The 71,893-nt window shown below is 44.0% G+C and overlaps 2 protein-coding genes across 2 annotated transcripts in view; both read right to left on the bottom strand.

Moving 5' to 3' along the window:
• Positions 1–13,438, bottom strand: part of PLCXD2 (phosphatidylinositol specific phospholipase C X domain containing 2) — a 22,855-nt gene extending 9,417 nt beyond the window's left edge. Inside the window, exons 1-2 of the mRNA XM_086762779.1 lie at positions 13,264–13,438; positions 370–830 (exon numbers count right to left, since the gene is read on the bottom strand). Of these exons, the coding sequence (XP_086618905.1) occupies positions 370–830; positions 13,264–13,411 (609 nt within the window). The 5' untranslated portion in view covers positions 13,412–13,438. The remainder of the gene's footprint in view (positions 1–369; positions 831–13,263) is intronic.
• An 8,496-nt stretch (positions 13,439–21,934) lies between these two features.
• Positions 21,935–52,383, bottom strand: CD96 (CD96 molecule). The gene is made up of 15 exons (XM_086762765.1): positions 52,197–52,383; positions 48,784–49,209; positions 44,760–44,869; positions 43,066–43,285; positions 39,368–39,423; positions 36,993–37,083; positions 36,446–36,622; positions 35,171–35,224; positions 33,376–33,420; positions 31,885–31,959; positions 29,137–29,211; positions 27,325–27,405; positions 26,578–26,667; positions 24,142–24,265; positions 21,935–23,122 (listed from the first exon to the last, which is right to left on the bottom strand). Exons 1-15 carry the CDS (start codon positions 52,381–52,383, stop codon positions 23,014–23,016), a joined length of 1,920 nt encoding a protein of 639 aa, XP_086618891.1. The 3' UTR covers positions 21,935–23,013.
• Positions 52,384–71,893: the final 19,510 nt, after the last annotated feature.

Below are 71,893 nucleotides of genomic sequence, written 5' to 3'. Positions count from 1 at the left end.
AGCTTATATGCTTCACACTGGCCAAAAAATTAACAGTTTCAGATCCTCACCAACACAAATCTGCACAACACGTCCTTCCAGAAGACAAAACCATTTGTAAGGAGCACAAAGACCTGTTGATACTATCGTTTAATTATTTCATGAACATGCTCGGGAAGAGGACAGTCTAGCCACACCACAGATGGAGGAGCTATACAGCTGCAAATAACTGTAGGGAAACACACATGCTACATAAAGAAGGCTGTAGGGGGCTTCAAATTGACTGTCAGCAGCATCTTTGGTCCACTACCCGAGTGGTAACCACACCTAGCCTCTCTATATACATTTTAACTTTTCGGGCTTGAAAAATATTACACATCCTTTCCTTACCTGGTGTTTCTTCTCCCACATGTACTGTAACGTCACATATTCTACACATTGAACAGAACAAAGTTTGGATCCAAATGCTGAGCGGATTCTGTTGATCAAGTAGTAGTGATGACTGTTATCCATGGCGTAGAAGTGATTGAAATCCAAGAAGACTACTTCCTTGGGGTGCTGCTCCAGAAAGGTGTTAATCTCCTTCAGCCCATCCCGTACTTTGATACCAAACAAGCCGTGTATGAAGTAAATCTCTTGTCCTACTTCGCCAGGTTTGGAAGATACACGAAGATCAAAATAGCGTATCCCACCTTCCAACTGCTCTTTGAAAGTGAGATTTTGAGTCACTGACCATTTCTTCATGATCTTTTTAACCAAAGAAATTCTGGCCAAACGTTTGATGGCTGTGGCTTGGTCTGGTCCCACAGGAGATTTCTCATCAACCCAGTAGCTGAAAGAATCATGTGACCCTAGAAACAAAAGCCAAAAATACTTAATTTTAGAAAACAGTCTCCCCCAATAAGTATTAACTGTAAACTGAATGAGTCCTAAACGCACGGCAGGGTCGCAGAAGAGTTATGCTCAAGCATGAGTCTTTGAGACTATTCTTTACACCTTAATTTTCCCTAACTGTACAACAAGAGCTATGCTTAAGGTTCTCTGACTGTTTTCTTCTGTGAGCTCCCAATTTCAATGCACTCTGAAAATCAAGACAATATGACAAACATCAGTGGCAAAGGGAAACTTCCTTCTAGCCTTCCTTCATTTACAAGCTACCAGTCTACCTCCAAAGCTTTCCCAGAGCCTGGTGCATTACTGACTTGAAATGCAACTCCAGTTTCATTGTAACTATTTGGGGTTTTATTATCATTCTACCCAGTAAATCCAATCATAACTTTAATACATCAAAATTATTGGAACAGATATCTGTATTCACGTGATGGACAGAGGGATCTGTACATGCATGTGCCTCACCAGCACATCTCACTTAAACCCCAAGAGGGTAAATAAACAATAGTTTAAAAGGTGAGCAATGACTGGCTGAACTCAAAGGTGCAACAGCTGAGCACACCACTAGTTACTGTGTGGTTACGTACCAAGCTCATGTTAAGTTCAGTGTCTTCTGCATGGCAGTGTCTTTGAGTTATACAGGTATGGTGAATATAAAATTATCCAAAAAAGATGCCTTACAATCAAAATCACCAGTCCCTGCCAAAATAATGCAAGTCTGACAAAGTTCCTGTAACACAATCTGTACCTTGGCAGAAAAACTGCATCTCCAGTATAAAATTTGAGCTTGCTGGAAGAAGCCTCCAACTGAAAACTCAGCAGTAAATGGAAACAAAACTGAGAAATAAAACTCCTTCAAAATAAAAGCTTCAGAGTCAATAAAATATCCCTAGCTTAGCCAAGTCAATAACAGAAAGATTAATAGGGCGGTATATCTCAGTTTACACTGTATCAGAGCAGCATAAAGTAAAGATGTGCAGAAGCAGATATACCAGAGTGAGGTTTTCTAGGGCTTTCTAACCATTTACACCAGGCACCAGCATTGTGGCCAAGAAGCTGCAACCGCTCCAGGCATGACTTCCCTGTGAAGTCCCAGCCAGGAAAAACACTACAGGAGCTCTAACAGCCCTGTTCCCTTTTTTCTTCAGGACAGCAGATGACAGGTTCCCCACTGAGCCAAACTCCACCCAGTTCCTGTGCACACTCACTCTGCTGAAGTATGGGGAAAGCATCTTCATCCCCAGTCACCACAAGCAGCTCCTTTTCCATCTGCCTGAGGAGTACAGCAACCCTTTACCATGCTGTGGCATCTGCATTTTCCCTTCCTGGATGCCCCAGGGTTCTTGTCCTCACTTCTGGGACTACACATTTCTAGAAATTTCCTCCTCTACCTCAGCCTGCAACTCTTAAAAATCTTATTTTGTCATTTTCAATATTCAGACAACATTTGAGGCATCCAGTCTCCTTTACTCAAACATTTCACTTACGTACCAGCACTCACTTGAAGACTGATGCATTTCCTGTGATGCAAGGTCAGAGCTATAAACAAGATTATGATCTCAATTGGATTATCTTGTCATGATTTTTTAATCCCGATGGAAGAACAGACTGTGCGCAAACCAAACATCATTTAACAACAACCTTAAATGCACTCTTTCTCCATGAATTTTGACTACTTCAAAAGTACTGAAAAGGAACGGAGAAGGCAGTTTTAATATTCTTTTGTAAAGCCTGAAAACTAAACTCCAATCAACTCTTCTTGAATTCTTCAGTCTTTGTAAAAGTGTGCCTCTTATGTGGCTTTCCATTCAGTCTTTTAGAAACAACTGACAAAGTAACAAAAAAGCAGTTTTTAAGAGATGTCAGCTTAAGTAGCTGTTTAGTACCTGTCACAGTAAACTACATCAAGAAGGACCTGTCAGTTTTGCAATGACACCTAGATCCCTACCTATCTCCAAACGTGTAATTCCAAACAAAACACAGGCTCAAATATCTAGTGAAGAAATTTCAGAAGAAGCCATATAAGGCCCGGCTCATACTGCAAGCTGCAACTCAAACACTTGAGTTTCATACGCCTCCCCATACAGCAGAATGAGCCTTTCAAGCTTCTACAGTATCTGGAAAGTAGACTCCCATCGCAAGCGGCTTGTCTTCTGCCTCTGAATGAGTCACTTTGTGCAAAGTCACGGGGGTTTTTGTTTTTCTTTGTGTGGGTGTGTTTTTTCTTAAGTTCTCAACTCTATCCATTTTAATTTCTTCCTCTGTTTAGAGCACTACAGAAATTTGTTTAGTGTGCTAGAAGGCCATAAGAAACATTTTATTTTCATTTTAACTAAGACTGTGCAGCAGCCTCTAGAGAGCTGTCTACAGAAGTCACTTGCACCATTACGCTCCCTCAGACAGTGTCACTGATAAATTTGATTTACAAAGGAATGACAATTTTATCTGGCATCAAACATTGTTGTCAACTCAGAGTTGTCTAAGCAAATCTGAGCTAAGAAACAGCCTTTTTCCCCCAAGTCTGATCACATACTTTACAGCTACGAAAGCTTTTCCTTTGCAGATTGCCACATACAAGGCATATTGAAGGATACAAATCAAATTTCTCCTTGCACTGTCACAAACCAAGTTCTATTTATAGCTCTAGAAAGCAGTAAGAGAGAAAACAAGCCACAAGCACATTGCAACTTTTTCAACACATATTTCAAGAACTGCACTCCTTAACAGGGCAGCTATTTGAGAAACTGAACTGTGACATGCTTCTACGGTTAGAGAAGATCCTTGAAACTTTTGCCCTGTGGCTCTGCTTAAAAGTCTAGGAAATTGGACTTCTCATTTACAATCAAGTTAACATGTATACTTAGATATAACCAAATAGAACACGAGATGAAGCATCTGAAAAACAAGCTCCCCTTTTCACAGTTTGTAGAAGACCACCTCTTAAGAAGGACAGGGGAGCATCATCAATATTGAGGCTGGAAAGACACAGCAGAAGTTCAATTAGATTTTCAGTGGTCATTCACAGAAGGCCAATCACCAACCGTGAGAGATATCTAGGCCAAACTTAGACCCAGAACATTTTCACTCCAGTCAGAGAGAAAAGCAAACTGAAAGTCTGAAGCAACAGCACTGGATACTTGTTGGGCTAAAAGGTAAGAGCTAGGTGAGGATCCATGTCATCCACCAGGCCCTCATTAAATTTAAGATTACTGTTACCAGCTCAGCCACTGGCTTTTAATATAGCTTAGCTGTGATGTTAAGCTACATGCTAAGCTGATCGCATCATGATGTCAAAATAATCCCTGCTCTCCTTCGCTCTACCCCTAAACTCCTGTAGCCATGGCATGAGCCAGGCTAGTTGCTGATGCAGCATGATTTCTTTTGAAAAAGCGTAACTTAAACCAATCCTAACCTGCACAGTTTCAAAGACAAAAGCCTACACCAGAAGCACGGAGGGGACCAGCCCTGTCTTGTTAGCAGCTCAGTGTTGGAGCTGCTAGGCACACTGTCAATCAAGGTCTAACAGAAGAATGTGTGAAGGTACTCAGATGCTGCACAGTGATAGCAACAGGGCTGGCAGTTGAACAGCAAGAATCACAAAACTCTTAGTGACATACACAGAAAAGTTCTCTCTGTGTACAAGAAATACTTTACAATCTGTGATCCCCCTCCCCCAAAAAGTGTGCGTGTCTCCAAATTATACTGACCACTTTCTCAGGAAAGTTAAAGCTCTAGAAGTCTTAACAAAACGTTTCAATTGATCCCTATTATCTTAAAAAAAAAATCAGTAACATTCTGTATTGATTCAATAAGTCAATTCCTTAAGCTTGTTGTGAACAAAGCAACTAACCAACCCAGGTATTTATAACTTTCATCTTACAGACTGACAGAAGACACAGAAGTCAAGAAACTTAGTCTTCATCGTCCTCTAGGCAAATAGAAACCAGAATCCCAGTCTGAACTGCCTCAAGGGCATGTTCTTGCACATGCAGCACGTTCCTTGAGTCACTGCACATGAGAACAGGTTGGCATTCAGACTGCAAACCTTACTGAGCTGCTCCAGTGACATAGCATCAGTCTGGTGCTCAGGCCCTCCCAAAACAGAGTGAGGCACAGGTATAAAACAGATGATGATTTGCCAATTGCTTCCAATAGGCTGAAGATGCATAGCATGAAGCAGCAAGCATTAAATTTAAGCATGAAAGTCTGCACATGCAAAGAAAAAAAAAATTAGAGGACCAATTAGCTGGCAGCTCTTACAGAGTAAGAGACAACGGCTGCTCTATTTTCATTTCATTTCTTTCATCTGCTTAAGATTGGAAGCTTCAAGGAAAGCAGTTACATCCCAGCAGATGCCCAGATATTTAACTATCAAAGGCAATTATATGGTTAGAATAGTATTAAAGAGGTATCTTCCAGATCATTAAAATGATGGATAGTCCTCTTAATTGTATCCCAGCAAGTGCAACTGTGGATTAATTTTTATTCATATCTTTAAACTCCTTTTTATTGTCCTTCAACTAGTTTCTCAAGTTAATTGTATGTTAAATAGATCACTTCTCAATTCAATTTGTATGTTAAATAGATTGTATTTCACTGTTCAGGATGACTTTTTTGTTGAAGCTTTTGTGCTAATTGTTAGAAAGCAGTCTTTTATCATCACATCTGCAAAGTCTAACTTTTCAGTGTGTCCATTTGTCATGCTACCTAATCACATATAGTCAAATTAACCCATAGTGTAGCTCAAACAAATGACACTAATCAACAGAATGTTATTAAGCCCTGAATTTCAACAATTACTAGCTATATCACTTTGTATTATCTTTTGTTTTTACATCACTACTTTCTCCATACACAATTGCAGAGCAGGGATAGGAATATCAGCATCATCTCACCAACTCCAGTGTCCTCTCATGAGCGTGTAAATTTACCTTCGAGGGATGTTAAAAATATGAACACATGGCATGCAAAGTGCAATCTTCCAACATATAACATACTTGTGCACTGTCAACTACTTGACAACAAGACAAGAATTCCTGTTTTTTCAGATACAAGCATGCCTACAGTTACTTCACTGGTCTCCCTGCTATCGCAAGGCTGTGGACTAGTCAGTAGCAGCACTTAGACACTTCCTGCAAAAAATCTGTCTAACCAAGAACGAAAGCAGAAAGGCAAGAGAGTACACTGTCTAAGTTTAACTAGATCAGACTAATCTGGTTTGATCTTCATATTAAGGAAATATTAACAGGATGAAAAAATGCAAGAAAGTCCCTTCTGTTATGTTAAACATTTGTAAGAAGCAAGGCCAACATACTGTACTAACTCACTAAAAGCATTAAAAGGTAATTTATGGACAAAGAATCACCCTAGCTGCAGTGATGCCAAACTTCTTAGAGCAAGCTTTGCTCACTACACAACATACATTCCCCATATATCACAAAACACTGCACATGACAGCATAGCAAACATTACACAGCCAAGACATCTGCAGAATAATCAAGTTCCAAAACCACAGGATGCAAGTGCTAGAAGTTAAGGCTGTCCCACAAATGTTCTTCTAAACCACATGTCCTGTGTGTGCCAGAACTGAAGGAAAAATGGGATAAACAAAAGTGCCCCTCAAAGCCCAGAAGTCCTCAGGATTCAGGTCATTAACAGGCCAGATTTTCTAATCAAAAGATTAACAGCTTAAAAGCTCTTCACTAATGAAAAGCAAATCAAATAGTTCATATTAACTTGCCCAGCAAAAGGAGAGGAAGGAATAATTATCAATAGGATGTTTGTTAATAATCTAAAACTATTGAGATGAGTATTTATATTTTAATAGAATCCTAAAAGAATCATCTAATTATTCTTAATGCAGTCTCATTAGGGAGGGCAAAGCCTAGTACAGACCAAATCCTCTTAGGAAAACTTCCCCTCCCTATCAAAGAATTACCCCGATTTCCCTCACTGCCCCTTTTCAGGGTGGGTGGTAGAGTCAACAGGAATTACAGGGGTACAAAGAGAAAAAGACTGCTTAAAACTGTGTCAGACACAATATCACATTAGTTTGCTTTCTTTCCATCCAGGAGAAATCTGTTTGGCATTGGCTGGAGCTATTGCCATTAGAGTTTTTTTTTTTGTTATTTAGCAATGACTTCTCATTTATTAGCAGCCTCAGCTATCTGCATTGGGAAAGCAGAAAGTGTCAGTACTTTTCTACCTTTTCAAAGCCTGAACAGATCTGCCTGCTCTGAAAAGAAAACACCTTCAGTTCAGAGTCCTGAATTCCTCTTTTGTGACCACCCAGAAACATGTGGACCAAGGGCTCATCCTCTTCTGAGAAATTTTTTCTTGTTTTCATTACACAGTATTTTTCCCTCTTTTTACATCTTTTCTGGAAGAGCAGGCAAACTGGAACTTTCACACAACATGGACAGAGAGCAACAACTGATTATATCAACATTATTATTGGTTTTCTCTGTTTGAAGTAAAACATTAGCCTGTTCTGAACTCATTCATCAGGCAGTTAAGTTACTCTCTAGGGCAAAGATTTAAATTAAAAAGGCATAAAGATTTTCCTGAATAAGAAAATAAAGATCTTCATATACTGTCTGAACAAAGTTTTGTGGCATTTTGAGGACAACTTGGTTTTTGCTAAGCGGATGACAGTGGTCCTTTAAAAGCAGAAACTCTAACATGTGAGGCTGGCTTTCCAAGGGAACTTCTGCATAGACCTAGTGTCTGTCACACCAGCTCCTTATTTAGGAACGTACAAATGGAATACTTTGTTATTTGGGAACAGCGGAACAACTCTCATTAGATATTCTCACCAGTATAGTGGTTCAGATGGTTCAACAGCCTAACAAGAGTTAGATTTGCAGTTACAATCAAACAGACTACAAAGGTAATAAAGTAACTTGTCAGAAAAAGTTTATTCAGAAAATTCTGCACTTACAAATCATATCCAACATCACCATAATTATGCAGATGTTTTCTTCCAACGGTTACTATGTCATTTATTGTTAGATGCCAACTAAATTGAGAAAGAAAATAAAGCTTGGTGAATCACAACATTAACCTTATATATTTCCTCCCTTTGAGCTTTAACCCAACAGATGGCCAGTTTAGCTGATCCAATGACCCTTTTAATTAGGACTCCAAAGGAGTACTGTTTGGAAGGAGAATGCAGTCTGAAGCTCACCACTGCTTCTCCCCTCAGGAGCCACATCCATAACGCACAGCAGCCCATGTACAAAGAAACAAGAAAACGCAGCATCAGCAAGTTAGGCAGCTCGCCTCAGAGTCATACAGGCGAAAAAAAAAATCAAATCTAGTAAAATCCTAGTGGCCTGTTCTTAATTGGACAGGGCTGCTTCTTTTAAGAACCATTTCAGTTCTGCTTGGACATTAGATCATTTAGATCAAAACCATCAGGTTTCTGCCTCAACCCTTTTGAGGGTGGAAACAGTGGCATGCTGTAGTACCAAAAGTTTCAGCTACAGTCATACTGGTACTACCATGAATGAACTATGGAAACTCACTCAATTAGAAGTTAGTTAGAAAGTTAATTTTAAAAGTGTGTTTAAGGGACAATTGAGTAGCTTGACCAGTGCTGTGGTTTGGAGCAGATGATCAACATTTACACTTTTAGAAGGCTAAGGACACATCTCTCCTCATAGATCAGTGAAAAACAAATTAAAGACATTTCAACAACTATTTCAGCTCTCCAATATAGTCTTATTGTAACCATATTTGAATCAAGATTATTTTTCTCTGTTAAACAAATGCTTCTGGAACTGTAAAACTCAGCTCCTCCATCAGCTTTAGCTACCTATAACCCAACATCCCACAGGCAACCCTCCACCAATTGTCCAGCCTGATACAGGCAGGAGCAGCACCATGTCACAACTGCTCCGTCTCTCTTAAAAATGAAATCCTGGCCATCTTTCCACACACCTTCAGAGGACAGGCCAATACATAAGAAGGTGATAGAAAAGGCTCATGAAGCTGTGACTGAAGAGCTGCCCTACCTCTCTCCCGAGAATGCAGGCTGCCCTGCCCACATGCTCTACACCAGCAGGACACCTTGCCTAGGGTTACATACAGCTCTAGGCATACCAGTATCTGAAAAATTAACTTTTGGTGCCAAAAACTCCTTTAGTGTTTCAAATCAGACTCAGATGTACAAATTTTGACCTACAACATTTATATTTAGAGATTAAAAGAAGAAAACTCACAATCTAGGACATGAACATTGGTATTAACTGACTTTTTTAAAATATCACATTTCAAAGTGCTGAACTAAAGCATCTTACTTTTTCCAAGTCTTCTATTTTTCAGCTCTCTTCTCTAGAGACTCAATTCAAATTGAACTTAGTTCAAATTCAAATTAATTAGTTCCCAACTAAGCTTAATTCTTTCCTCGACAGCAGGTTCACTAAAGCCATGCGGAAAAAAAAAAATGTAAAGCCCCATGTCTTCTAAATACAGCCATCCTACCTCTTCTTCTTTCCTGCCTCCATCTGCAGCACTGTAACACACCAAGTTCACCATCATGCTCCCTCAGGACAGCTGCACGCTTTGGCACCCATCCTGGGGTTTGTCCAAGCACATGAACAGTTATGGTAAGCATTTCTGGCAGGAACCACTTCTGCAAGGAAATTCCCCCAAACCATTACCATCAACAGAGAAAAGCTTTCCATCAGGTTAGCTTGCTGAATGCACTCATTTACATTTGTAGGATCAAACAAGCACCAATGGAGGTAAATGAGAGCCCTCGTCTTTTTACTAGGGGGTGGGAGATGGGAGGAACACAGGAGAGAAGGCAGAGAAGAGAAGCGGCATTTGACTAGCTTACTCATGTTATGAAATGGCACCCTTAACTATTCCAGGTGCTCCTGCAAGAAGGAGCTTGCTTACCCTGCCATATACCAGTGGATCCTTACCTAAGTAATCAGATTTCCTCTAGAAGAGAAGCAGAGAAAACCGTGGAGAAACTCACAGCTAACTGTCCTGATTAAAACAGGCAGCCAACCCAGGAACACCGTTCGATTAAAAAATAGCAAGTATGCCTTCCTGCTATTCATGATTCTTAATTATTCAAAGACATAATAACCCAGACAGGATTAAGTAAATTCATTATTACCAAGACCCAAAGGAAAACAGAACTGTCTGCTCTTCTGCTCATCACATTCATCCAGCAACACCTTGGCAGCTGGACTAATAAAACACTCTATAAGCAAACACTGATAGCTGGCAATTAACATCTGCTAGATTGCTTTGCTGTCTCAGGACAACAGGTGCAAGCTCATGATCTCAGAAAGTGGGTCCTGGGACAGAAAAAGTGGTTCAGCTGTCCTAACACAAGCATTCACGTAAAAGCTCGATGAAACTGGAAAGTGGTGCTGTATCTTCAGAAGCGGAGAACTCAGCCTCTAGCACCTAATTAATTGTGATAACTGCAAAAATTAGAGAGGCAAGTAGTCAGAACGAAACAGTACAAATTGGACATGTGACGGTGCTATGAATTAGCAGCATGCAAGTACAAGCAAGAAACAGGTTAGGCTTCTCCAGCAAATTCATCAAAAGCAGACTAGTGAGACAGCGCTGAAGCTTTTTTTCATGTTCCATTTCTCAAAGAGGGGGAAAAAAGAAAACCAATAGATGCAGATTGAGAGATGACCTAAGAAAGTAATAACTGTCACAGCTGTACACAATTTCATAAAATTGTTTGAAAGAGAACAGCTTGAGATTAAACACATACTATAACATACAATACATTACCCTGCCAAGGGTCACGTTCAGAATTAAAATGTTTAAGAGTTCATTTTTAAACCCACATTCAAAGAGGATTAGTCTGGAGTATAATTAAGAGAGAACCCTCTAGCATTTCACGCAAGGTCACCACTTGAAGGTGGTTAATTTGTTGACTGTATTGTATGCATGTAAGCTGATAACATTTTAGTTACTTGATATTTGGCAACTTCTCTTTGCAAAAGATTCCTTCTCTCATTGCATAAGAAACCTTATCTCTCTTCCTTGGACAAGAGTATGCTCATTTAGAATTTAGTCTAGAGTTTTTTCCAATATGAACTCTGGGACTGACTGCACTCAAGGAGGATGATCCTGAATTTGTTAAAAGACTCTCCTCTGCTTTAAGCACAGAGTTAAATCAGCACGCAAACACCAAACTGGTCTGCCTCACGAAATACCCATCCTAAACATTATTTGTTACCAGACAGTTCTGAAGATTGAGCAAATAATGACTTCCCCTACTCTCAGGTTGCACATTTCACACCACACTTAATAGCTCAGGGAATCACATAATACTGTATGTTAAAAAGGACCCCCAGAGGTCTCAGTCACCTTTTTTAAAGCCAGTGAAAACAAGCAGCTCTAAAAGCAAATTGTTTGCAACAGATAAAGCAGAACTCCATACAGACCATCCTTACCTTCATACAAGGTTACTAAGACTTTCCCCCACACAATATAATATGATTAATTAAATCTGAACAGTTTCTTTTATGTGCATATTATGAATACTTTCACTTTAAACAGCCCCATCATGTCAACTTTTGCCCCCTTTTTTAAAAAGGTTCTTTTAACCTTCAAATGCTTCATTTTGCCAAACTACAACAAGGTAAAAAACCAAAACCAAACAACAGTTTCAGGGTGTCAAGTGTTGACTTTATTCAAAGTTAAAACAAGTTTTAAGGCTTCAACTGCTCCAGCACCTTCACTAGAGTTACATCTCTGCTCCTATGTACAAAGAGCGATTGGGAAGAGGGAGGGAAAAAAAAAAAAAAAATCCTCAAGAGTTGAGTCCATCAGTCTAGTGGTGAAAACAAGGCCTACAAGAAAACCAGGGAGGGACTTTTGCCAAGGGCATGTATTGATAGGACAAGGGGTAATGGGTTTAAACTGTAAGAGGGTAGGTTTAGATTAGACATTAGGAAGAAATTATTTCCCATGAGAGTGGTGAGGCACTGGAACTAGTTGCCCAGAGGAGTTGCAGATGCCCCATCCCTGGAAGTGTTCAATCCAGGCTGGATGAGGCTTTGAGCAATCCAGTCTAGTGGAAGGCGTCCCTGCCCATGGCAGGCGTGTCGGATCTAGATGATCTTTAAGGTCCTTTCCATCCTAAACCATCCTATGATTCTGTGATGGACAAACGCAGGCCACACCTGTCATATGCACACACAAGTATTAAGCACAGACAAAAACACTTCTCATTTGACCTGAAGCCTACCTTTCATCTTTCTTTTGAAAGCAGCATTGGCCTTCACTGCTGTTCTGCATTTGTAGACAGATACCTGAACTACAACCTGTTTGTAGTTTGTACAATCCTTTCCTTCCACACTCTTAGTAACATCACCTTGTCCCCTACACAACACATACCAAAAGGGTTTTGACAGGTTAATGCACTACCATGAAAATCAAGCCTGTACCACTAATGACCAATCTAACACTCAGTATCAGAACAAACTGCTACAGTAGCTATCCCTAAAGTCTTCTCTATTGACATCTACAAACAACACTAGGTAATTTTTTTGCCATTTACGGATGGAAATTCAGCCTATTCCTAAGCAACTTTAAGGTCATCTGTTATCTTCCTCATTTGTCAGTTTTTCCATCTGTAAATGAGAAGGAATTACACTCACTCTTACCAAATTCCTAACCTAGAAGCTCTGTGCAGGAGCTAGGAGTTAGCTATTTTAAGTTCTGCTGGAAAAGGGGAACATTTTTAAAGTATTTTAGTGCCTTCAGTGTAACATCATGCATTGGGATATTTCATAACTGTGCTGTACTCTTACCCTCTGACAAGTCATACATACATAGGTTCTACTAGAAAAGACATTTCCATTTGACAAGCCTCCAGCTGTCAGAGTAGGTGTAAACAAGCCTTTCTCCCTACCCGCTTGTAAACAACGTGAGACACCTTGAAGAAGACCGTCAGAGGTCACAGCTACCTTTTTTTAAGGCCAAGGAAAACACACAGGTCAACAGGTTAGAGACTCAGAGCTCTATTTACAGAAGACTAAGCCCTCCTTCCTCTCCTGCAAGGGAGGGGGTTCACGTTAGCTCTTACTCACAAACCGGCGCTCAGACCCAAGGCCTGAGGACAAACCTTCCAGACGGTTGCTGCGGTTCCAGCAAGCACCCAACCTCCGACTGCCAAGCCCGGGCAAACACCTCACACCGAGCCGCTGGTGACAGCGGCGGACACAACCGGGCCGGGCTCAAGCACCTGTAAGGAAGGCGGAGACTATCGGGGGACACGACCAGGCCCCGTCGCCACACGGCCGCCCCCCCCCCCCCCCCCGGCTACCAGGCACAGGCGTTGCCGCCGGGGACAGGCCCGGGGTGGCTCTGGCACCCAAACAACCCCTCTCCGCCCCGCCGCCCTACCCGGGATGGCCAGGTTGGAGAGCGGGTAGGAGCGCAGCGCCGCCGGCAGCGAGCCCATCCAGTCCGCGTTGCTCTCCGTGGCGGTCCCCGCGGCCCACTGCTGCCGTCGCCGCCGACGGCCGCCCTCCCTGCCGCCCGGCGGCCTCATCCTCGGCCTGGGCGGGGCGGGGGGGGCGCCGGGCCGCAGCTTCGAGGGCCGGCAGGGTCCAGTACCGGGCCCGCAGCGGCTGCCCGTCCCCCCCCTTATGTAACAGGTGCGGCCCGGCCGGGCGCGGCGGACGTCACAGCGGCCCGGCGGCCAGCCATTGGCTTCCCGCTACTCGCCCCGCCTTCGGCCCCGCCCCCGCCCCGCCGCCGCGGCTGCCTCGGTCTGTCGGTGAGGGGGAGGGGAAACCGGCTGCCTGTGGCGGGAACGGGTCCCTGCCGCGCGCCGGCCGCCGCTGACATGGCCGTCACCGTCGCCTGTCCTCGCTGCACCCCCTGGCCGATGGAACCGGCATAGTGTCGGTCCGGGTCAGAGGAGGGGGAGAATAACGGTGCAGCCTGGGGCTGGAGACTCAGAGAATCTTGGGCAAGATCTTGGACAAGACCTCCAAGATCATCAAGTCCAACCATCAACCCAACAGCACCATGCCTGCTAAACCATGTCCTGAAGTGCCGCGTCTACGTGCTTTTTTAACACGTCCAGGGATGGTGACTCCACCACTTCCTTGGGCAGCCTGTTCCAGTGCCTGACCACTCTTTCAGTAAAGAAGTGTTTCCTAATATCCAACCTAACCCTTCCCTGCCGCAACTTGAGGCCGTTTCCTCAAGTTATTTGGGAGAAGGGACCAACACCCGTCTCCCTACAACCTCCTTTCAGATAGTTGTAGAGAGCAATGAGGTCTCCCCTCAGCCTCCTCTTCTCCAGAGTAAGCAATCCCGGTTCCCTCAGCTGCTCCTCATAAGACTTGTGCTCCAGACCCCTCACCAGCTTCATTGCCCTTCTCTGGATGCGCTCCAGCAACTCAATGTCCTTCTTGTACTGAGGGGCCCAAAACTGCACACAGTATTGAAGGTGTGGTCTCACCAGGGCGTGAGATCGTACAGGGGGACGATCACTTCCCCACTCCTGCTGGCCACACTGTTCCTGATAAAAGCCAGGATTCTGTTGGCTGCCTTGGCCACCTGGGCACGCTGCTGGCTCGTGTTCAGGTCGCTGTCTGCCAGCACCCCCAGAAACATCACCCCGGGGCACAAACGTCCTGTCCTCGCAGCTGGCACCATGCAGCCCTGGTCACCTGAAATTCAAGGTCCCCTGAGCCAACTGGCTCGCCCTGCACTCTTGATGGCACCAGCTGTGAAGCTTTGCCCGTACCCATAAGTTTGTCCTACCATGCTGTGTGGTGACAGGCTGTTGGGGACTCGCTCACCTGTTCAGCGCGCACACGTATGTGCGGGCACTCATGCACGGACATGCACGGCTGCCCCACGTGCAGCAGGAAACAGCTGTGGGCTTGGATCCTGACAGTCACTCCGCTGTTGCACCGGAGAAGCTACACCCAGCGTGGAGGGCCACCGCCGTGGTTTTACCATGTCGCCTGGTTAGTAAGTGTTGTAGCTGGAGCAACTTACCCGCTGCACCTGACAAGAGTCAACATGAGAGCAGCAGATTTAAGAAGCAAGACAGGGGGGCCTCAATCCTTTCCACCTGTTCTTTCGGCAATTCCCATTCCCTGACAGGCTCATGCTCTGCCTTGCACTGCATTTAGCTGTTGGCTGAAACGTTTTGTCCAAAACAATTCCTGGATTTGCTGTGACACAAAAAATGGATCCTGTAAGATATGTTTTTTCTCCCTTGTGTTATTATATATCTTTGAAGGATAATGCTTTGTGAGCAAGTTCTCTTAACTGCTTCTTACAAATATGTGCAAACATATTATTTCCAGACTCTCCACACAGGATGTAGGGATGACCAGGTATATAATGCTGAGGTCTGCTCCATCATATCCTAGTGAAAAAAAAAGACCCCATAATTTTTCACTGTCAAATTACTAAAGGCTGAATAATAAATACCAAGACTATGCATTTCAGAAGCCCTGTTTTGTCTGTATTTTGTGGTTTATCCCTAGTCACCACACAGTTTCTCGCTCACCTTCCCTCACCCCAGCAGGATAGGGTAGAGGACTGGGAAGAAAGGAAAACTAGAACAGCATGCCAGCAAGCAAGATGCTCCCCCTGGCCAGCCCCCACTTATATACTGAGCATGACATTTTTGACATGGAATACTCTCTTTGACCAGTTTGAGTCAATTATTCTGTGCCTCTCTCCCAGCTTCCTGTGCCTGCACATTAGCAAGGCTTGGAAAGCTGGACAGTGTCCTTGGTCTCTATAGCAACAACTCATATCATCAGGGTGTTTATCAACATTCTCCACTTCCGAAATCTGAAACATACTGGCTACTGAGAGGAAAATTAACTCCATCCCTCCTGAAACCAGGATTGTATCCACCCCTTATTCCATACCATCTACGTCATGCTTATATATATATATACACACACAGATATCATTCCCTCAATCTATGGGCCATCCCTCCAAAGTCAGTTGGGTCCATTTAGTCCGTGACTTTGGGATCCATCTGTCACAGCAGTCTTTCAGGGCAGGAGAGATGGTATGCAGTGTGGGGTTGTTGCATGCTGCATCTGGAGCTCACAGCTGGTACCTCTGGCGTGGCTGGTGTATCATGTCCATGGTCTGTGAACTGAAGATGTTGGGGGCCAGTTCTGGTTCTGTCACCGCTGCATCTCACTAAGTTTCATTGAAGTTCATTCTTCACTGATCAGGGTGATGGTTTCTGCAATACCTTTGATATGACATACAATAACTACAGAAATTATGACATACAGTTCAAATTATTGGCTATTTTCACCTAAAAACAAATGTCCTTGAGGTACACATTGGACGTCCCCATCCTTCTGCATCACCCACCAAGTACACCCAGGTCGCTGAGCGAAAGCAATCCCACAGGTGGGTTTGCCTTTGCCCAGGGGAGGAATAACCCAGATTGTCTTTCCCAATACATTCCTTACATGCACCACAGGGACTTCCTCACCATCTACAGTATGTAAAAATTCTGATTAGGCAGGGCCAGCTCGATTGGTGGATCCTTGAGTGTTGACTAACCAGGTGGCTTTTGCTAAATGTGTATCTCAGGAAGTATTTTTTAAACAAACAGATATTTTTAATTTGGCATATTAAAGCTTACACATTATTCACAGAATGCTTTCATTAATGTACAGTAAAACTGCTAATTGAACTATATAGTTAAAGTATACATAAACTTTCACGCTTGCCTTTGATGTAGGAGAGGGCACGCTACACTGTTCAAAGCCATACGTATGGGATCATAAACATCTTTTCTTGTGATTAAATTTATATCTTCAACTGAAAGGTGGCTTGTTATGTGGGAGCTCCAGTCCATATCCCTGCAAGATTATCTCCTTTAATTGACTACTTTACGTTGCTTCACTCCTTTATGTTGCTTCACTCTCTTATGTTCCCACCATTGCAGCTTGGGACTGCTCAGCAAACCAGTGTGTCTGAACTCGTTGAATACGTTTGGCAACCATGGCTGTTTCACAGCAGAGCTTTCCAGGATGGGAAAGCTTTGCAGTACAGGGGTAGTCATTTCACTGGGGTTGTTGTATTCTCGAGGACACCTTTGTGTCTTTGGGGCACCACTTCACCGTGGTCAGTGAAACTGCAAACACTGAAGCTGTAATCTAGAGCCAAAGCTATTAAGGCTGACAGCTGACATGGTACTCTTGGTGTCCTTGCCAGGCTCCATCCTGCATTTCCCATCTTTCAAATGACAAAAAGAAGATGGCGTGTGGGTGATAGACAGCAGACTCTGAAGGGGAACAGGTAGGATGTGCGCTGGTGTGGGAAAAGAAGTCTAACCACCTCTACCATGAGAGCAGGTCTTAGCAGTCCTCTGCCATCAGATCAGCTAGAAAAGAGGGGGACTAAAGCTGGAGTCTCAAACCTGCTGCCTCCACAGCCTCCTAAAAGTCTCTGACTCTTCACCATCACTCCTTAATAATACTGGAGCATGTGTCAGGATGGAAGTACTTCAGTGCTACAACAGCGCAGCGACTTTCTCACTTGTGCACAGTTAGTTTCAGTATCCCCCAGCTGTGATGTGCAGTATGAGTACACCCTGGCTCTGGCGGTTAAGATGGTTTCTAGACCTCCAGGCTGCAAGGCACCTTTATACCGTGTGGGACACCAACAGCTCAAAACCAGAATGACGAGGGAGATGCATCCATTCAGCACTGCAGAGTGAGCATCAGATGCAATGCACAGATGCCTGCTGGCAGTAACCACTATCAGAACTTTCCTATGGTCCAAAAATCCTTCGTGTGCTTTTCTAGAAAAAAGAGCATTAAATTGCCTGTTCCCCAAAACCTCAACCTCTTTCCATCTCCACAAAACTCCATAATTTCATTCTGTAACCAGTACCAAACCCTGTAATAATGAACATTAATTGCGATGGCCAGAGGGAACAAATGTGCATTAATAATACAATTTTATTTTCCGCAGACTAAACCCACAATTTATCTAGGGTCTTGCCACTTGAGACCCTTCAAATGCTCCACTTCAAGCATATGTTTAAGCGGCTGCAAAAATGAATGCCTAAGCAGGCAGGAAAACCTATCATAGTATTGACATTTAAAAAAATTCTGTATCAAGGTCAGTAGGTTGTTGTATTTTTCCACGTTGCTGGAGCATTCACATATGAATCACATTCAGCTGTGAGGATGAAAAACTGACTTAAAACTTTACTATCCATTTTCCCCTATGGATTGTATAGCCATATTCATGCCGTATGTGGATTTCCTGAAAGAGCTTAGCTATTCCCTTGTGCCTCGGTGCAGAGTACAAGCCAATGTCATGGGCAGCCCAGACAATATAGCAGCTCAAATCCCATTCCCACACCCCTAACCCTCCTATTTTCAAATACATAGTAAAAAGATTAGCTGTGCGGATCAGGCTGATGCTGTTTAAGCACTAAGAGGCATATGGTTTTTGCTGTTAGCCAATTCCAAACACACAAATGTGTTTTATTTCAATTTTAACATGTGGCTCTTGGGCTGCCATATACAGAACATAAAGCCAGAACAATGAACTTTTAAAAGTGCTTTAAAGCAACTGAAAACAAGCTGATAACATCAAGTGCTACAAGGAGCTTACCCTCCTTCTCCTTACCACACTGAACACCCTGATAACACATCCCATTATTCTAGAGGGTGCGTTGCTACTGTTAAAAAGCTTTCAGTTAATATTTTCAAAATCTTCCATTTCAGTCCAAAAACTACTGTGCCAACTACATTCCAAACCCTTACATGCAATTTATCAGCAGACAATAGATCAAATAAGTTATTGAAATGGCTTCTGTGTCATCCGCATATTTTAAAGGTCACTTTGCTACTGATGAGAAGAAAACTGCAGGATTCACTCTTGCAGAGAGAAGCTAATTGCTCAACATTTAATGTAAGTATACCCAGACTCTTCCAAGCTGTTCATTACCATTTTTACTCTGACTGTAATGGAATTATTTAACATTTAAAACCATCAGACACACTCCATCACAAAGCTCTGCAGCCATCACTGCGTTTAAAATGCCGCTTCTTCAAGTGCAGTAGACCAAATAGCAGTGCTCCTTTCCCATTTTACATCGAGTCAGAAAAATACCATGACTGTCACAGCACTTCTTGCGTTTCCTAAGTCCATTGCAAATACGTGGATGTCTATCATATAATACACCCTTTGTAATATCGACTTTTCCCCTTTCTCTGTCCACTGCTCATAGCCGCGGTGTCAGTTCATATCAATATATTACCTGCTTTTCTCTTGTGCCTTTGTTTGCTCATTTCTTTAAGTCAAGCCCTGCCATCTGCGAGTCACCTGTTTGACAACAGTGAGATATTCAATACTTCATTTACACCACATGAGGGTGTTTCAAGCCGTGTAGGATGCCAGAGTTAATTTGGAAGTTCTCCTGCTTGGAAAGGAACCAAGGGGCAGACAGATACATGACTTTTCCCACTGATGAAAAATCTTACTGAGGCAACCTGGTACAAGAGACTTTGCAAGGAAAGAGATGGAACATCATATACTAGAAAACAGATGGAAGAGGAGTTTTAAAGACATAATCCGATGTTCTCTAAAATCAAATAATCTTTGCTGGGAACTACCCTCAGCTTTGTCTTGTCCTTAAGGAATCATTTAAAATATAATATGATTTTATATTATTTCCATTAAAATCTCCTTAGATAGGATTAAATAATCATTATCCCCCTGCAGAGCTTTTTAGAAGCTTTCTTTGGCTTATTGCTCAAAGTTAATTGCAGACTCAGGAATAATTACCTAGTAACATAAACAGTAAATAAAACAAAATTTCTCCTTCATATACGGCTTCTTCTGGAGTTTTAGTGTACACAGATCCTTCTAATGTTTATCTGCTCTGGTAAGTGATGACTTTAAATCCAACAAAGACTATGTAAGGTAACTAATACCCTGTCCTGATTAGCAAGTGTAATTTCTGTACACAGCTTTTTAAAACAAACACATGCATTAAAATGAAGCTGGAGCACTTCACAAGGCTTTCAACGCAGCTGCAATAAGGAAAACTTCTCCCTAAAAAACAAAACTCTGTGGGTCAGTATTAAAGTGGGCTGTTACCCCAGGAAATCCTGGGTGGCAAAGCCTATTATCAGCAACTGTTAACTAACGAGTCGGGCTCTGGTATTGCCAGGCAGCCCGAGCTCTCCTACTGCATTCTCCCCGGCACCACAACGCCACTGCCTGCGTCGCAATGACTTGTGCACACCGTGCAAACTACAAGGGTGCTTCTTAGTTAAAGAAGCCATGCTTAATTAATTTACAAGATCAAAAGGTGCCTTTTGTGTAAAAAGGTGTAAGAAAAGCCACTGCAATGCTGTTTAAGAAAAAGGTGCGTGATTCAGAGTGAGGCAAAAGGCAACTCAGGGTGCAGGTACAGGCATGCTAGGACCAGGGCATCCTCAAACCTCACAGCTGTCCCCTCTCCTGTCAGAGGGGTTGAAACCAGGCAGAGGCTGAGGGTACTTGCCTGCCTCATGTACTCCAGGGGCTCCGGGCTGGCAGCCTTGCCCCTGCCTCCTGTTATCAGGGGCCCAGCACCACTGAGACACAGCAGACGGTAATACAAACCATGGAGCAGTGGGAAAAGTCTCTCGCTCCACTGAAGCCCGCAGGCCCTGTCACTGACTTCACTGGGCATGTTAGTAGCTGAAAACAAATGTATTGCTTTTATCCCTTTTCCCTTCCCTGAACCATTTGCTCTCTCCCCAGGAGCAGATGAAAACCACTTGTACATAAAACCACGTTGCTGCTGAGCTTTCCAGTGTGTTGCTTTTACAGTTGCATAATACACAGGTTAAAGATCACATACACCAGACCCAGATAAAGTCACAATATTACATTTGGGTTACATATGACCTCAGATTCTGACTTGAGTCCGCTTTACGGGTTTAATCGTGACGCGGCTTTGCATTTAGCAATGTAACACTCAAGCCTCTCCGAAAAAAATATTTTCCACACCCACGCAGCAAGCTTCATACCCCTTACTTTTACAGAAGAGCCGTATCTGGCACTCCTGTAGCCATTTTCAGGCATCTGATAAACTTTAATCTGGGCCAAATCCTCCGAGGGCTGACAGAACCCAAGCCCAAACGCAGCGGCCGAACCCCACGCACCGGGGCGTCCGGCCGGTGCCGAACGTGGACCGGCCCCACTCGCCGCCGGCTGCGGTGCTGCGGCGCCACCTGCTGGTCGGCGGCGGGAGCGCCTCAGTGTCGGAGGGAACGTTTTTGACCTGCAGCAACCGCGGGGAGTAAAATAGCAGCGATGATTAAAAAAACCCCTCTTCGACAGGTATGCTGCAGACAGTCATCCTCGTCTAATGACAAGGGAGAAAGTCCTGGCTCTCCACATCCCTTGGAATATGGCTATCCAGTGCTTTTTTTTTTTTCCCCGCAAATTTCTTTTTTTTAAGAACAAAAATCTGCTTTCTTTTGCAGTGACTGATAGTATGACAAAAGTTAAACTACTTTGCTTCTACAAACCCATACAGAATCACAGAATAGTATGGGTTCGAAGGGACTTTTAAAGGTCATCTAGTCCAGCCCCCCTGCAAGGAGCAGGGACATCTCCAACCAGATCAGGTTGCTCAGAGCCCCCTCCGACCCGGCCTTGAATGTTTCCAGGGACGGGATACCTATACGGACAATAAATGCTTAAATTAATATTGAGCCTTCCAGGCATGCAGAGTCCATCTAGTTTTGTGGTCAGGAAAATGTTTTCTATTGAGGACTGATATTCCGTTGGTGATGGATTTAGAACTGCTTGTGCTACAAGGTAAATAACACTACCAAACACTTCAAAAAAGTCTGTCAGATCATTCTTTCCAGTAAGTCATTCATTCATCTAAAGCCCCAGGAAATACAGTGCTCTGAACTCTGATACTCATCGACCAGCATTTGGCAGTAAATAAGGTAAATCCCATTCCTAAATCAGAATACCAATCTTAAGCTTGACATGATTGAATTTGAGTCGATTTACGTTAATCACATAAATACCATTATGGTAACAACACATTTTCAAACAAGCTTGGAGGGACAGCTTCTTGGCTGGCTGAAGGTAATGCAAGACCACACTGCTGCCGAAAGCAGTGCTCCTGCCACAGCTTTTGTGCCTCGTATTAGTGATCACGCAGCTGCTGACTGGACTGAGAGCTGTGCAGAGGGCTGGGCTGATCCCACCCTCGACACGGTCGTTAATCACTAGTGTAATGGCAAGGAAGTACACAGCCTGGGCAGGATAGGGGTAAGACTGGACTGTACCTTCCCCAGGCTTAACAATTATTGTTTCATAGGCACAGCACTTCCAAAGGACTGGCATTTTCCACTGTCTTTAGGGTCCTTATTCAGTTCAGTTCCTTAAGTCTCTGGTCCACAGGTGTCTTGTACATGAGCCCAAAGTTCACTCTTTCGTGTGACTTCACCAACAGCAACCGAGTCTTCTTTGTGAACACTTCCACCGGGCCTGTGCCCTTTCATCTCACCAGCCCCTCCCCACGATCCTGGGCTGCAACCCCTGTGATGACAGATGCAGGCTATTTTCTTTCCGTGTAAGGTGCTGATTATTTTTTGTTTGGTTTCACAGTGATAGGAAATTGTATATTGGGTCATATTAGTCAATATTTGTATAGTAAAAAATAAGAATTGTAAGAATGAATCGTGTAGGTATCAAAAAGCTTGTGTTAAGCCAACCTTTCCCGTGTAATCATGGTATCTATATGGCAGAGCCATCGTCTCTATACAGTTAGTAAAACAAAAAGCCTCAACACTCTTCAGGCAGGCTGGCAGAGTGATATGTTAATCTGCTCCCATTAACAAGGCAGCAAATTCCCAGTTGATCATCCAGTTCAAATTAAGCACATATAATCTCGTGGTGACACTCACAACGTGTTAATGTAATGCATACATAGAGATAGACAGGATGAACTAAGTGTCCTCAGGAGTGCTCAGCTTCCAACATTAATGTCATTTCGGCGCTCTGAATTCTAATAGGGGTCATTAACACCAGACTCCTGTAAGCACTGTTTCAAAGGCAAAGTCTTTTAACTGTGTCAGTGTTTTGTGTGCTACACAAGTGGTGTAGGCGATGCTACAGGTTTTCCAGTTCGTGACAGGATGGCGGAGTCCCGTCGGACTCCACCATGGAGGTGTACTTTATCGGAGGAGGTGGTGGCTTGAAAGATGGAGGTCTGTTCATACTGAAATAGAAGAGAAAAGACGCACTGTCACACAAAAGCTGTATAAAAAACTGTTGTGAAAAGTTCACAGGAGGAGGTAGATGGACACTGAGTCATTGTAGGAGCACCTGATATTTGCTGTTACATACTGCAACTTCCCTGTTTCTGTTCTATAGCCCCAGCACACCTCCTGGTATTCCTTTGGCTTTCTCAGCTCCCACCTCACTAAAAAAAACCCTTATGTCTTTTGTTCACACGGCTCTCTGGAGGTACATTTAAAGACTCATAATTTGGTTTTTGTCAATTTATAAGCCAAGATAAAGAAAGGTCCCATCCCATATAAGTGAAAAAAAAAAAAATCAATCACATTTTTACCTTCAATATACAAGATTTGCAGTTGTGTTTCAAAAGGGTTTTCTAGAACCGCAGATGATTCATTGTCACCATGATTTTTCAAACATTTTAGTAATGTTAGTAAGATTTTAAAATAATTGGCTCTTAGATACTGCTTTCATCAGTAGATCTCCGAGTGCTTTAGTAGGGAATTAAACTTTGGTAATAATTACAAACTCAATACTTCTTTGACTGGGATTAAGTTTCAGGTAGCCTACTTTCACATATATTATTCACAACTCAAATAAAGTCGCCCTCGAAGTACAATTTCATTAAAACATGTCCTCAAGTAACCATGCAAAATGAGAGAGCAAAAGCAGTTGGAAGGGAGGCTAATAGAAGTGGGGGGGCTCTGGGGAAAAAAATTGGCTTGTGTTCTTCCCTCACACCCTGAAGCTGCACTGTGACTCTTTTTTTAAAGTTTATTCTATAGATAACCCAAGGAAAAGATGAAAGGACTGAGAACACTCCACATTTCACACTGCTGTGTGAAAAAAAATGGCATTAGCGATCCATGAACTTAAAGGCCTCGTTGCGCTATGAGTAGACTCAAATGAAAATGCCTAAATCCAAACACCTGGGTTAGAGTTTATGCTGTCCCCTCTGCCACCTCTCCCGCCCCTGTGGTTCCCTTGCCTAGTACTTACATCTCTTTCTGGTACTGACACCATTTCCTGATGCCTAAAATGATGAGAAAACTGCAGAAGAGGAGCAGGACAGCTACCACCGTTGGCCAGGGGAAGTGACTGGTGTTCGTGTTCCTCGTGCCGCCTGGAAGGGACACAGGAGACAAAGCTCAGCTGAGAATCCTCAGAGAGGAGGGAAATTTGGGCTTACTGCATGTGACTTGCTGCTCCCCCACCCTGGGCACAGCACTGGTGACAATGCCATCCCAGATCAACCCTGGACTGCCAAGTTCCCAGGCTGAGGATCCCAAACTCTGAGCACCGCAGCTTTAATTTATGGACTTAAACCACCTTTGTTCTGACTGGGTTTGCGGGCTGATGTCAGCCACCCAGCAGTTCACATGACGAGATTACTCAGGCACAGCCCGGCAGGTGTTTTGTCTGACAACCGTTGGTTTTCTCTGTTGCCCCGTGAGCTTCTCTGAGAAGAGGAAGCACATGGCGGTGCAGCCAGGCACAGCTGCCCGCCCCAGCCCTCCTTCCCACTGGGTTATTTTCATGCCACTGACACCAAACCCTGCCGAAACATCTGCCAAGGGTGCAGCTGCCTTTTGGGATGGGCTCTCATTGGTGGCACAGCATCCCTGCCTCACCCTGGCTGCCTCTCCCCACTGTGGTGCTGGGATCCCCACCCACTGCCCCCTTCTGCATAGCCACCCTTGGAGGTGCTGGCAGCTGAAAGAGGTGCCCTCGGGGTCCCGGCTATGGGGAGGAAGGAGAAGAGGAGCATGGTCCTCCTCCAGCCGCCACGGAGGATGCAACAGTGGGCTGGGTGCCAGAGAGGGTTGGAGCACGAGAGTCACTGGGCGATGCTGTCCCAGTGTCACCTCCCATTGTGCTGGCATCACAACCCTTTGCAAGGTTGGTCGTACTGGTACATCACCCAGCCTGGGTCTTGGCCACAGTGGCAGCCAGCCCCACAGCCGGGTGCCAAGTCCACCACGCTGCATGAGCCATGAGTGGCCCCTGGGGCACAGGAGTGTGACCGGCCAAAGTTTGCTGCTGGAAGACAACAGGCACGGGGCATTGCTCGCGGATGCAGGGAGAAGGCAGGCGTGTCAAAAGCCTGTGACAGTCCGCAGGACAGGGACACAGCAGCTGACACTCCTCTTTTCATCTCTTCCCTTTTTTGAACTCCTTTGGTCAAATGTACACCATGCTCCAGGTTTCGTGCTTCTCTGCTTTTCTTGCTGTTGTGGTTTTGTTTAGTGGGGGGGGGGCTAAGGTGGCAGCTTCTGTAGGAAACTGCTAGAAGTTGTTCCGCTTTGTTCAGTGGACTCGGCCAGGCCTAGGGCGGACCCGCTGCTGGCCAAGGCCGAGCCAATTGATAGCAGAATGTCCCGTGATAACACCTCTGCGATAACGTACTTAAGAAGGGGAAAACAGAAAAAAAAAAAAAAGAGAAGATGTGAAGAAGCTGAGCGGGGGCAGAGGCACAGAGGGGAAGGCGCAGGCCTCATGGGCCTTGCAGGCTTCACCCTCTGGCCTCCCGCCAGGCAGCCGAATGGGCCCAACTCGGCCTGGCCTGGCTGCAAGAGGTGGAGAGGAGATGAGATGGATGATGTGAAGAGATTCTGAGAGGCGTCTGCCAGCCTGTTGTGAAGAATTTCTGGGAGAGGAATGGCTGCAGATGCCAAGGTCAGTGAAGAAGGAGGGGGAGGAGTAATGCTGCTCCTGGCCAAGATTCCCCTGCAGCCTGTGGTGCAGCCCATGGTGGAGCAGGTTGTGCCCCTGCAGCCCATGGAGGCCCATGGAGGAGCAGAGATCCACCTGGAGCCCATGAAGGACCCCACACTGGGAGAGGTGGATGCCTGAAGGTGGCTGTGGCCCTTGGAGGGCCTGCTGGGTCAGCTGTTCTGGAGAGATTGCACTCCGTGGAAGAGATGACCCATGCCGGAGCAGTTTCATGAAGGACTGTGGCCTGTGGGAGGGACCCCACAATGGAGCAGGGGAGGAATGTGAGGAGTTCTTCCCCCGACGATGAAGCAGCGGCGTAAAACAATGCGTGATGAACTGACTGCAACCCCCATTCCCTCTTCCCTCCTGTGCCGCTTGGCAGGGGGATGGTGGTAGAGATAATGTTAAGCTTGGGAAGAGGGAGGGGTGGATGGAGGTTATCTTGTTCTCTGTCTCATTATCCTGCTGTTTGTAGTAATAAATGAATAGTTTTCCCCAGGTTGAGTCTGTTTTGCCCGTGACGGTAACTTTAAGGATTTCTCCCTGTCCTTATCTCAAACCTCGAGCCGTTTTTCTTATATTATCTCTCCCTGTTCTCTCGGAAGGTGGGGGGGAGTGAGAGAGAGACTGTGTAGTCTGGTCCCAATTGGGGCTGAACTACGACACTTGCTTACTGCAACAGCACGCTGAAAGAAGAGGATTTGTAGGATAATCTCTCACCAGTAGTATTGAGCAGACTGCTGGTAGTAAAGAAATTTTTCCCTCTGGTAACTGAAATTGGCTGGTCTGTGATGCTGAAGGACAGGTTACCTAAAAAGATATAGGCACAGAACATTTTTAGTAACTTAGTTGTTTTTTGTTTTCTTTTTTTTTTTTTTAAATGAAGCTTGTATTTTGAAGCCACCATTATTCACCCTGCTGAAGATTGGAAATCAAATTCCAGAATCAGTGTGTCAAAAATCACTTGGCGAGATGCCTACATTTTTGGCCTACAACTTGCTATTACACAGAAAATGTGCTTTTCTCAAACTAAAGCATATTAGAAGAAAGAAAGAAAGAAAGACTATTAGAAAACATCTATTAAGACATTCCAGCAAGCCAGCATTGATCTGCGCAGCGGTCTGGGAGAATGATAAGCTTCTCACCTCTTTGATGGTAATGAAAAAGCTAAAGATATTAAGTAGCTTAGCAGCAACACAAAGAGTCTGCCTCTGCCGTGACTGAGTGAAACCTCAGTCTCCTCTGTCAAGTACTGTGTCTGAACCACAAAAATAATCTTTCATCTGTTTGTAGACAGATATTTTCCCTTTCCTCATACAGCTGAGCTACCTATGTTTAAGATCAGTGCCGCCTAAGGATAAATTCCTGTTTTTTTCTAGCCATCTTGTGTTCATGTCTTCTGAAATAATAGCTAAAATATAAGACTAGACAAGGGCACAGCATTTCCAGAGTTGCCACGGCACTTACGATGAGCCAAGGTTGTATTCTCAGAGGAGTGCGTGGCATTCCTGAGGCTTTGCTGGGATTCAGTGGTGGAACCGTTCCAACCTGTACAAAAAGAAATAATATCCTTCAATTACCTTGCAAGCCTGTACGTGACTGCTTCATTAGGCTTAACTGTGGCTATTTTATACCCTTTACTTCCTCTAATGCAAACAACAAATGAAATAACAGAGATACCTGAAAGTCTCCAATATAATTGCTGATTTATAAATCCAAGAAAAAAATCCACTGTTTAAATGATGTAAATGAGTAACCAGACAGAGCCAGGAAGACCTCTCTTGTGAGATGCTGGTTCTGACTGAAATCAAGCACTCAAGTGTGTGTATGTATAGGTATGTATGTATGTACGAAAAAGCCCTACCAAAATCAGTCCAATTTTAGGGCACTCTAAAAATTCACTGAGTGTTTTAGGCATTGCTTCAATTTAGTCCTTCTTTTCTCTTTTTTTTTATTAAGTGTTTAATTTGATGGGGATAAGGATGGTAGACCTAGCATTTTAAAAAGTTATATATATATAAAAGACACACGCTTAGAGATCCCGTAACACCATGCTCTATACAGCATGCTGACAAGCACTGCTTATTATTATTTACATAATGGCTGTGTTAGAGCCTCTGAGGATTGAACTGATAATGGCAATCCCCGCTGTATGAGCCCAGTGGCCCTGGAAGGGCACAGGGAAACACATCGGTACGTCTCTGTGGGCACACCAGTGCCCGTGTGCTCTGAAATTGCCCTCAGTGACAGGTGCTGGACTGAGGACCCTTGAAGGCCATGGCTCAGCTGGTGGGCAGGCGGGCAGAGCTGCAGGGAAGCCGATGAGTGGTACTTCCTGCAAGCGGTAGTGTAATTCAGCATGCTTTTGGCAAAAATTGCAACCAGCAAGCTGTGCAAGAGCAGGATTGCGAAGCATTAGAAGTTGCCACGAGGTTTCAGCCTGAATGCGTGGTTGTGGGTTATAGGCAGGTAAATAAGCATCGGAATGCTGCCAAAAAATATGTTGAAAAACTGGAAAGCGGCTGCTATGTTTGTGCTTCAGCCAAAAGACGCTTGCCATACAAAAGCAAAAGTGCATTGACAGGTCCTGCCTGTTCCAAAAGCATGAAGGCAAACCAAGATGTTAAAAAAGAGAATCACTTCTGGCTTCCTGCTGCTGAGTGGAGATGTTCTAAAGGGAAAGATTTGTGAAAAAATGTCCATCCCTAGGGGTTTTTTTATTGATCTTTAATGAGGCTGCCTTTTGATGTTCTGTTAGCCAGCCTTTATTGTCCCATGTCGTTATCTCTTGATTTCATTGCTGCTTTGTGATTTTACTTGGCTTCTCCAGTAATTTATTTTATCTATAAACTACCCTCAGTACTCACTACATTTGCCTAGGAACTCTCTCAATTTTAATATTATTAAATTAAATATGCCTAATAAAACCAGGATAGTCAAATGCTTTTTGTTCCTCTTTTGCTGCTGCAAATCCTTGACGGCTTGGAAGACTCAAGTCTTTATCTTCTAACTCAGTGCAACTCAGCAGGCGAATTGCTTCTGTAAAGTATTGAAAAGCTGGTACAGAGCACACCACCTGACTTTTGGCCTCTGCTCGAACAATAATTTTTGCACAGCGATGTGATGACTATCAACTAGCAGCTGAAAATAAGCACTGTAGACTTGCAACCCAACACTTGCTAAGTTGGTGCCACATTTGCACTTTGCAGCACCTGTATTTAGCTACATAACTCCCCTGTTACAGTCCTGTCAAGGAAAGAAGATGCATGATCTACTCACGTGCTGTCATCAAACTGTCATTGAATGATGTAGTGCTGGTATAGTTTTTTGTCTCTGCAGTAGAAATTGATGCTCCTGTTGAAAAACACACTAGCTTGTAAAAATTGCAGTAGAGGACCACCACTTGTTCTTCATTTTTCCCCTCTTTCTTCCCTGTTTCCTGACTAAAGAGGTCAAAGAGTTGTAACCTACTACCTGAGATGCTGACTTCCCTCAGACAAGCATCACAAAATTCTGTGTCTGGTTTTAAAGCTAGAAACTCAAGAGGAGTTTGGTGAGATGGATGAATAAACGTTGAGAAAACATATGGAACATTTAAGCATGCATTTTTTTTTAATTTCAGCTGAGTTTCAGCTGCAACTCAGTAGTTCTCAGTTCACTGGCTTATTTTGACCTGAAGCCAATAGACAGTGGTAAACAAATGCACATAAATCAGAATTTAGACAGGGTTTCACCAGCTCCAATGAGACAAAACTGTTCTCCCAGCTAGCAAAGAGAAATTTTGAAGAAGTTACTGTTCAGGAGTCACACTCGTGACACCTGGTGCCGAACCTTTTCCTTTAATCTTTTGAAGTGCAAAGTAATCTAGAGCTGAACTAACTATTTATCTGATATTCAAACACAGATAGACGGTGGTTAGCAAGTAGACCTCTATTTTCCCAAGAGGACTATTTCACATTTACTAAAAATAGTCCATCTTTCCTAACACCTGTCTCATTTTTAGAAAAGTATCATGAAGTCATCTCAAAGCCTAAGCATCTCTGGACTCAGAGACGGAGCTACTGTGGAAGCTAAGCAAAGACCAGGCTGCAGTTTTAACAGCTTTGTTTTTTGTCTCCTCTTCTCTTTTCTCCTGTCTGTATCTGTGCACTCTTCCCTTGTATGAATTCCCAGCTGTCTCTTGGATTTTAATTAAGAACTTGCGAAATAACAAGAACTGAACCAAAACCCTCTGTACAACAGCAGGCTTGGACTTGGCTTCCTGACGCAGCTGCAGCCCAAAGGGTCTGCTGGAGAAGCTGATGGTGGCACCAGTGTGGTGACCAGCAGTAAGCCAGCGAGGAGAACCACTGACCCATGGTCGGCACACCACAGCTGCCACACATCAGGGACATTGCTTAAAAGGCAGATGTTTCCTGGGCTACTTCCAGAAGAGAAACGGTTCAGCTCTGGCTTACACTATGACTTAGACCTCGTACCTCCTCAGCCAATGAAGATATATAATGCAGTGAGGAGAATCCTGTCTGTTCACATTGTATGCTTATAGCCTTTGTTGTGAAATTGGTCGCTGAGACAGAAGGGCTTTCAGTCCACGAAGACTTTTCTGCCCTGCTGTTAGCCAAGCTGGGCAAGTGTCTTTACTTTGAAGATCGGGAAGGCAGTGTGAGAAGCAGCAAACATGAATTTCAGTGCTGCTGCTACAATCTGTGGTCCTGACCTGGCATATCTCGATCTGGCCTCTTCACACTGCAGGGCTTTACATTGGGTGATTCAGCTCCCAAACAACATTCTGCTGGGGCAGGACAAAGCCTTGTGTTCAGCATCTTCCTTCAGTATCACTCCACACACTGCCCATCGCATCTGTGTAAATACTGCTATAGCATGATGTAGGTTACTTTAAGTGAAGGTTGCAGGGTTGAATTACACAGCTTAAAGAGGATGTTCAATGCTTCAAAGGCTTGTGAAAGTCTGTTGCAATGAGTTTTTATTTGTTTGGGAGAAGAGGGCTGCCACAAATACTAAGGGCCAAATTCACTCTTGCCGGCCACTGCCTCAGTGGTGGATCATTTCCGAGCCAAAGCTTTGGTGCGGCCATGGAGGGGAAGACGGTGCTTTACAACACCTTTCCATGTTTCCTCTTCCTTGTGCTGCCTGTGCTGCTGTTCTGCATGGGCTCTTTCGTCTCCAAGATGGGAGTGTGTGTCCTGCCTGCCTTTAATCAGGCTGCGTGGCAGCGAGTGCACACCTTGCTGCTGGTGAGGACAGCCCCAACACCCTTCTAACTGCTGCTTAAAAACAACCAGACCTACAGGGATCATCAGCTGGGCTTCAAAATGGAAAGAGCCTCCAAAGAAAAAAGTGTTCGCAGACAGGCTGCGCTGTGAGAAAATACGTTCTGCTGGGACTGGTGGGCATCAACCCTTTATTCTGCCATCAGGACCCAGCCGCCATGCAGGCGGGAGCTTGACGGCTTCACCTGCTCTCCATTCAGGCTGCTGCCAGCCACAGGGTGGGCGTACCTCTCCCCAGGGAAGAGAGGTTAAACCCTTCTGAGTGAGTCACCCTCCCCTCCTCTGGCCTCTGTGTCAGCAGCCCAGAGGAGAAATCACTGAGTTGAGTCATCTGCTGTAAATATTCTGTTTACCGGTGCTTTGTATTTGTGCTCCTGTGCTCCAGTGTTTGGGTTGCACTTTTTCTAGCTCTAATGTCATTCTATTTTTGTATGATATTTAATTAAAGAGGTACAAGGAATAAGTATTGTAAATATATATACTCAATGTCTACTCATTTGCTGCAATTAATGCACATATCCTGAAGGGAGCATTAAAAAAGATGAAATCAAGACAGCATTTTCTCATGTATTTATTTTTTGAACTGTGGACTTGCTAGTGTATAATGCACTAGGAAAAGGGCTTCAGTGGATTTTAAATTGTTCACTACAAAAAATGCAAGACGGCTGTTGTGTTTATTTATCTTTCTCCTGTGTTCCTGAAGCAATAGAGAAAACATTTTTGCTGAATTGATTACCTTGTGTCGTGGAAGGAGGAGCCAAGCTTGCTTGACTTGTGAAATCCAGAGAGGCTAGAGATGTCGACTGGTGCTCTAAAGACAAACAAATTATATAGTACCACATTTAATTGATAGGATCTTTTAAAAATAATATTAACAAATCATAAAACAACCTGGATCAAAGAGCTTGCAGGAGCTGTTGGTTAAACACAGACTCTCCAGCAGGAATCCTGCTGTTGGAGCTAAGGTTAAATGCTCAAAACACATCCCACAAATTCAAGGAGCACTCAGATGGTTGATGTTATTAATGCTGACCCTTTCATGCAGGCTAGCTGTGTGCATTGTTTATTTATGTTTTTATACACAGGGTTCAGTTTAACTGCTGTTGGGTTGATTACGCACTTGACAGCAGTGCTCGCCCGCCTAGCCAGAGCCTTGCCAGAAATGGCTCTGACAACGTGCGACAGCCATATAAGCCTAGGAGGTCACTTACTTTTGTGGGTTTTGCTCTCAGTTGATGAAGGTAGTTCTATATAGTTATCCATATGCATGCTCTGGTGAAGCAGTGCTATTTATCCTATATCATTGATGAATGGGGCTCTGGAGCCCCCAACATAAGAAGGACATGGAGAGGGCCCAGAGGGGGACCACGAAGATGATCAGAGGGCTGGAGCACCTCTCCTGTGAGGACAGGCTGAGAGAGTTGGGGCTGTTCAGCCTGGAGAAAAGGAGGCTCCAGGGAGACCTTATAATGGCCTTCCAGTACCTAAAGGGGGCCTAGAGGAAAGATGGGGAGAAACTCTTCAGTACGGCCTGTTGCAATAAGACAAGGGGCAATGGTTTTAAAATAAAAGGAGGTAGATTCAGACTGGATATAAGGAAAACATTTTTTACAATGAGGGTGGTGGACCACTGGAACAGGTTGCCCAGAGAAGTGGTAGATGCCCCATCCCTGGACACATTCAAGGCCAGGTTGGATGGGGCTCTGAGCAACCTGATCTGATTGGAGATGTCATTGCTCCTTGTAGGGGGGTTGGGCTAGATGAGACCTTTGAAGGTTCCTTCCAACCCAAAATATTCTATGATTCTGTGATTCTAATGAGAATGATGCGCTACTACTGAGTGAAGGAAAAGTGGTGGTTTTAACTTTTCTGTCACATGCACCTCTCTGTCATAATAGGACAAATTTATTCATAGCTGTATAGGAGTTTTTGTTCCATTTTATAAAAAGACATAAGAATAATATGTGATCTTCAGCATGCCATTTTACATGCTGTCCTAACCTGATAGTTTTAGTAGGATTTATGTCAGATCTCTTCTTGGGTAACTTCATAGCTCACAAATTCCCATCCAGCAGCACACAGGTACTGTCAGTATCAGAGCACACAAGCCTTTCCCTGGCATGCCTCTGGCTCTGTGTACAGGTCATTTAAGCAATAGTCAAGCAGAGATCCTACATATATTTACTGAGTAATAAAGAAGGATTCCCCCCCCCGCCCCGGCCCTTACCTGAGGTAGTCATGACAGCTGATGGAAGTGTTGAATTTCCAAGATCTATAACAAATCAAAGCAAATCAAAGCAAACACTTTTACTCAGGGCGAGAAAGGTGCTTATTCTGCTTTAGAAAAGTGGTTGATTCAAAGGTTCAAGAATGAGAAAATGCATCACAGTTGATTTCTAAAAAATCTTTCAATGCATGGCTGAGCCAAGTGGTCCAGCGAGAAACATGAAGCACCTGAGGTAACAGTGCTGTGAAATCCCTAGGGAAATAAAGGTTTAGGGGGAAAAAGTTTGGAACCCCTGGCACTTCAACTCAAAAAGCAGAAGTGAGTAATGTGGTTTTACCCCATACAAACAGATGCACCTTATTAGCACATATGTTGAAATAACGTATGACCCAGTGCTGGTACCAGCATAGCTCCATCTATGAGGCACTTCAGAGACTACAACTCCGACAGGAAATTCCAGGGACAGTTTGCACTGAAAAGCACTCACGGAGTCCTCAAAGAAGAGGAGAGGGAGTTATCCCTTTTAATTAAAGGACCGTTAACCAGCCAGCCAAGCACAGCAGAGACACCATCCTGCCCAAACTGTATTTACATCCTGAGTGAGAGATGTCTCATTTTTTTCTTTTTTTTTTTGCCCAGGACATAAGGCAAAGTACCCTCTGAGTAGGTTACAAGGAAACATTAAATCTTTCCAAATGGCTCCATGAAGGAGGTTATCTATGAAAGCTCACACACCCCATTAGAAAAACATATCTGTGAAGGCGGCCAGAAGGTACCTCTGCCTGGTCAGGGATGCTGGCAGGGCATTGGGCGGGAGGTGACCCTCTGCAGATAGGATCACAGTGTAAGCAGATAACCATCAACTCTTCAGCTGCTTTCCTTGCAAGCATCTGTACCTCCTTTGACTGTTTTGGGTGTTCCTCCTCCATTTGCATTTCATCTTAGCCTCAGCTGCGCTAACAAGGATTTAATAGTAGCTTGCTGACATAAAAACACTCCTTACCAAAGACTCAGCCAGTCTAAAAACCAGGGTAGTGGGGCACCTTGAGGAGTCTCTCTCATAGGGACCCCTGGTACCTGGGATGGCTTTCTGGTGCCCAGCAGGGTATTGGCTGAACTCCCAGGGCCTGCCACAACCTGCACTCACAGAAGTAAGCCTACATAAAAAACCACACTTCTTCCCATGCTGTTTGTCTACAGTGTTCCTCTGACACACTCAGGTAACCCACTGCCGAAATGTAGCTGCCTCCCATGGGGAACAGAACAAATCACCCCAGGAGAGGTCTCTCCAAAGAACTTCAGCTGAGGTGTGGGTGTGAAGGGAATGATTTATCTGTCTGCAATAAGCTGATAATAAGACAAACTTGCAGGGTCAGAGTGTGGATTTACCAAATTTACACAAATTGAGAAACATCCCATCAGTTCTTTAGTTAGGCGAAAGTGTTGAGGATCTTGGCTCTGTGCTTAAGCAGAAGGTGGAACCATTACTAGGGCTGTTATTTTTAATTATCAGTTCAGTGCTGAAAGAGCTATATTCAAACGCCAGCTGAAGCATCAGAAATAACACTAAGTGCCCCTCAAGGCTGGAGTTTAATTATGCTTGGATTTAATTATGATACATTACCTCACCAAAATATCTGTTTACTATATTTTCTCTGAAGTCACAGCTGCAGGAAGGAGTAACTTATTACCCATCCAGAAACAAGTTTGCAAAACCATTTCTCTAACAGCTTTAGGAATTAATAGATGCACCTCTAACTTAACCCAAGTTATTTCATTCTCTGATTTGTCCTACCTTCTGAAGTCATGGTGGCAAAAGCTTTGGATGAGGCTTCATTAGACTTATTGTCTGTGAAAAAAAAAAAAAAGAAAGACGAAAGCAATTCTTAAAAGTAGTTAGGCTTTTGTTATAAAGGCTGAAAATATAGTTTGGAGTTTGTGTCATACTGTGCATGGCACCTTTACAGAACATAGCTGAGAATTAATTTAATTCTTTCCTTTCTGTTGCAACTAAATACATTACCATTTTTATACAGAGTGAGTCTATCTTAGTGTTAGCATAGCCTGCAGGCAAGAACGTAGACTACTTTAATTGATGGCTCTCCTATTTAAATATATTTTTACAAAACTGCAAATTGGGTGAAATGAGTCATTTTGGAGAAAAAATGATCATTTATCTCACTTTCCTCCGAAGCTATATCTCCAGAGGAGTAAGCTCTGGCTTTTGATGCAGTCTTTCTTGGTGGAAAAACATACCAATAAGCACATTCACAGCCACAAGTGAACACAGCTGAGCTGAAAGTAGTCACCATGGTATGTGACTGGCTAAGGGGCCAGCAGTTCAGTTGTACTATCTGTGCAACAAGAAGCATACAGAGTTAAAAAAAAAATGTTGTACCTATGCTTTTGCACCTGAAGAGGAGGCGTGCACGAGAGGGTGCTAATGGAAATCAGTCTGCCCTTCTCCCTGGCCGCCCTGTGTCTTCAGAAATGCCATAAACCTCTGCACTGCTGCGTCTCCTGCTTTCACCAACTACTGGAGATGGTATTTCTCCACACTTCCCTAATTGTGTAGCTGATTCTTATGGTACAGGTTGCAGGGGAGGTTCTCCATTGCCCAGAATGGTTCAACTGTTGTAGGGGGCTTTTGCAGGTTTTATTGACTATGTACAACATAGTTCTGACTCTGAGGGTTTGATTTTCCAGAGAGCTCTGTTCAACACATGCAGACTCTCTGCCAGGAGTGCTCAGTGAAAAACATTGTTATAACAGCTCACTGGTGCCATGTGGCTAAGCTAGTGTATTTTTGGGTGTGGGAAGTACAGCAAGATACTGCCTAAACAAACAGCAAGCATCTTATTTTTGTGCAGGAGTTTCTTAGCTCATTGAGAGTCTTGAGCAAAGACTCGAGCTGAAAAAGCTGCCAGAAGGTTCAAGCTGTGTAATGAACTTTTATAAAAAACTTTCATGCACTTGGCACCTCTTCACTATTTTAAATAACAGAGAATGCATGTGTTCAATGTTCTTAACATTTTACATTGCAGATGCATCCTATCTATGAAAAACCTACCAAGGGAAACAAATATTTCTTCTGATGAAATATTCCGTGTTTCATTTCCAAGAAAGGAAAACAGGCATGCACATGAGAACGTCTTATGTGTCTGGTGGGTCCCTTGCAACACCAGCGTCGATTTCAGCTGATAGAAACCTTCACTGTCTTGCGAGTCTTCTTGTTCAACAGAAATTTCTTGGGGAAAGAAAAAAAAAAGGAAAGCTGCAAGACCCTCTCATTACACTCCAAACTTTAAATCAGAGCTGTGCAAAATATTGGTACTGGAAAACAAGCTCATATGGCTGCAGGTTTCTTTGCTGAGACACTAGCAAAGATTTGTCAAGAACAGCACAGTTATGCCAAGCCATCGCTTCTGTCACTGGCAATTGCAGGGGCAATGGTCACAACTGTTCACTAGCTGTTCCCTTTGAGGAGGTCTGATCCTTCCCTTCACTCTGATGGACACCCACAGGCTCCCCACTGTAGAAGCAAATAAGCAACCATCGCTTTTCTTGGGGACCACTTCTACAGCTGAGAAGTTTTCTTACTGACAGGTTGCATTTACCTCTGGGCTGCTCCATCAGGCTCGCTCTGTCCACATACCACATGAGCCTTGGCTTGGGAAACGCCTTCCTCACGATGCAGCTCACGTTAGGCTAAGGGTCAGTAAAAGCCAGACATTAGCCTCCATCATTTCTCACTCATCTGCCAGCTATGGACAGAGCTTATTTTCTCACCATCCTGCACAGGGAAGAAGCACTTGCTTCCTTTTTATTGCATTTCTTTCTCCCCCGTTTTTCTGGTTGCAGACACCACTGAATGAGAGCCCAGGGACACCGCCATCGCCCTGGGGCAAGGGTGGGGGGGTAACGGGGCTGCACCAATCTGCAGTCCTGTTCTGTGACTGCAGAGATGTAGGGTGACACCCTCCCCCGCCTCGTGCCCCCAGCCCAGTGCCTCAGTGACAAATACCCACATAGAGAAACAGTGGAATCAGTGAAGGGCATGGTGTGCATGGGGAGAACGAGACACGTCCTAATTGCCATGTAAATCCTTCCTTCATTAGGTGGATAAGGAGACAAATCCCATGAAAAAGACTGCCTAGCACAATGATATATTGAATATACAAAGACAGATACCTCTGTAGAGGGCATGGTATGTATGAGGTTTCCAGAAGTCACAACTGCATGCTTTAGAGGCAGGAGTCCTGGCTGTATGCCAATTGCTCAAAAAAAAAAAAAATCTGTCTTTCTGCTCAATTTACTTTCTCATCAAGCAATAGATAGGAAAGGACTGGAGGGATCTCAAAATCATGGCTGGATGAAGGGTTGGGCACTAGCAGGGTGGGAGGTCTCATCCTCACGTTGCCCCGATGTTCCCAATTACATTTACTTAGCAGCTTATGGCACTAAGAGAAATTGTTTTGTCCATTTAAACAAAGAAAGAAAAGAAAAAAGCATGTGCTACTCACCATGTGCAGCACAAAACCCTTTAGCTCCCACTTTCGAGGAAAGTGGTTCACACATTTAAGTTGAAAGCAAGCTTGATGCATTGCAGCCAGCAGAAGTCAGTCATTCAGTGTGAAGACTGAAACTACCCAGCTGAAACTCTTTCCTTGCCATGGTAAATAACCTCTGAACCCATAGTGTAATTGCTTTCCCCTGTTTTCTTTTCATTATTCCCTTATTTTTTCAGGCACTTTCAGTTCATAACATTTTTATAAATGCTTCCTATGAAGAAATACAAATCTGACATCCGAAGCAGTTTTAAGCCCTGCGAGAAAGGGCGGAAAAGAGAAGGAAAGGAGTTGGTGTTTGTTTGAGGTGAATGGACAGAGGCTCTTGGAAGAGTTTGTATTGCCTGGTCCCCTCATAGCAACACCCCTTGCTCTGCTCAACAGGACAGTGCAGATAAAAGACTGCAACGTCCAACAGCCCACCTGGAAATAGGTCACCAGGAGAATTATACTGGTTTTGCAGAACCGACTGACTTGTGGCTTGTGTGACAACAGGTGGATATGGTTCTGCCTGCCCAAAAGAGGTGTTTCCACAGGAAAATTTTCTTGATTTGGAATGCTAACAGATTAAGAGCTTCAACCTGGATGGTTGCAACTGCAAGCAAGGCTCAGAGTTAGTAGCTAGAGTGGCTTGCTGGTCGGTCACATACGCCACAAATACGTTTTATGCCAAGTATGGCCAGTGCAGTACAACAGACTTTCCCCTTAGGTTTTGACATTGCCAAGCAGCTGATAAAACAGAGGCCCCAAAACACATGTGTGACTGCTCAGCTCTAGAAAGGTGCCCTCAGACTTGGATCCTGTCCCTCCATCAGCATCTGATTGTTTCAGCTGAGTTCTTCTTGCAGCATGACACATGACACCTGACAAGATCATCACATCACCTCTCCCTCGACACACATGAGGCCACATCGGTTCCCCGAGCACCTGCTCCTCCTTGTCCCCAGAGGGGCTGGATCTGCCTGATGCCTCAGAGCAGCATCCCGAGTAGCAGGTGGCCTTCTTTGGAGAGGGATTTTATGGAGTGTGGGGAGGGCAGCTCAAGGCTGCTGAGCAGTAGCTGGCAGACAGGGAGGGGAAGGGAGCATCGCAGCTGCCTGTAACACCACCGACTCCTCACAGCCTCTCAACTCTGTCGTGGGGTTTTCCCTAGGGCTAATGCAAAATCACTTTTTGCCCACACCACAGAGAAGCCCTTAGCTAGCTCCATTTTGTGCTCATGGAAGCAGCTTACTGCTGCGGGGATGGGAATCGCTCAGAAGAGAGGGTACGGACAGCTGATATTGACTCATTGACTTGCTTGTTGCCCTGTGAGCTTGGTCAGTTTGGAGGTCCCACCTATGTCTGGTTCAGCTTAGCCAGCCTGGCCCTGCTGGGGTGAAGTGAAGGCCACAGGCATTACTTTTTGCTCCAAAATCACTCACCTTCTGCGAGGTGCCAGACGAGCCCTCCTGCAGGCTAACAGAGATCTCAGGGTAGGCTGGATAGCAAACAGAAATATATTAGTGAAATGGATACAGAAGGTCATGGTAACAGCTTCTAATGAGACTTAACAGCCTTGTTTCATAAAAAGAGTGGAAATTAATCCTACATCCACCCACACACCTAGCAGATAAAAGCTTGCACAGCTCCAATTTGAGGTCAAGGAAGTGGTTTACAAGCATGTATCAGCAGCTGCTACCACAAGATCTGTGATGTGTTTCACTGCCTCTCTAAACTACGCTTGGGTGGCTTTGCTGGAGAAACGAGCTGAAATCAGCCTGCAGTCACAGCTCCAGCAGCAGAGCCACCCTTCCCTAGCCTGCAAAATTAAAACACTCCCTAGTTGTTGGTTCCTCTGGGTGTTTACCAATTGAAGTGATCTGCAAAGGCTTTAGCCGGATCAAAAAACTTTGATTGATCTTGGGTACCAGCTGTCCGCACGCTGTCACCTGGGCAGATGTGTGACAGTGTCACACTACAGATGCTTCCTGCCCTGCCAGGAAACCCAGGGCTCACCATCACATCAGAGCAGTGGGTCGGTGATTACCATATCCACAAGAAAGGGAAAAAGTATTTTCTTTTGTTTTCTCAGCATTTTGGTTCTAGGCGCGGCTGACTGTATAGGTAAAACTATCAGGTACAACTATCAGGTACCACAAGCCTCTCTAATTTAGCCATTGGGATCACTGGTTTGCAATAATATTAACTGACTTGTTAAGTAAGGACTGTTGAAACTGTGCTAATATATCACAAATCTCAAAAGCCTTGGATAATTTGTGCTTCTGGCCCTTTCTGAGACTTAAAACTGGACTGGAAACAAGTGCAGCCACTGGATTACTTAGAAGATCCGTAATTCTTTCCCTTCCCAACCTAGACCTCACTTGAATCTCTATCATAAAGATAGTTTTCTTTTCTTTTTTTCCTAACCCTCTTAATTGATATAGGGTCACCTTAGTTCATTACATTCCTCTCTGAGGTGAACTGCTCAAGTCTCTCTGTTGTTTTATATAGCGAATCCACCAAGGACTCTCCCATCTTCTTTAATTAATTTCTGTTTTTCTGCCTAGTGCTACTGACAGATCATGCCTGGGAATGACCTGTATTTAATTATCACAGCCTTATGATTTTCTGGACTTAGGGTATTTTTTGGGTGGAATTTACTTTTTTTTTTCTTCTGGGATTTGTTTTTTGGGTTGCTTTTTTTTTTTGGGGGGGGATTCTTGCTATCAGAAAATGAATGTCTTAAGATTTCATCCTTGTTTCTGCCTTGCCAAAACTGTACAGATGGTAGTGGGACTGGCAGAAGACAATCAGACTTTTTCACATGTAAGAAAAAGTCTGATAAACCGGCTCTTCTAAAATCAGCTAAAAGTTGGCTGGGAGATTAAACAAACATCTAGACTAGTGCCTGCTCTTCTTTTTGTTGTTGTTGTTTTTTTTTTTTTTTTATGAGAATGGCTTTTCCACATCTGTGTTGGATGCTGTCCTCTGCTTTCTCAGAAGACATATTTAACTGTTCTGGCAGGCAGCTCTCAAGCACAGCTCTGAATGATTTAATAGATCTTTTCCATTTAACATCTCAGCCTCTGTTAACAGTTTGACGTTCATTTGTCTTGCTAGGATATTTACCAATGTTTTGGGTCTAGCAGAAATTCAATATTTAGTACAGTAGTTTCTGCTGCTGAGCTTTTACTCTTACAAAAAGGAGAAATCAATATTTGGCAAAGTTAGACATGAAAAGGCCATACATTTTCTCAGAAACTTGTATCTAAAAGAATTCTGTTCTTGAAAATAAATATTTTCAAGCATTTCAATCCAAAAGTGCCCTCTCAAAAAAAGCTCTCTTGATTGAATGTCTGCTTTTACTCAACCTGTCAGGACTCTTAACTTCATTGAGAGACTTCTTCATGCCTTTCCCATCCTTTCCTGCCCACCTCTCAGTCACACTCAGGCCACCTCAAGTATCTGTCTGATGGCTTGAGCTGTCTCCGCTGCATTTTGCCCTGAAGTGTTTGTCAGAGGGATCCTGCAGAAGGAGCTTTCCCAAGGCGACAGTACCTTCCTCTCTTCCTCCTTCTCCTGCCCATTACAGCACAAGCTGCCTGCCCTCCCTACCTTTCTTTCATGCCACCCAGCCCATAGGATTCAATTGCACAAATGTTTGGGTGACAGGGGGGATGCTGGCTTACTGAGATGGGAAAATCTCCCCGGGTTTCAGTTGGCCTTGGTTCTCTAGCTACATCCTTTCTAATGGCCAAGAAGACAGATATAACCAATATAATGTGCTGTTGGTGGTGTATACGCTTACTATCATACTTTAGATCCTGCCCTGGCCATTTGAGGCTAGGTCTATCTGCTAGGATATAGATGTTAATTTGTTCATTCCCTGGTCAGCTTTGGCACAAGGAACAAGAGAGGTGCTGGTATCTGAAGCTGTTGTTTGTCCTCAGATGTCAACCGGAGATTGCTGGATTACTCTGGCCACTGTCTCTGCCTGTTCTCTACTGGATCCTGCCCTGCTCTGAGGTGGGGCTGGACCATCTTGGTCTCCCCTCCCACTGCAGCACAAGAGAAATGAAGAAAAGCTGCTATGATGCAATGGTAAGCAGCATGAATTCAGCGAACGGTAACAGAAAAGAGTGAGGCACCATGCAAAATAGTTATTTTACCTGCAAAATGTCAGATGTGAAAGGCCTAAGAGCACAAAAATGCACTTCCTCCAAGATCTGGACTCCTGGCCTGAAATCTGAGAGGCTTTCCTCTGCACCCACCACAAATCAGCTCTCAGGGAGCCCCTCCACCTAACCCTGCCCTCAGGACACCTGCCAGAGAGGCTGAAGTCTCAGCACCCCGGTCCAAAGCCAGCCAGCATTTACTGGGAGCATCACAGGCTGTTCACCACAAAGGGCTGCAGGTGCTTTCTCTTGTTTGCCTCTCCCCGCTCTAGTACCGATATGCTGCTGTGGGTGCAGCATACGTGACACAGTAACTCAGAGAATAAGCCAAATAAGAAACCTCTTAGGCTAACAGATACACAAACCAAGGTAAGAGCATCGGCAGGGATGGAGGGGAGGGAGAGTTCAAGCATGTTAGTACACTTGAACAATTACCAAGGTAACACTGTAGCGCTTTTTGACAAACATTGATTTTTAAAAGTAAGACTCATGTCTGAATCATGCAAACGCAAGAGGAAATTTCAGATCATTAACTTCTATTTTTATTTCTCTTGCGTCAGTGACAAACAGCCCGCAGACATAGGTTTTGCTTTTTTTTTTTTCCCCCCTCCCGCTCTCTTTGCATTCTTTCTTTGCATTCAGAGCATCATTCTCAAACAGCCATGCCATCCCCGGGCCGCAGGCTTCCTCTAGCAAGCAGCTACAGTCAAAGGTCTGTTTACAGACCCACTGTTTAATACCCATTCATTTTAGGAGCATTGGAAATATAAATGGCTCCAAATTCTTCATAAGAACTATAGGGTTATTTACTAACATTTTAACTCACTGCAGCTGATAAAATACAATATAAATATGTGTATATGAAAAAAACCCAGTGTATTTCAAAAGCTATTGCCTTAAGACAACCAGACGGGAGTGTTACCTTTCCAAGTGAAGTAAATGGGCAGTTGGCATAAGCCCCTTACCAAATATTTTCACCATGGTGCTGCTCTTCTGGACTCTCTCCGGGTGGTACACCACGTGGCAGAACACTCTGCCATCATCTGTGATTTCAGTGGGGAAAATGCTTAGAGCATTATTTAAACCCAGGCGGACTCTTTGCCCGTACAGTGCGCTGCTGTTCCTGTACACTGCAGGACAGGAGGGCTCCTTGGTCACAAGTTCCTCTTGCCTGCCATTTCCCCCCTGTGAAAAGAGCAACCCACACAACATGTGAAGATCAGACACCCCCCCTAAATATTTTTGTAGACCAGTTCTGTTCCCACTGTGAACATCTTCCTAGCCTTGCATGGTAGAAAGTGGACATTTGCAACATCTTTTTTTTTTTTTTTTTCCAAATACATTCTGTCACAGATTTTGAAAACCAATAGCAGTCGTCATCTTACCAAAAAATTACGAAATAAATAGCTCTGGGTTGTGAGTCCTCATCTCTGTGGCCTGCAGAGAGGGTAAGAGAACTGCTTTCTCACTGCAGCAGTCTAAGTTATGCTGAACACCCTACACATGTTAAAGATGACTGAAATTCAAAGAAAATCCTTGCTCTTTTAGATTTTATATAGCGAGAACCTGATAATAATAGCTAAAAGTCATCTTCTCTTAAGAGAAGCCACCCATAGATATAGGTGCAGCCAGTACATCCTGGATATCTATGCCTCCGTACATATTTGCACGCTATACTCTGAATGATGCATAGCAACCCACATATGTCATTGTGCTGACCTTTGGAGTTTTTTTTTTTCCCCCTTCCTCTGCTACTTTGTAGAGTGAACTAGCAACACTGAAGAGTAGTAAGGACAAGGGATGTTCCCTACAAAAATTCTAAGAATTTTGATGTTAATAAGGCACTGCAAAGGGGAGATCTAAATAGATAATAAGCTGGAACAAGAGACTAAAAAACCTAAAATATTTGAAAATCGCCTTTAAGAAAACTCACAACAGCTACAGCTTCTCAATGACAATAGATAGAAATTAACAGGCAAAGCTCAAGGTCGCTGCTGGCTGATACTTACCTCCACATCCTGAAATGAATGCTAAAAGGTTACACTAAAACATGCATGCAAATATTTATCCAGAAAGTGAGATGCAGTACAAAAATATAACGGGCTTTACATCTCAGAGCAAATTGCTTAAAAATAGTTTTTCTATGTTAACCGAGTTTGCATATGTTAACTTTGCTGTGCATCTGTGACATGGAGGTTAACAAAAACAAAAACATTATAGTCAGTCTTTTTTTTTTTCTATTTCAAAGCAGCCTGATATCTCACTATCCTACGCAGTAACTGTGGGTTTTTTCAGAGATACTAAAGCTCTGCCACAGTAAAAAACCCAGAGAAATCCAACACAATGAATATTTTAGTTCTGTTACATTTTCTAAGTTCTTTGCCACCTTCCGTGGACCTGCGCTACATGTACTCCTGAAAAATTAAAAGCAATGAAGATGGAATTTTCCCTCTTTGTTTATTTAACAGCTATTGTTTGTGATGTCTATGTTGCAAAACCATGTTTGTACATTTTCCTTTGTTATCACAGTCCGACAGGACTGATACCTTTTGTTTAACAAATTCTGCAAGACACAATAAAATTTAAAATTTCTATTTCAATGTGCAAAAATACCTGATAGTTCCTTTTGAAATTTATACCTGAGATGAAAAATACTTACCACTAGCCATTTCAAAGGATAATTGGACAAATTTTCTGAGGTCGTGTCCTCAAGGCATGGAATTTCTAAAGTGTGGTTTAACTGCACTTCCTTCACATAGTGCTTCTCCTCTTTTGTCATTGCAACAACAACAGCAACCACAAAAAAAAAAAAAAAAGCCCAAGAAGGAGAATCAGAAACAAGGTGTTCATTGTGCTTTGAAAACCAATGCTGACTAGTTTTCTGTTCAAGGAACAGGCATTTTTTTTTTTTTATTATAAAGGACCTGTAATTTTCAACCATTACCCATAGACACATTTGTTAAGTGAAAGCCCCGCATCTGATTCTAGATGCACTTTCATTACTCCAGTCCATGGCTTTACCTGAATTTTTGGGCAATTCATAAAAATCTTTGCTTAACTGCAGGATCAAGACGTCTCCTTTTGGAGCTGAAAATAAATTTAAGCTTCAGTTTTTCTCTTACGATTTTTTTCTTTTTCTGTGGCAATAAACCTTCACGTCAATTTTGTGCACCTGCATTTCTTTTTCTTTGAAGATATCTGCAGAATTTCTTCTCGATAAGCAAGGTGTTCAGCATGTCAGGCAGGTTAAGATTAACCCCATTTTTCAGTGTAAGTGCTCCTTTTGTTACTCTCCAACCTGCCTGCTACCAGAAGACGACAACTTGTCACTCTTTCCTCTGTCATCAATTTAAAGAAACATTTCAGCATCTCCTACCCTACTTGTTCCCAGCCCAGGGCTCCAGCCCATCTGTGGAAGCGCAGAGCCATGCACCAAAGAGAGCACAGCTATGGCTCGAACGTCGGGTCTGCGTGCCTGTGTGCATTAAACAGGAAGAGCAGTGGTGATGGCCACAAGATGCTACGAGTGCCTTGGTGAGTGCTGATCTCTCGAACCTTAGCCTGACGGTGGGTGGTAGCGCCCTGCATCCTGCTGTGCTGACCATCCTCCCCACCACAGCCTGCCTGTCACGCCTGTTCTGCACAGACCTGCCTTCCCTCTTCTCTGTACACAGGCAGGAGCCCACGCTGTGGGGAAACTCTTGAACTTTGCTCCTTTGGTAGCTCTGACTTGTGTGTTGAGATAGAACAGATATATATTTTATATATTTTTTATCTTGAGGGGAGGGAGAATATCTAGCAGCCCCAGATTGCTATGTTATTTGGTGGTGGGGACTTTCTGGTGACTGCAACTTCCTTTATGTTTGGCACCCAGGCAAGGGATGACAGTACCAGCATGCAGCCTGTGCCACAGGGACGTGAAGAAAAGCAGTGCCCAGAATAGTGCACAGGACACGCAGTGGCAGAAGCAGCTTGTCTCCGCTCTCTATCAGAGCAAAGCAGCTGAGGAGCCAGCTATCATAGTGGGACACAGAGTGCACAAGCCCTAAAGGGGCTGGATAGAGCAGAAAGGATAAAGAAAGGGTAAAGAAAGCAAATCTGTGCCTTCCCCAGTAAGAAAACTGCACAGGAGACTTTGCTGGGAGAAGCTACCATACAAAAATGCCATGCAGCGTGCGAGAGGTATGAAGATGCGTAGTTTCCCCAGAAGCTCAGTCTGCAAACAGCCTCTACCTGTTCTCACAGTCATGCATCCCAGCTGCTTATTTTCCCCCCATCCTTGATTCCCATCTCCATTAACAGCCTGTTGGCTATGGTCCTCGGTCTTTGTCAGTCCTGTAGGCCTGCTGCTCTGCAGGCTTTTTGCAGTATCTACAAGTTGAATCCATCTGGATTCACTTCTCTTTGATATAGTTGGGAGCTATACTTCATTAAAGAGTAGCACCCTCCTCCATCTCACTCGTAGGCTGGATTAAGGTCTTTTGCTTTTTTTTTTTTGAGTGGAAGTGGTTCATTGTGAAAGATCTGGTTACCCTAAAATACAAATCTGCAAGAGGTTATGTTGCAAATGGAATTCTTTACAGTGGCAGAGCCTGCTACATTATGCAGTTGCTGAAAAAAAGCCACAATGATGCTGATATGAACAAGAGCTGCCCATGTTTAGCATGTAGACAGCAATAACAGCATTGAATATGCCAGTATCAACTAAGGGCACTTGCAAGAGAAAAGGAGCAATGCCTGATTAGAGCTGTTACCATATTAAGGAATCATATAATCAGCCAACCAAATGCTTTGGGTTGGAAGTGACCTTTAAAGGTCATCTAGTCCAACTCCACTGCAAGAAGCAGGGACATCTCCAACCAGATCAGGTTGCTCAGGGCCCCCTCCAACTTGGCCTTGAATGTTTCCAGGGATGGGGCATCCACCACCTCTCTGGGCGACCTGTTCCAGTGTTTCAACATCCTCAGTGTAAAAATGTTTTCCTTATGCCCAGTCTGAATCTACCTCCCTCTACCTTCTCCCCATCTTTCCTGTAGCCCCCCTTTAGGTACTGAAAGGCCACTGTAAGGTCTCCCTGGAGCCTTTCTTCTCCAGGCTGAATAGCAGAGAAGAGCATGAAGAGCAGAAACATGGGAGGTTTCCTGTGGTTATGAGCACTGTTTGTACCTCACTGCTCTGCACTTGATCCAGCCCCTCTGCCCTGTGAAGTGTAGGAAAATTCCCAAAGGGGAGCCTCCCGCAGCACACCCTGTGCAGCAGGTAACGTGGCAGCTTTGTCCTTGACACAGTTATCCAGCGTGTACTGTTTAAACACACCCATCCCCTATGGGTTGCGCAGAGATGCTGGCTCTAATTTTGCCTTTTTAAGTTCATCAGGGCAGGAGGGTGCTGCTGGGTTGCCCCAGAGGTGTGTGCCTCTGGGATAACAGCACCAAAATGCCTGGAGCCACTGCCATGCTGGGGCCATCAGGGAGTGAGGCAGGAGGTTGGGTTAAATGTCCCTGTGTATAAGGCTTGCACAGGACCTCCTTCTGCTGCAGGACCAATGTGATCCAGCATGGGAATCGATGTCCCCCCCGCCACTAGTCTGGCCTCACAATGCAGGCCAAAGAGGTGGTGGGAGTGCTGCTTCCCCTGAGGTCACCTGTACCCACCCTGCTCCTAACCCCTGAACACGTGCTGCATCTACAGCCCTGGGCACAAGCAAAGTGAGCATGTTGGCCTTGCAGGTCTGAACTGAAACCCTTCCAGATTTGTTGCATTTATTTAATCCTTCTTGGCTTGTTAACAGAAACCTGGGGCAGGAAAAGGTTTCTGGGGTCGTCAAATCCAGTCCCCTGTGTGCACAACAACAAGCTTGCCCAACATCCCCGCCCAGCTCCATCTTCACAGCAGCTTGGACTTTGCCCTCACTGCTGGTGTTAAGCAGCTGTTCCTAGAGTTGCTGCACTATTAGTTGCCACTGTTGTTTAATTTGCAGTCAAATCCATTCACATCCTATTTAAACCCAGTTGTTCCTTCGCCAGGGTAATTTAAATATCCTCCCTGGAGTTCACACTCTCCTCTGAGGCTTACTTACCAAGAGCAGTCATGCTGCTTTCCTGCTTCCCTTTGTCTGACAGAAGCAGCCAAGTCTCCGTTCCTGTGATTGCCCTAAGCAATTCCCCGCTTCGCTTCAGTTTGTTTTTGACAGTGGGGGCACACATGCTCCATTGAGCTAACACCCAGCACGCCCTGCAGATGCCAGCCCTCAGCCTCAACCAGACAGGGGTGTTTTCTTTTTCTGGTGCCCAGCGCTGCACACCTGTAGCAGCAGCAGCAGCACAGTGAGGTTTGGAGATCCATATCCTCGGTCCCACCATATCCTGAGCCGCTCATCAAGTCTCCTCCATAGCATGTTTCTCCAAAACGGAAATGTGGGAACTTCCCATCTCACCACCTTTTTTACGGTCCTATCTAACTTTGTATTCCTCCAGACAAATAAGGTTTCTTAATCCCGAGCTGGATAACAGCTAAAGAGTGCCTGCTCAGTAGGAAACTGTGTAGACAGCGCCATTCAGTGGCACCGTTTGGCAAATCCCAAACAAGTCACCATCACCAACCAAGAAATGTTCATCTATCCTGATATCCACCCCTCCCTGCCCCTGTTATGAAAAAGAAACATCTCATTCGTAATCACTTACCTTCTGCCTTGACAACAAGTTGAATTTTTGCAGCCTTTGTCCCATGCGGGTAAGTAGCGAAACTGCACTCGTACTGCCCACTAAGGGAGACGGTAACATTTTTCAGATGCAGAGCCCACCGACTGCATTCAGACGTGGCTTTTAGACTGGGGGAACACAAAGCCTCTGTAACATCTGAGCCACAGCACTTCCTTGTGCTGAAGGACACCGAAAAGTTGTAAGAAGCCTCAGGAAAGGTGAAGTAATGGGTGCCAAAACTGGGGTGATAAACAGCTATTATGGTAAGTTGGGTGTTATCAGTCTTGGACCACTGTGTCTGTATTATGTAGGTGGTGTGTGGTTTTGGGAAGCTGCATACCAGGGTCACGTCGGTACCCGGCAAAGCGTGAACCACTTCTGTTTGTGTAATGACGTCTTCAGGCTGGCCTTAAAAAAAAATGAGACCATTTTCAGTGCGAGTAATGTTTAAACAAAGCTTTTTCCCAAGCCCGTTTTGACATTATTTGGTGCCTTAGCCACAGACAACCATGAAAACTCTCTAACTGTAACAACAGACTTCCCAGCGAGAAGCTTTATAGCTGATCTCCACCAGGTCAGACTGCGGAGAGAGAACTGGGAGAACAAACGCACACTTCTCTGGGAGAGGGCGGGAAGCCCCTGTCGCACTCATGGGAGAGAAATGGGAGCTCTGAGTGCCTCTGTGAAAATGGAAATCTTTCAAGTGATATAAATAAAGCAGAAGCTGGGCCCAGTTTTTCCCCAACTGTTTTTGCAAGAACAAATGAGTTATCCCTGCTGGCTAATTCTGCCCTGCACCGCTCCCCCTGTCCATTACCATTGCCCTTGCTGCTTCGACAGAGAAAGCCGTTCTTTTACCTCCACATAACAACAGCTCCTGCATGGCCTAAATGAGTGCCCATTTCAGTGTCAGAGCGAGCTGCCCCGGTATGTATGGTTTCTTCCTCAATTAATTTAATAAAGCATGCTGGCAGTCCTTAGTGTGCTGTATAAAGGAGTAATGGATCAGTGAAATGAAGGGGCTTTCAACAGGAGCCTGCACCACTTGGTTTTGCTGCTGCTGTAGAAAAATAGATTTCTCTCCCTTTCTCCCTCCTACGAACAAGAGGCTCGCAGTCCCCAAAACCCTGTATGCAGACCACTGACAAACTCAGGGAGATGAAGGATTTATGGACAGGGGAGTTGTAGTCAGACAAGCAGTCACACCCACCCACAGAGCCATACACAGAAATGCCCATCTTCGAAAGTGCATGTGGGTCGCCAGAAAAAAAGAGTTTGTGCAGATGTTCTTAGGTACCAGCATGTTACTGCCCATCTCCATTGTATTTTATTCTCCCTTTGTATCAAATCATCAGTGTAAATTTGCTTTGGGAACTTGCTCCGCAGTCCCACCAGCCATACTGCTGACTCCCCGCAGCAGCAAGTGCACACAGCTCACCTTCTTTACCTGAAAATATCGAGTACTGATTTCTTTGCTTTGACATCTGCTCTGCCATGTGATACAAGGGTCCAGGGCGCCTGAGCCAGGGGATGCCCTGCCAGGGGCCAGGCAGCCTGGAGGGTGCCCATAGGTGGGATGGCATGCCCTGCACTCCACCAGCTCAGCTGGGAGCAAAACAGGGACCTGGCACACCTGCAGCTCAAGTTTGACAGGGAAAGAAGAACAAGGACAGAGTCCCGCATCCCTGCAGAGCTGGCTGAGATGTGGTACCTAACCACTGAAGTGTGACATCAATGTGAAGAGACTAAGTGCATGGAGAACAAAGCTACTGAATGACCGTGGCCAACATTAATCTCTATTTTTAATTGCTGTGCATGCTGTGTTCATCTCTTAGTTGACTTCCAAGAGATGGGACGACATAAGAGGGTAAATAAAAATAAGCTTGAGTGACAAGTGCTGTGAGAAAAAATACTGAAAACTATTTTTGTCAGTCCAAGGAGCTTATTATAGCAAATGCTCACTGATTTCACTGCATCAGTAAAAGTTAAGTAAAAAGCAATTAGCAATCTTGTGATCAGACTAGCAGGCAAAAGACACCTAGCAAGTTCTCTCTCATATTCATGCTGATGCTGTATTAGGTCAAAGGACCATGTAAACTACGCCTACCAAGAATTACTTGAATATTTGATGAAAAAAGTTACGTATTTTGAAACAACATTTTAATTAGTGTGGTTTGTTACAGCCTACCACTTTAGGTTATTTTAACTGAAACTCTTTCATGCAAAAGTGTTAGCATCTTTTTGTTAGCATCTCAATATAATTAGTCTCATTTTATGCCAACTTTATTTTTCCAAATCAAATGCTGCCCATTAGCCCATACTTGTGCTCCATTTTAAACACAATAGAATAACTAGCAGACATTTAGATATATGATCTCCACAAAGGGCACAGTGATGTCCACTCTCACCTTTGAGTGACTTCAGTGAGGATTTCATCCTCAGGGGAAAAAAATCAGCAGTCCTATTTTTCCATAAATAGTATTGCTTTCCTGCATGTGCATGTCTTGAAGCTTCTAGTTCTTTCTTTGCATTTGAGAACTTTTATTTTCTATAAGTACACATATGAAATATTTTCCTTTATTTTAAAATCTAGTTCGCCTCAGTGATGTAGAAAATAGGAACAGCCTATGCCAGATTTTATGATACATCTTACTGTGCCAGTGAAATACATGAACTTTTTTCTTTCTTAACTGGAAAAAGGCATCTCCTACAAAATTCCTCCTTCCTAACAAGTACTCACTCCTGCATTCAGCATGGTCAGCCTGTTAGGGGGATGGGTGGAGGGGGTTGTGAGCATCAGGCTTTTTCTTGGTTTTCCTCAGGTCGTTTTTGGTTTAAACTCCCTCTGATGGGCATGCAGTTCTCCTTACTAAACTTTTCTGAAAGTTTTACTCCCAGTGACAAACTTATTTCTCAAGCCTTTAGTGCAGCATGTAGGGCTGGTGGGGAAGAGGAAGGGAAGAATCTATTTAAGAGGTTGCAGTTGTACAATTTATCCTTGCCTTTAAGTGTTTCAACTATTCCTCTCTCTACATACACAGGTATGCGTGTGTGAGAGAGAGAGAGAAGAAGTAGTTTTCCTTTTTGCCCATTGGAGACAAGCACATGTTGCCCTAAATACAAGAGAGCACATCTTAGCAATTATTCTGGTGAAAACAGGTTAGGCATTTTGAATAAACTAATCTGCTAGTCAGCACAAGCCATTTACTTCTTGCTAGTTGCACTTTAGAATTAGGGTTGTTAGAAAGTTGTCAGGAAACAGGAAATCATTACCAGTAGCTACAGCTTGCCCTAGTGAGAGACACCAACCTCCACCATGTCCCTGTACATGCCCACCCTGCCCCTCACCACCCTCCGTCGTAAGATGAGTCAAGGCGTCTTGCTGAAGTGCTTACCTGCAACGCTGGGCACTGAGAGCAGACAAAAGAGGGAGAAGAGCCACCATTTGTCCATCCCCGCTGGGTGAAGTTTTGGTGAACACGTAGCTCTCTCGGCCCGCTCCTGGCAGTGTCTCGGTAAAGGAAGTCGAAACGGTCTGCCCTGTGCAGACAGGCAGATGTGCAACACAGTCACACTCGTCATTTTAGCTTGACTTCAAAGAAATGCTTCATTAAATGCAAAAGCCTCAGTTTCCTGCCAGAGCAGTAAAATTAGCACATCTTGTGGAACCTTTAAGTTGAAAACGCTACCTATACTGCAAGCCCATGTTCAAGACTATGCTTTTTTTTTTCCCCTTTGTTTTTTCAGATAAGCTCAGAGTAAGCAGTTTACTGGGTTAAACTCTTTTGAAAACTTGTCAGATGTCTAAAGTTGAATATCTAGTACATAGCGCACAAAAAAGCTGGCTTCTTTTCCCCCTGCTTCATGTCCTTCACATGTTATTCCAAAATAGCTCAAATATACTCTTTACAGACTCTCTACACTCACTGTGGTTTAAGGAGAGAGCAAGATAACAGAATCAATCCCCCTAAACTAAAAAAGACTGAATTGAGAATTTTCTGGATTAACTTTTTTTTTTTTTCCTGAGAAGGAGACCACTGATTATTTTCTACAAGGTGAAGAATTACAGCATCACACATGACAACATCACTTGTTGTTAACCCTCATCCTTCACTCTGTTCAGTTGCTAGCTTTGGTGTTGACACATGACTCCAGCCAGTACCATGACCTGTCTTTATTGGAGGCCACCTGTAAATCCATCTGAACTTTCCTCGAAGCAGGCTGTATTTCCATGAACTAGGCATACACCTGTCAGCAAAGCATCTCATTGCAAACTGGCATCTCTTGTGCAAACTGGACCTGCTGCGGACTGCTTTGCAGAAAGACAACAGATTTGAGTTCTTGCTTATCACATCTCTTTCCCCAAAACTGAAAGTGCTGGGCAGGACACGTCACGTACACAGCATGAGCATATGTTATCTGCTGGCTCTTCCCAAGATGGGATGGGTGTTTGGAAGTGCAGCTGGGCGAGTCTGGTTACTGCTGAGCACTTCCTCCCTCGGGGCAGAGGACAACGGCCCGTTAACTCCAGGAAGAGCCGATCAAAGCCCATACACCAGAGAAAGCGAGTGGCCTGAGTGACACAGTCTCCTAAACAGGCACCTTGCTCCACCAGCAGAGCCCTCTCGCAGGTGGCCAGTCTGTCTTCGGGTGATTCAGGTCCTGACATCTCTCCTGAAAGCATTTCTGGGAGGTCTGAGTGCCTGTGTCAGCCCCTTTATTTTATGGCACCCCTCTCTGTTGCTCAGACAAGGCCTACGGAAACTGCCAGTCACTGCCTGCAATTTTCCTCCCCACTCTTTCCGTTTCCTCCCCAGCTATCAACTTTTGCTGACTATGGAGCTCCCCATAGCTCCAGCTAAGGCACAGAGTTCAAGGTAAAAAAGAAAGACCTCACTGGTCATTTCCCTATTTTATGCACTACCAGATGCAAGCAACATCTATACCACTTCCCTGATTTGTGCATGTACAGTCTTTTGATAGTGCATTTAAGCAGGCTGATATCTCCAGCTGGGACAGCTGGTAGTGCTGCCTAGGCTATGGTCAGGCCTCCAGAGACATCTTGGATGATACGTGCTGCTGCACAGCTCTTTTTTGTTTGCCTTACTCCTCTACCTGAGGATATGCACTAAAAGCAGTCGTGGAAAATGCACTGGATGTCAGGGTTACTGCTAAGGGAATACTCTCTGGGGATGAAATATCTACTTGTCACTCAGAAGCCTGACAGAGAAATATGTGTCTCTGAGGATCAAGAAGTCCTGAAGTTGAGGATGAACAGAATACTCAAGCCATTGTAACTAACAGCCACAGAAGAAAGGAAAAATATTGAAGATGTATGCTGTGGTTCCCAGTTCAGAGCAGAGACCATAAAGAACTGGAGATTATTTGCAGGTACTAAAGTCCAAGAAAATCGGACTTCAATCTAGAATTTGGGCTTTCATTCACGAGTGCAGTTACCTTAGCTTCTCCTGCTGATGAGTCACAAAAAATATCTTAGAAGAGCCTTTTTATCGATCTGAAACATAAATCACAATTCAACAAGACAGCCCAAGTGCCACGAGGCACATTGAATAGCCACAGAAATCCCCGAGTAGCTTGTTTGAGTTACTAGATCACTATGTCTCGCCCTTAGAATTTGTTTCGCCCCCAAAAAAAGCATCCTAAAAATATTCTGCTGCCATGTCGCATTGTGTTGGCTGAATGCAGTCACTCAGCGTTGTTGCTGAGGTTAGTGATGAAAGTCAGACAAGAAAGGAACCTCCCAGCTCAATGGATTTTTGTTCTCTTCAGAGCTGTGTTTTGCCCCACACAAACCTTTCCTACCTTAAGCCCAAAGTCTGAAATAGTAATTCACCCCGCTGCTGACATTGATGTGCGTGAACAGCTAAGCCCTGCCTCTGCCTGCGGCATCAAAAAACAATTTCTGAGACACGCCACTTACCTCAGCCTACTGGCAGGAAGCCGTCTCTTTCCTGGAGCCGGGCAGAAGGTCCTGCTCACAGCAGTGCAGATTATTATGAGAGGTTCCTCCTCCATCACCCCTTTCCTGGAAAGTTACTTGCAGGCAGCTTGATAGGTGCCACAGTTATGGGTGATGGGGCTGAGAAGAGGTACTAACATGTGCCCAGGGACAGTGGACCTCACTGGTAGCTGGAGGGAGGACATAACCATAATGGCTTTTCCTTGGTGGGGCAGCTGCAGGGATGTTTTTCTCATAGTCAGGAAGCGTAAGTTTTTCCACACATGCCTTTCTGGAGAGACCCAGAAACCACTCCAAGGCTGGGAGGTTTTAAAGGAAAAGAAGCTCTGCCCATGCAAGACACACACCGTGTCAGGGAATATGAGAACTGCAACATTTTCTTTTGGGCTGGACAAGCCGTTGGCCTGGCGGGTCCTTCCCTGTGTCCCAGATGGTGGCAGCGCCGACAGGAAGCGATGGGCTCTAAGTGTGGCCAAGGATGTGGCCCTGGCCATGCACTCCAGCGCGAGGCCCTGCCCGCTGCTCAAGGACACCTCTGCTGCCTCATGCGACAGTAATTTCTTTTCCCTTTGGGTGGGAGTGCGAGTGGCAGTGGGGGGGTCCTCTAATTATTTTGTGCAGATTCATTCACCACTGGAGGAGGTATTTTGAACACTACGAATGACTCTTTCCGTGGCAATCACCCCTATTATGCGTCATGCTTACAAAACCCTGGACTGCAATACAATTCCGCTGCCTCAATTACAGTAAGCTCACCTAAGGAAGAAGCAGAGCTGCAGTCAGCCCCACAGAAAAAGAAATCTTGAACTCCAGAGACAAATTCAATTATTCACAAAGAAAGCCTTTCAGAAATGCTAGTGCACAAGCCCTTCCTGCCAGAGGCGAGGATGATTACCCTTGCAGACTGGTGTCCTCTAAACATTGCTTAAAGAAAGCGCTGCTCCCCTGTGAAAAAGAGATGGAGACTTTGAAGCAGGAATTTCATTAAAGAGTAAACTAACCTTTCAGGTTCACTTGGCACAGAAACTCCCACTTTGTTGTTGTGTTTCAGTTTTGAACTTATTTGAAAACAGGCTAATGACTGTAGCTGGCAGGCAACTTTGTCCACAGCATCGCATGGAGGGGCGGAAGAGTGGGTGGCAGGGGCTGAGGGAGTGCTGTGAAAGGGAACAGGGCACTGAGGTGGCTGTGGGGTCCCTGTTGGGCTTTTTCAGTGACCTTCTGCTTCCTCCACCTCTCTCCTTCCCACTCTTAGCTCTCATGTCTCTCACCTGCTTGCAGCACTGTCTTGTCCGCGTGGGGAGAAGAGGGGAAGGGGTTTACCACTCTGCTTCCTTCTCCTCCTCTTTTTCCCTCATGGCTACACGTGCACCTCAGCATGCTGTGTTTGACGACGTAAGGCTGCCCTGGTTTCAGCTGGTGTGTTTAAGAAGTATGGCAAGGCACAAAGCTTTCCTTCTCAACAGCAATTTTTCCAGTTGAAAGGTGTTTAAACATCTGCATGGACTTTTCATCTCTGGTCCCTCTCTGATAGCTCGAAGTATGAGTGAAAACCAAGAACAGCTCAACCCCAGCCCCGCCTCTCTGCTCCGGCCGGGCCTGCCCCGGTGCTGGGGCTGCTCCTGCTGCCCTTCCCAGCTCTGCTACTGCTCCTAGTGCGAAAGCCAGCAGAATTCAAGATGACCCTTTCTACAAACCTTTCATTTGTCATTACGTCCTGCAGACATTTTGAGGCCAAATCTAACCAGGTGGCACTTCTTTAATGACACCTTTTGCTCACCCCACTGGTAAATATTGCTTTCTGCACTTTGTAAGGTGGGAACTTGCTTTTGAATGGCCCAGCCTGAGACTAGAAGTCAAAATGAATGGATGGGCAAGGACTACAGACCTTAAATCTTCTCTTCTTGTGGTTTGTGGGAAAAATCTCTTTGCCACTGCTCCATCTTTACAGAGCCTTTCAGATAAGGCAACAGGGTGCCTTTTGGGAAAGCAGAAGGATCACAGGGAAGTATCTTCTAGTGCTGAGCTCCTCTGCATGCACATCTCTGGCTTTCCAGTTCTGTGATACAAGAAAGGGACTGCAAAAGCTGGCAGCAGTTTTTCTTATTACAAGGTCTAACTTACAGTTCACGTTTCAGAGAAAGAGAGCATAAGTTTGGGGATAAATTGAAGAGAATCCACTCTCTCACCTCCTCTACCATTCCAGCCACAGGTCCCTGTGTGGTCCTCTGCTCCTGTTTAATGCCATTTCTGATCAATGATGGTCTGGCAGTGTAAACTGTTGAACATTACATTGTGCAAAGATTCTGCTTGAGAACGGGCTTTTCATAAACACAGCTTGTGGGGCTTTATCTTGAGGTCTGCTTCAAAGAGGGAGTTATCAAGACAAGCAACAGACCACTCAATCAGAAAGGAAAAGCTTAGATTCACATCCGTCCCCCCCCATCCCAGATGGGTTGAATAGCTCATTTTACTGTGCAGACCATCTCTAATGGATTTTGTTCCCCAATTAATTTAAATTCCTCCATACTATTGTATGCAAATACCATCTCGCAGACACACAGAGCCGCCTGGCCAGAGCTCAACACAGCAGACTGGTTAGAATTCACCACTGAAGAAATACATCAAATAGAAAAGATTAAAGGTGTGAAAGCTAACTTCAGATACAGTGGCAGTGACAATTTGAGGGCAGCAGCTGCCTTTTCATTATAGAAAATAAAATAATTTACAGCAATAAAAGGCCAAGTTACAGTGACATTGAGAATCATAACTTGGATTTTTTTTTTCCTGACAGAATACTTTGAAAGCATCAGACGTTAATGAGTTTGTTTGTACGCAGTATCTTTGTAGCCCTATAAATACCTTTCATGCTATCAGTATGTCAGAAGTAACCACAGGCAAGTGAGATATCTCTCCCAGCACACCCATCATCTATTAAATTGCCCACTACACCCTAATTCCGTGTCTTTTTAGAAAACATGGTGAAGTACAAATGAGAAAAGAAAATCAGAGGCTGTTTTTCATGTTGAGCTTGACTCTGTAGAGAAGAAATTGTACCTCAGTGGAGCCTGTGTTTGGACTCTTGAGGTGCTTTAGCCTGGAGCTTCACAGAGCAAGACACCTCACCCAGATCCTGAAAAGAGGTGGGGGTGGTCACCTCCAGAAGGCAATTCAGAGATGAGGGCAGTGCAGGGCAAGTGCATTCCTAAAGCTGGGTATCTCAATAGAGTTAACAGCTGGCAGTTAGATGGGATGAATACAGGCCAGGAGTACCTAGAAGGTAAAGTGGAGAACAGGAAACTTCTGGGGTGTTTCTGAATAATATTTTCCAGACCGTAAGAAGAGTAACATTTAGCTGATTCAGATGTGGATCCTTTTGGTTCACTCCACGCTCAAAGGCATAATGTGAACCTGCCCTAAGGAGCCTGCAAGGACTTGCTAGCACGGCAACATGTGCTGCACACTGATCTCCTTCCAGGATGCCAAGTAGATGAAAAAAAGGACGGGGAATTAAGATAGTTTTCAAAAGATAACACTTCTTTCATCATTCAATATGAGTTCCTAAAGTTTCAGCCACCACTAAAGTTAAGAAAGATTTCTAGCTTTTGGTTGATTTGTAAGGGTCACTGCCCATGTAAAATAGATGTTCAATTTCCAGCTGAGTCTGTCACCTCCTGAAGCAATACTAGGAAGGGCCTGCACTGCTTCTCCTTGTTTCAGTGAAACACCATATCCCAACTAGTGGGGCTTTAAGAGAGTCACTGATCACACAGTTGTTGTTTGAAGTGGAGGAGAGACAATCACATCATGAAAATCATCCCCAAGTACCACCTGGACTGGAATTTTGGTTGCAGACCAAGAGTAGGTCGACAGTCACTTCCTCCAGCCCTCCTCTCACTTTGACCCTTTGTCCTAAATGCTATTTCCATCTCAGTCATTGATGTGTGACCTACCTGCTCCCTGGAGCATCCTCCTGACCTACCGGCACCACTTGACTGAACACCACTCCTCCTTCCGCCTGAAATGCAGTTATGCTTTAACTTCTCCACAGCTGATTAAGCTTAGCAATGCTGCTAATGGCAATGAAATCATTTGAAACCTCTACTAGAGCAGTTAAATTCTATTTTGCATTATTGCCTCCATTTTCAAAATGCATATGCAGCGGCTCAGTGGGTTTAAGGGCCTCAGCAGAGCGCTGCCCAAGTTGATGAGTGGCACCCAGGCACTTCCAGTCTGTGTGTCCCAAAAAGAGCACCCCCGTGTATAGACAAGCAAAGCTGCTTGTGTTCCCCAAATCTTATTTCCCAAAAGGCTGAAGCCACCTTAATTTCAGTCTGTTACTGTAATTGGATTTAAAAAAAAAAAGCATCTTGCACGACTTTCCTTAAAGTCATTAAGCTGGAGGATTGCACTGTGACTGAGCACAAATCAAACACTTCTAACGTTATTTGACATTTTAATTGCAAATAAGGAAAAAATCTCTCATTACAGAACTGAACCAAGTTGGCTTGTTGTGAATCAGACTCTCCAGAGGACACTTCCCTCCCCTACCCCCTGCTCAGCTGCACAGCAGCCAAAACAGCAAACATCATGCAAACTAAGGCAGCCACAGCCATCACCAGTCATCCTTTCTCTCTTTAAAATTACCCTGACTCACATGGTCTGTTTCTCTAACAGATGCTACGGTACAGCAAAGAGCTTGTCAAGAAGGAAAAAAAAAAGCCCACCACAGAGCTGCATGAAAAAACAAGTTTAGAAGTGCCATAGATCTGTTTGCAGGAGGCTGAATCAAAATCATTTCAGGCTCATTTCAGTGATTTACCTGAATACGCCAGAGACGCATTTGGCTCGCAGTGCTTCCGGAAAGTCTTGACCGTGGTCTTTCAGGATGCAAGAGAAAGCACCGGGGCTGGGGATCAGTACAGCTGACCGGCTGCTCAGAGTACAGGTGCAATTTTAGCAGTCTGATTTAATATCTTGTTCTACCAGCAATGCTCGTGGCTAAATGGGAAATAAAACTAATCTATCCTTATTAGATTTGAGCTGTAATCTCATATCACCCTCAGATATTAGACTTCCCTGGCAGGCTTCCTGCTTTGCACTGGCTCTGGTTCCCAGGAAGCTGAAGAGGGCAAGGTGGATAATGAAAGAAATGTAAGTTCAAAGAAAATTCATATATAGTTCAGTGGCTTGAACAGTAGAAACACTTAACAACCCATATATGAAACAAAAAGAGAAAGAAGCAGTGTATGAATGTGGTCCTTTCACCTAGAAGAAATGTTTTATTATAGCAATGTGGATGCTGCCCATGTCCAAAAACACTGGGTGCAATAAATATGTTTCTCTGAATCCCAGGGAGGATTGTCCACTTTTCCTGATCAGAAAAACTGCTACCCAGCTTTATGGAATCAGCACCTCATCACACACTAGTTGCCAACAGGAAATAATGAGGACTTTTTCAAGGAAGTAATCTGCCATTTCAAAATGGACAAAATATTGAACAGAGCAAGTATATTAGCTATCTTATGCTTAGAATTATTATCTATTAAAAATATTAACCAAAAAGTAGCTGAGATGCAGTTAATCTGGCTTTGGCACAAAAGAATTAGATCACCTGACAGACTCTCCAGCATGTTTTCCTGAAATTTTCAATTTTTCTGTTGCAAAGGCAGTTTCCAGCAGTCTTTCTCTATGGTTGACTTTTCCTTCTTTCACCAAAACTGTGTTTTGCCACCCGCTGACTTGCTTCTCACGCAGGAGTTCAAGTAGTTGGGCGATTCCTCTGTCAAGGAGGTCCCCAGACCTAGGAGAGAGCTACCTCTGTAAGACCTTGCCTGTCACCCCTCAAAAGGCAGGGATGGCCTCCTGTTTTGTTTTGTTATTTAAAGCCCTCACATAAATTCTCAGGAAAACATTCACCATCCATTGTCTGTACAAAACGACACAGTTTCTCAGCTAACAACAATGGTGTTTTTGTAGGACCTGAAGCATACCTAAGAGCTCAACATTTGCCAGTTTGCATTTTCTAGGAAGCAGGATTTGGCAATCCGTATTTAAACATCATGAAGAAGCCTGTAATTTTTTCCTGGTTGCCCATGCCATGTGCTTTCTCTTTGGGAAACTGCCAAAGCCTGTCTCAGGAGGTTGTTATTTTGCTCCAAGAGACCAAAATCAATCAATCAATCCTTGGCTTGGCAGTGCCGGAACAGAAGATTAGGACTCTCAAGACAGATTATGAACACAATCCCCTCAATTAACTTCTTTGGGATGGGTGAGAGGCAGTTAGATCCTCGTTAAGTCAATTATTAGCACAGATGGTCAATGTGCATATTTTCTATGACAAATCTTATTAATTTCATGTGCAAAGCAGTAAACTCAGGCTAAGAAGCAGGGCTGCTGCCCGGCCTGCCAGGGCAATGGGGGCAAGCTGCTGCCACCGGGGCACAGTTAGTGCAGGTCCTGCTGCCACATGCAAACAGCCATCTCCTTTGGCCAGCAACGCCAAGGCTTTTCCTGGCCCCCTCGGCTTTCAAACATTTTAGACCCTGCACCCTGCCAGTCCTTCCTGAGATACATTATAGAGGTGTCAATAATGAAGAGGGCTCTGAATTATGCAGCTGAAGTTGTGGTTTTGTTTTTTTTTTTTTTTAAAGCTACTAGTTTGCACGCCAAGGCTAGCACCGTTTTTTTTTTTGGAGCTGGAAGTGCCCTACCCAGCCTTGGTAGGGCACTTCCAGCATCGCCTCTCACAAAGTATCTTGTAACTCTCAAGTGAGAAAGCTCAACAGGCACCCACAGTTCCTACTCTCTGCATGAAGAATCAGTTGAAGGAAACATTTTGTGCCTGTATAGTTTAATCCATAACTACGTAACTCTCAGTCAATTTTAAGTGCCCAGTTTTCTGGATCTGTAAAAGCTCACTCGCACATGTGCATTTTGTGCAGCTGGAAAGCAAGCACCAAAAACTTACAGTGAGATTGCTCTGACAACTTAGGGCTGATGCAGTTTCGCTGCCAATACAATCATCATCCTCAGAAAGCCCTTCCATAATACCCCATGGCATTTTTAACAACTGAACTTCATCTGCCTCCTTCCAGACTTTTTCAGGATGGAAGCTAAGTAGGCAAGTCACATTTTCTGGGTCTCAGACCCTGTACATAAAGGCCAGTTTCTGCTGCTGATCCAGGTCGTGCCTACAAGGCAGCTTCCTCATGTGAATTATGAGATCAGCCTCTTTATTTGAAAAATGAAGGCGTTTAAGGCTCTACCAAAGTCGGGAAAAAAATCTACTCCTTAACACTGAGCGTAGATTGAATTCCCCTTTGGGAGTTCAAAGGAAAGAAGCTGAACTGTGACCCAGAAAGACTGGAATTAGTTTAAAACTGTCCTGTTCTATGACACAGCACTATATCCACGCTCCTTGCTCTGCCATGATTTATTAAAACTTCCTGCCCAAACAACATTTAAGGGTGGCTAAATGAGCAGCAGCACTGGCAGGCAGCACCCTGTGCTGCCCTATTGAGCAATTAAAACGGTGCCAGGCAAGTGTCTGGTTTAACCTTTTGTCAGGCTCCTGTAGTGCCCATAGAGCATCATGTCATACAAGATGCTGGCAGTACTGCTGGCCTCCAAAAAAAAGGAGCCCCAGATCGTTGTTCCCCTGTGAAAGGCTAGCAGATGGACTGGCTCTGGTGGCCGATGTGCTTGGCACAGCCTGATGAGTGACTGGGCTCTCGGCAAGGAAGGCGGCATGTCAGCGAGACCCACCGGTGAAATATGTGACTGGCTAGGAGCGGTGACAGCTTAAGGCTGAAACTGATTCTTGTGTTCACCCGTCTGGACAAATATTTGTTGCTGTTATGTGTGCTCACCAGTGGGAATACATGATTAAAACATTTCTAATTTGCAGCACCTTCAAATGCATTCAAGTCAGGCTCCCTTCTCCAGGTGATAAATGGCGTTTATAAATCCTGAATCTTTTTCTAACTTCAAGTATTATTGCAGGGGAAAATCAGAATATTTGTCTTTTAGCATCCTGTTAGGCGCACGTTGCCATTTGATGAAGATTCAGATGTGTATCTGCAACCCCAAGTCAAGCTCATCTTCCCAGTCAATATGGAATTGGTACAGGTTGACAATGGAAAAGGGCAATAAGCATTTTTTTTTGTGAAGAGATAATCTATCTTATGTATTAATCTTTTCTGTCTCTGGCCCTGTGTTAGCACCTTTTTAGTCTGCTCAGCACCCCAGCTTTACAGGATTCAGGATCTGACGTGTATGACCAGCGTTCTTACCTTATACTGTTGACTGCTACCAGCAGTGATGTTTTCTTTCTTACACTCTCTTTATATATGCTAAGATAGCACCAGCCAGACCAGGAAAGCAGGAAGCCTAATTACTGGAGCTGTGCAACTGAAATGATGGAGTTTCTTAAGACTACAACTGAGATAAGAAGCTGCCTGATAAACAAACAAGCAAGATGCCTGTAGTCCGTCAGAGGAGTAATTGAAGCCTGGATAAGACACTTGGGGTACTTTAGGACAAGGCGGTGCAGACTTGGAGAAGTCCAATTACAGCATCTCAATTTATACAGAATAAATTGGAGACAGAGCTCATGGTGAACAGACCTGGAATGAAAGCTGAGCACTTGGCAGAAGGCACAGATTGACAAGGAAATGCACAGTTCCCTCTGTAAATAACTTATTTAATTTATATAAAAGGAGAGCCCGACTCCAGCCTTCAGACAGGGATTTCTACAGTGCTGGACCCCACGGGGTGCAGTGTTGCGTTTGCTGCTTTTCAGCCATTCTACTTGAATAAATACACTTGGGGATGATAAATACAATACTGAGTCAGATCTGTGTTTAAAGACAGCTGAGTAAATTAGGATTCCTGGCTGGGGAATAGGAGGAGGCAGAAGGGGCAAGGACAGCCTGCTGAGCACTCGTTATCACTAGCTGGTGATTTAAAGTGGCCAGCCATGGCAGAGCTTGTCAAACTGCCACCATCCTGGTAGTGAGTGGTGGGAGAGGTGGCTCCTGGGGAGAAAACAGCAGCCATGGCTGTGTGTCAGTGCTTGAAAAGTCCAGCAGAGCTTTCTGACAAACAACTTTTGAAGCATTTATAATTAGAGAGGTGGCATAGTCGTGAAGATTTTATCCATGTTAATTTCTGTTGTGGCTTTTCAAAAAATGTAGACAGGGCCACCCAGTTTTTTCCCAATATAAAGAGTAATCTGGGAAAACTGCATTTTTTTTTTTTTCCCAACTATATATCTTTTACCACAAGAGCTCTGGTGGTACAGAAATACAGACTACAGAGCTACTCTGACTGGAAGAAAAATGCCTCTTCCCTGCTCCCCATGCTCTCAGGAGTAGGGCTGCTCCTGCTCCCCTCTCAGCTAAGGTACAGATAGCTGCTGCCTGTAACATCACATTACCACACTGCAGACTTTTAGCTACGAAAGAAATAAACTATCTGAAGGTCCCAGAGACCTCCTGAGGCCAGGCTTAGCTGAACCCACGTGGCTCTGCTCACCCCTTAGCCAAGGCAGCCATGCTACAGATACTCCTCCAGCCCTCATGGGATGCTAACGTGTAAGACAAGCATTTATGAGGGTTAAACGTTCCTGCAGCACATTATGCCATTCCTCCACAATTAAAGGCGAATGTCTCAAAGGTACTTAAATCCTTGTTTGCTGCCAAGACAACTACACTTGTTGGAATGATAGGCTTGAATCTTTCAAAAGAACTCACGTTCCTGTGCCTCTGTCATTTATGGGCTTTCCAGAGATATAGCAATTGTTATGCTTTGGGTGAAACAGTGTAAAACAAAAAACATCCCATAAATCAGAAATATTTTACTTCAGGTAACCTAGAGTCATTAATAACAGCAACACTGTAATACATATTAATCAGATTTTTAGGAAGCGTTTTCAGGGAAAGAGACACAGGGCTGTGCCACAGCCCAAGTCATTATCATTCAAGGCTTTATCTTTAAAACAGAGGCTTGGCTTAGAGATATTTTGCCTGGCAGTAACTTGTCCCACCACCTCAGCAGGGCTGTCAGCTAGCTGCTCTCACATTTTTGTTCACACTTAGTGGCATTCTCTGAGCTCTGCTCTCCACAGGGCCAGGCTGAGATGGGCTGCTGCAATTTACTTTCATTTCTCCAGTTAATTTCTTTGGGATCTCCTTGCCCCATACTGCTTTGAAAGTCACCGAGTGTCTCACTGCTGGTTGCCTTATAGCAACCTTCTACCATTTTCAAAACTCTCCATCTTCCATCCTTGGTATTTGCTATTGAGGTCTGGGGGGTAATTCTTAGAAATTAGATTTTTAATTATTATTGTTAGTTCTTTACAAATATGGGTTTGCTCTTCTGTTGCTCCAAGCTAGGACTTTTTAGATCAGGAAGCTTGTTTGTAGGTTCAGTCTTTGCAGAGGACTTTAAGAAAAAATCAGCTTAGCTGAACTTAGCCTCAGCTCTGTCTATGCCCATCTCAGGGAGAGCAGATGCTCCTGAACGACACGTACTGACCTGGGTTATTTCATTCCCATTTGTTCTGTTTCCAAGGACTATTCTCAACCTAAAATCTACAGAAGATAAATCTAGCAAACCCTCCATCCCCTCAGTGTTTTGCGGAGAATTGTCCCCAGACTCTCAACTCAGCAAGATGTAGCAACGCAGTCAGGTAACCCCATCAACGCCCACTGCCCTATCCACAGAGACACCCAAACACATCATGCCTGCTGTCAGCTCACTGGGCAAAGACCATCCACCTGAAAGCCAAAGGCAGGAGGGGTGAGATCGGACGCAGGCTTGGCAGGACCACAGAGTGCCCGCAGTCTCATGCCGCTGCGAGCCACGTGCCTGTCTTGACGTGAGAGGCAGCAGCAAAGCGTTGCTCCTCACCACCTGCCCTGCTGCAGGTATAGTCAGCAAGGTGTGACAAATGGGGGGAAAAAAGTGCTGAACGGAGTGCCCACTCCCATCCTACTAAATCCCATCAGGACCCTCTCGCTGACTCTGCTTGGCAGCAGTAGGGGCTACACATTAAAAAAAGCAATAAAAAATCCCAGACTACCTTTCAAGCTGGGGCTCTTCCCTGTCCCAGCTATCATGAGTGCGGTGGGGTGAGTTGTTCGGGGGCAGCAGCAGGGACAGGGCAGCAGCAGGGACATGCTGGGCCCCACGGTCGCCAGGACAGGGCACGGCTGCTGAAGCAGGTTGCTGGCACCGCGAGGTGGGGACATGGAGTCAAAAAAACCCCAACCCAAACCATGCATAAATAACCTCTTTGAAAACGTGCCAGCAATTTCTTTGCACGCAGAAATCAAAACATGCCTTACAGGAAAGCCTTCCCCATCCCTCCCTCAGCGCTGCCCTGCCCGCCGAGCGCAGGCTGTCTCTAAGCCTACAGTTTCCTGGTGCCTGTGGTTTTTCAACCGCGGGGTTTTAGTCCTATTAGCCCTCGTCTGAGGCTTTGTCAGGAAGAGATGTCTGTGACCTGTGGCAGAAGTTGTTTCTCCCCTTTCCCATTTATCTGGTTATTGGGAGGCTCTGTCTCTGAGCCCATCAATTAATTATTTTCTTCCTGCCTGTCATTTAGCAGTCACCTCTGCTGGTTCAATACACCTAGTGACAATGCACTTTCAAACAGGTTAAAATGCAAATTGGCTCAAATTATCTCCAGGTAATTTACCCATAAACTGTCAAGGTAAGAGCATCAGACTGTCCAGGTATCACCAAAGGTAAGAAACAAAGCTACCCTGAGTACACAGGAGCAAGCGCCTCACATCTTGGATTGCTTTTAGTCCAACAATTCACCTTAAAGCAGATACAGAGCAGAATATTACCTAGTCACTGCCTGCTAATGCATTTTGCGATGTATTTGATTTTAATGTCAGAATATTACAGTTTCCAGTACCAAGAGATAATAGGCAAAACACAAGGGTTTCCATGGGACATTGGTGTATTTTGTCTTTTATATTTGCTCTGTGCTTTGCTGTGGTGGTACTATACGCTTATATGCCATTACCATAAATTCAATTGTTTGCAAATTCTCTCTCAATTTTCCATCCTCTGGCAATAAAACTACATCTAGAAAGGGCTGTCTTTAGCAATTGCTTGCCATCCTTTTATTGATGGATTCTCTGAACATCTCATTGCACTTTTATTCTATTATCCATTTAATGGTTTTTCATTTCCTCCGACATAGACAGCTCAAAGACTGTTTTACCACAATAGATGCCACTTCCACTCTTCACTTGAGGGCAGGCTGGGAGGTGGAGGGGGAAGACTGGGGATTTTTTCCAATTTTTTCTGTGAATTAATTTTTAAAATGAACTCTACTTTTATATACTAAATCTTTGGCACCTTGAAGAGTTGTCTTACTTATTTCTCCTCCCTAAAATATAGGGATTATGAAATTATGAATTATTGAAATGGACATTTAAAATTCTGCTGACATAAGTGTTGACTGTTTAAAACATCTCATTTGTATCACAAAGAACTCAAACTGAATAATTTATTTTGACAATTGCTTCAAGTAGATTTGGTTTACTAAATTTACCCAAAGACACTACTATTACTGATAAAATCAGGTGATAGATACCTAGCGAATTATTCTTATTTACTGTCTATTTCAATATCTCTCATTTAATGCTTGTCCAAATAGGATGTGCCTCAATCAAGAAGGTGCAACTGTTTCTTAGAAACAGTGATCTATAGATATGAGTGAGATTTGCAAGGAAAGAGAATGTCTTTCACAAAATCAGCTGATAAAACTGTAAAAAAAAAACCAAGAGCCAGGTGCATTCTTGGGCACACAAGACTTCTGGTATGGAGTATAAGAAGCTATGAACAGTTTTAATTATGATACACAAAGTTTCTAAAAGCAATATTACAGTGGACAAACCTCAGTTTTCTAATTCTTAGAATATATAGCTTATTAAGCCAAATTCTTCTGTTGTTTAATAAACACAGTCTAGTCTAACCATTTCCTGAGAAGTGGTATCTACTCCCTCTATGGTTTCAACAAAACCTCACATTCTGAAGATACCATTTCCCTTCATTAAGCTGCTTAACATCTATTTCCCCAAATATCAACAAGGTCAGCCCTTTTATGACAGTGAAGACATTGTACAACTCTTTTGGTGGTCTTGCATGGAGATGGCATTACAACATTTAGAGAAAACTCATCTATTTTCCATTACGAATATCGCAGGATGTGTATTTCTTCAAGACACTGCATTCACCCATACTACACCATGAACTACTGCGTAATGAACAGTAACAGAGGATTTAAAAATATCTACATGGCTGAAACTAGAAGTAGCCATCAAAATAAATCTCCTTCTACCACAGATATTCGCCTGTCTTGTTTGAAGGGGGTTTTGTCATTGAAACATGAAGCTAAGGCACACACTAGGTATCTTCTTCAAAAGTTTTTGTGAAAAATAGCTGAAGGCTCAATAATTCTCCATAGCATTGTGGCTGAAGGAAAAAAAAAGTAAAAACCAGCCAACCTCAAGAAACACTTACATGACAAGCAGAAGTAAAACAACATAATTAGAAAACAAACAAACATATCACCCTTCCTCTGCTGTTTTTTTTCTAACTCACAATGAAATTGTCTTCAATTTCACAGGTTTCAGTGAGGCTGTGTACAGGGGACAGTGTCCTCAGGACCCTAGGGGCTGCTGCGTGTGTTTAGCAGAGGGACAAGCCTGGCACCCCTGGGCCAGTGGCCCTGACGCCACTTGCTTAGAGTAGTTACAGGTGAAGTGAAAATACTGCTAAAGAAGGCAAATATAATCTTACTAGCAAATGGCAGGTTAGTAGTACAACTTTGACTGGGCTGGTTTGAAGTCAACTACTTACCCTCTGTGGACCAAGCTGGGTTTTATCAACAGACATGGGCATCTTGCAGTTTTTCAGAAGACGAGCTCATTGACAGGACAATTCTGCAGGACAGATTGCCTCATCCTGCCTCAGCTTCAAACTACATAAAAACTGACTGAACCCCCAAAAAACTGAATAAACCTTCAAAGAGTGAGACTGGACTCCAGCAGGATCCGAAGTTTCAGTTTGACCACAGAGAAATTGTTTTATTTTCTTTTCACTGTTCTGCAGCTGAGAAAATCATCACCTTGTCATGAATTTACAGATCATTTCATTCATGCAACAATGGAAAAAACCCTGTGAAGCACGATCTCTTTGTTTGAATTCAATCATTTATTCTGCTTTATACCATTCCAGGCTGAAATTAAATATTTTTGTCTTCTCCACCTAAATAAAATGTGATCCAACATATTATGCAGTTCTAATCTATTTTGGCCAGCTACATTTTTATGCTGATAAGGGAAAATGAATTTAACCATATATGCACAGGAATATCATCACATTGTGCATGGAAGATAAAATCTCACAAGACATTTGGCTTGTGAATATAGCTTCCAGGAGGATGTTAATTTCCAATTGCATTTTCCCCCCAATAGATTCTTAATTTGCCTTGTTCTATATGGTTTCCAGTTATCATTTTGTACGGCAATAAAAAGCAGTGAAGCAGCAAAAGCTTACAGGCCTATGCCTAGGTTTGATTTATATAATGGATGGTGCAGTATCGCTGGTCTGCATAATTGAAATTCATTCAGCTCCCACTGTTTATAATGTGGTTGTAAAGTGTATTATGTATTTATTGATAAACAATCATTTTATTTGCGATAGTGCTGGAAAAAGAAAGCTGTTGCCTTCATTTTCTTATTCTGTGTATGCTTTATATGTAGGAAACTTGTAGAGCTGTATAAAACCTGTTTATTACTATCACCTTCTAAAAACCCTGAAGTAGACTCATATCTCCTTATAAAGCACAATCAGTTAAAAAACAGGCTGCAGCAAAAAGTCAGAATTTTAAGACTTGAAGTAGCACTCATCTATATGTAAAAAATCTGAGTAATGAATAAATTCAACAGCTGACCCGAACGTGTCTCAGACATCCTGCGTTCTCCCGCAACAGGAACGCTGCAGGTCCACTCACTTTCATGAAGTTCCATTTTCACATAATCAGGGGAAAAACAATCAAAATGTCATTTTCTGAGATATCTCCTGTAAGGATTTTTTTAAAAAACCCAACATTTGTTTAAAGAAAACACTGAAGCCTCACTCAAAAAATTTGTAACTGTCTCTTGCACAAATTTAATTAGGTGTCTTAATCCTACTGTCAAGACAAATTGCATGCACTTTAAAAAATTTCCACTCTTCTTTAGAAATGCTACATGCTGTATTTATATCTGTGAAGGCATCATTTTACAATCACATTTTCCCTTTATTTTCCCCTTTTCCTCACGGTGCAATTAAACAAAATCGTATTTTCCATAAAAGCTGTATTAATTCTGGTGAGAGTCATTAGACTGACAGCTTTGAAGTAAAGAATTTTTCATTTACCCTACAAGAAAGCAGCAGAAAAGCAATAGTGTGCCTTTACCCTAACCCTGAATGGACCACTTCTGAAGATTTGTCAGGGTAAATACAGTCTCGAGGGCCTGCTCCAGTTCATGACATCTCTCTGGGAGTGCTTGCAAGGATCAATAGCATTTCCTGTACAATGAGAATTCAATAATGTGTCCCTTTCTATAAGGGATGTGCCTGTCTCCAAAAAAACTTATTTCACACTGGCCAAATGTAAGTCACTGAAAGGTGATCACTTTACTCTACCTCTGGATTGAGCAGAGTATATTTCAAGTGCTGTTTTCAAAAAAAATGTGGCATTTTACTGCACCAGAACCTGGATTTACCAGGTGAAGGTTTCAGCAGGTTTTACCATATAGCGGAAAAGCCAACCAATTTATGGCGTTTAGGTCCATGGCTTCAACTGGAGCTCTTGTGGAGATGTCTCAGGCCAGCATTTAGACTTGGCAACCTGCTGCACCGCATCCTGACCTTGGGATCTGCAACCACAGCTTCCAATGTATTCTGCTTCTTGATAAATGACAAAAATGGGAATTAATACCTTTGGTGCCTAGAAATAGTGCTGAAACATGCCATGAGGGTAGGGTAAAGAAAGTAATGTTGTTCACTGCTTACCCACATTTCCTGGGGGGAGGGTGCTGCAAGAGTGGTGAGGGAAGAGGAGACTTCCTTCTCCATAGCAACCCATCTCACTTTTCAAAAGCATCGACTGAAGCATTGAACACAAACACGCGCCTTTACAGAAGACAATTTGCAGTGCTAGAGGCAGGGTGCTGCTTCCTGGGGACAAAAAAAAAAAAAAAAAAAAAAAATTACATCAGTTCTTCAAGATTTTCTCTTCAGAAAGAAGGCCTAGATAATGACTCCACTACTCTGATATTTATCTCTGGAAATGTTCCACCCCTGAATGCAAGGCAGGTGCTTTTATGAGTTATTGCAGCCTGGTATCTCTTGACATCTTCTGACCAAACCTCTTCTCCTTCTAGCAGTCTAGAGGATTGATTTATGGTGTTCAAAAGCCATTCCTGACATATACAGAGTCATTGGTATTGGCAGAGAGTGCTATTTCAAATGGACCTTACTATTTTTCCTCTTTTAAATGTAGCTGGTTATTGGATTTATGGTCTCCTATGAGGCGACTTTGGCTGCTACGCTCACAAGCGTACCTGGACTATGCTACTTATTTACCTTTGATTTCTTGCCATTGAGCAAAAGATTTAGGAGGTACACAGGGGACTGATTGATACAACAGGGTACCATACCAATGTTTTCATGTACCAGGTCCCTCTCATGGGGTTTTCTCTTGTTTTTTTTTTTTGTGTGTTGACTTCAGGAAGCTGGCCCCAGGTCCTCCCCTCCATGCCAGCAGCAAAAGTCTGCAGACAAGGAAAGCCCCCAGGCATCTGAGAGCTGGATGCCAAGAGTAGAAAGTCTCGAGAGAAGAAAACTTGAAGAACAAGCTGCTCTGAGAGCAGCGCTGGCGAGGAGCTACCTTACACCCCTCAGTCATTGTGTATGTTTGTGATAGAGGGAGCTGCAGGGACAGCTAGATGAGGAAACCAAAAGAATGCGGGGAGTGGTTTTTGGGGGCTGTAGCTGTGCCCTGATGGTTCTTCTCATAGGTGTCACCAGCACAAATGA

The sequence above is a fragment of the Chlamydotis macqueenii genome, chromosome 1 (genome assembly GCF_036417535.1).
Source record: "Chlamydotis macqueenii isolate bChlMac1 chromosome 1, bChlMac1.mat, whole genome shotgun sequence".
Lineage (NCBI taxonomy): Eukaryota > Metazoa > Chordata > Aves > Otidiformes > Otididae > Chlamydotis > Chlamydotis macqueenii.
Note: the sequence above shows the minus strand (reverse complement) of the source record. Positions and strands in the feature narration are given on the sequence as shown.

Coding starts and splice junctions, on each gene's coding strand:
- CD96 (XM_086762765.1), bottom strand. CDS start 52,383: ATGACGAGTGTGACTGTGTTGCACATCTGCCTGTCTGCACAGGGCAGA. Junction 31,960..33,375: donor AGCTGTCATGACTACCTCAG/GTAAGGGCCGGG, acceptor GTTTGTCTTTAG/AGCACCAGTCGACATCTCTA. Junction 23,123..24,141: donor TGTCAGTACCAGAAAGAGAT/GTAAGTACTAGG, acceptor CTTCTATTTCAG/TATGAACAGACCTCCATCTT.